Below are 72,089 nucleotides of genomic sequence, written 5' to 3' on the forward strand. Positions count from 1 at the left end.
AAAGAAAACAGGCAGGAAGCTGCTTGACATCAAACTTGGTGATATTTTTTTGAATCTGACCCCAAAAGACAATGGCAACGAAGAGTAAAATAAAAACTAGGACATCAAATTAAAAAGTTTCCACACAGTAAAAGAAACCATCAACATAATATAAAGACAACCTACTTAATGAGAGAAGATATTTGCAAATCATATATCTGATAAGGGATTAATATCCAAAATATATGAAGGACTCATACAACTCAATAACAAGAAATCCAATCAATATGATATAAAAATGGGCAGAGGATCTGAATAGACATTTTTTCAAAGAAGACATACAGATGGCCAACAGACACATGAAAAGATGCTCAACATCACTAATCATCAGGGAAATGCAAATCAAAAGCACAATGAGATATTACCTCCTACATGTCAGAATGGCCATCATCAAAAAGACAACAAATAACAAATGTTAGCAAGGATGTAGAGAAAAGGGAAGACTAGTTCACTGTTGGTGGGAATGTAAATTGGTACAGTCACTATAGAAAGCATTATGAAGTTTCCTTAAAAAACTAAAAATAAACCTACCACATTATCCAGAAATTCCACTTCCAGGTATATATCTGAAGAAATCAAAAACACTAGCTTGAAAAGTTACATGCACACCAATATTCATAGCAGCATTATTTACAATAGCCAAGGTACAGAAGAACCTAAGTGCCCATCAACAGATAAATGGATAAAAAAGATGTGGCATGCATATATATATATGAATACTACTGGCCAACAAAAAGAATGAAATCTTGCCATTTGGGATGACATGGATGGATCTTGAGAGTTTTATGTTGAGTGAAATAAGTCAGGAAGAAAGACAAGTACTGTAAGATTTTACTCATATATGGAATTTTAAAAATAAAACAAATGAACAAAAGTAAAATAAAATTTATAGATACAGAGAACAGATTGGTGGTTGTCAGATAGGAGGGGGGTAGGATCAAAAGGTATAAATTTACAGTTTTAAAATAATAAGTCATTGGATGTAATATACAGCATGGTCACTATAAACCATAATATTGTATTACAAATATGAAAGTTTCTCTCATCACAAGAGAAAAATTTCCATAATGTTTTATGATAACAGATGATAAGAAGATTTACTATGTCACCATTTTGCAAATTTGTATACAAATTTGAATCATTGTTGTATACTTGAAACTAATGGAATGTTGTATGTTAATTATACATCAATAAACAAAACTTTAAAACAAGAAGTTTTTAAAGATGGTCAGAATGAGAAGAATAAATAAACTGAAATCTGTTGTTTGCTTTGCAGTGCCAGTACTGTGCAGGGAGCTTTCATTTACATTATTTTTTTGAATCTTCACAACATAATGAAATAAATTATTATTTCCATTTTTTAGAAAGGAGAAAACTATAGTTCAAGAAAGTTAAGGAATTCACTCATTGTCACAGACTTAGTGAATACAAGAATATAGATTCCTATGATTCCAAAGTTCTTCCCTTCAAAATGTAAAACTTCTGGATTGACTACTGGCCACACTTTTCAGTTGCTGTTATCAAATCATTAGCAATCCTTTCCAAAGGGGGCTGCTGGTGCTAATGTCTAAGCCAGCACCCAGGAAAGAAAATGGGCTTCTATTATACTTGAGTCTGTGAGGCTGCCCTGTTTTAGATCATCTACTGCACTCCATTTAGGACCCTCCATATTTTGATCCACATTATGCCTATTAAAATAAAGGAAAAAATAACAATATTATCTGTATATGGCGGGCCTTTAAAATTTTATTATATCTAAGTTGTGCATAAAATATATAAGAGATTCTATATAATCTATTTCTGATAGTAATACCAGGGGAAGTTTATAATAAAGCATCATACCCAAGAATTCCAAAGAATTAAGGTTTTGGTTCTAAACAATCTTCCCTTCCTTAATAACTCTGTTGACTTAATAAGCTACTATATTTAGTTATTCTGAATTATTAAAATGTACCATATTTTCAACCTATATAACCTACATTCAGAACCATCCAGTGGCTTCCCACCTCATTTGGAATAAAAGAAAAAGTTCTTGAAATGGACAACATGGTGTTACACAACCACCTTCCTTGCCTATCTGACCTTACCTCTTCTAATCTCCACCTTCTCACTCGGCTCCAGCCACACCAGCCTCTGCTGGTTGTCTCTGCTAGTTGTCAAATAGCTCTTACCTCTCAGTGCTTTGTGGTCCACAGCCCAGGATGTTCGTCCCCCAGAGAGCTGAATGGTGAGATTCCTCACCTCTTTCAGGTATTGAATCAAATGTCATCTTCTCCATAAAGCCTTTTTTGACTACCCTGTGTAAAACTACTCTACCTGAAGCTCCCTATCACCCTCATCTGCTTTATATTTTCCTCAGAAATTACCATAATTTACATTCTATATGTTTTATTTATTTTGGTTATCATGTGTTTCCTACCCACTAGCCTATTAATTCTATAAAGGAAAGGAGCACCTTTATTCACTGCTACACCCAGAACTTAGAATGAATCCTTGTTCACTGAATGAATGAATAAATGAATGAGGTAACAGTAGTATTTATACAGTAATTATTCTTTAAATAAAACTAATATAGCTCTATTACATAAAGATAGTATAATACATTGTATGTATTTACTGCCTCTGTATAGACATCTCTCTTAGCATTATGTAAAGATCTCTTTAAAAATGTTTTGAAAACAGTGAAATAACAATTAAAATATAGCAATTACTCTGAAATTTAAGAGAAACAGTACAATTTATGTATTTTCTACAAGCATAAACAACATGATTACAGAGAAATATGGCAGCCTTCTTTCTGTTAAAAACATCACTAAAAGATAGATGTATTAGATTAGGTAATGCATATTTAAGCCTTAAGATCATACTCTTTCCAAAGAATGGAAATGAAGTCTTCTTACTCCTTCATTCACAAATGTGTCCTCAGAAATATTTCCACCAATATTATCAACTGTATTTACAAATCCCTCTATGTAGAGCCCTGTGCCTCGTACTAGTCATGTAGGTGAAGCAAGTGAACAAGAAAGCCCCGCCCTGGAAGTGCTTCTGATTATAGTTGGACAGAAGAGGAGAGGAGGAATTGATATTTACCTGCTGCCCCCTTGGAATCAGCAGAAATACAGCCAACACTTTTGCAGATGAATGATACACAAGAGGATCTGAAAGATTTTAGTTGAAAAAGCTCCTTGAATAATTGAGAAGGGATTGCAACTGGATGAAACACATCCATATTAGTTATAACTTGTTCTCAGTTGTTAGCTATTTCCTCTAGTGCCTCTGAAGGATTAACAAGGTTATCAAGACAGACTGTCATAACCGGTAAGTGTTTTAACCCTTACTGCAACTTGCCTGGCAGCAACCAGGAAACTTTAATAGTATCTAAATTGTTTAGTGTTGGAACATGTCACTGATTTACATCTGAGTACTCTATCTGATCCTTTTATTTCCCATGACTAAAGAACTTGACAATGTTTTTTATTGGTGTCACTGAAGTGGTAATATTTGATGTTGCAGTATTCTGAAAGTTTATCTTACATAATTTTGAGCTCTCTACTTTTAAATCTCTCACTTAGTCATACTTTTAGATCTTCATCTGAAATTCTCACCTTCTCGGGTTCATTTCCTAGTCAATCCAGTTATAGAAAGCAAATACCTAAAACACTGTGCAATAAAACCAAGGCAGACATACTGGATTTAAGTTACATCTGTTTCTAAAAGAAAATACCAGAAGCACAATTTAGAATCAGCACACATTCCTACACATTCCTTTTGTTCATGAATTTAGATAAGCATTTTTTTCTTAAACTTGCAAATTCTTAGCTAGATCATGCCAATAAATTAAACTTATTATTTCAGTTTGCCTCTTAAAATGTGAATGATCTAAGAAAAATATGCCTTCATGACTCAGAATGAGAACAAAAGTTTGTCTCTTTTGACCTATTCTAGACATCCTGTACCTAGCAAACCACAGTTCTAGGACATTATAAGATAAAACTAAGGCTGTGGAGAGAAAAAAGCCAGCCATTGTTGCTCACCACCACCTGTCAGGGAAATTTATGCTGGTGGTGTATATCCACCCTCCCCACATTACACTTGTAGAGATAAATGCAACATGAGCTACAAAGGTAATAGATGTTGCATCTTGATAAGGTTTTAATGGATATGGACATTTCAAGGAAGCTATAATAGGTGACAGCTTAAACTCAGTGTCTGAGAAAGCCTTTAATTAAGATTTATAAGGTCAGCTACTGGAAGCAAATATAAAACTATGGTTAGACATGGTAAAAAAGAGTGAGATGACTGATGATCCCAGTGGTTCACAACTAACCCTCATTCTAACTTTGTTGATTAATAAAAATCCAAAATCTGAAGAGTTCTGTAGCTCTGTGACACAGGAGATGGGGAACAACTCTGGAATTTCTCAGTCTGGAACCAGAAATTTCACAAGTGCCAGCTCCTAGCCTGGGTGATGAATACCAATATTAAAAGTGTCCCACTGGCTTATGATGATCAGGAACCATTATTCCCAGCAGCCATACACAACAGAGTTCAGTCTCACTCCCTACAATATCAAACAGGCCTCCAACACTGTTCTTCATCCTCTCTCATCCAAAAGCAGGGTCAAAAATGCCTGTGCAATCATTAGCAAAAATAAAACTCTTATAGATCCAAGTTAGAATCAATGTTGTTGACCTTCTTGAGAGGTAGTCCAAAAGAAGTGACCACAGCCTAGCTCAAAGAGCATGTACAGTGCACTGGCAGCAACATTTGCCAAAAAAAGAGGTCCACATACTTCTACAGCTGGGAGGCCATAAGGGAAAACACTACCTGTACACTTTTGGTAGAATCATTGTTGAACAGGCAGCTTTTATTTCAACTGGAAAGAGGCCAATATCAAAGGAGCAAAGTAACTGTAAGAACCAAGAAACAGAAAAATACTGAAAAAAAAGAATCACTGCACTAATTCCTACTACGTACTACTAAACTTGTCTAAAAGTTTCTCTGTATATCTTAGAGTCATAGAACCTCAGGTTTGGAAGAATGCTAACAAGTATCTAGTTCAAAGACATTTTGAATTTAAATGATTCTATAGACTGAAATTGAGTAAACTATCAAATCATTTGTCATTTGTCAAGACATGGCTTCTTTTTTCAAATAAATTGAGGGCTGTGGAGAAGACAGTACAACAACATGAGACACATAATAAGACATAAAATATTAAATTATTATTTTTTATTTCATTGCAAAAAAGTTAAAAGAGTTAGATATCTGAATTATAGTGCCTAACTTGGGCAGAAGTTAGAATTAGTAAGTCTAAAGGCTTCCATGCAGTTACTCAATATATTTTCATATGTAAAAGTAAGATATAAGCTGACATTGAAACAAAATATTTCTATTTATTCATCTGTTTTAACTCAACAAACACAAATTGAACACACTCTCTACTTTGTTGTACCATCCACAATCTTCTCTCATAGCAGAAGAATTTTTAGTTATTTACCTATAGACTAATTCCTCTATTAGTCTATATGCTTGCCAAATTCGGAGATTGTTCCTTAGCTACTTTTGTATTCCAGAGCGTAAAGTATTGCCTGTAACATAGCAGGCACTGTGAATGAAGAACACCTTTTGAACGAAGAAGAGGTAAGTGAAAAAATGGCTGTATGCCAAAAACTGAGCAGGCCTCCAGCAAAGCAAGATAAGTGATGCTGGGCATACTCTAACATAGCTTCAGTTTATTCAGTGTCTTAGTCTGTTTAGGCTACTATAACAAGTACCACAAATCAAGTGACTTAAACAAGCATTGATTTCTCACAGTTCTGTGTGTTGAAAAGGCCAAGATCAAGGTGCTGACAGATTAGATGACTGGTGAGGGCCCTCCTCCTGGTTTGCAGATGGCCATCTTCTTGCTGTGTCTTCACATGGCAGAGAGCACAAGAGAGCAAGCTCTCTGGTCTCTATTTATAAGGGCAATAACCCCATCGTGAGGGCTGCACCCTCATGACTCAGTCTAAACCTAATTACCTCTTAAAGGCCCCGCTTCCTCATACCATCAGTTTGGGGGTTAGGACTTTAACATATGAATTTTGGGGGACACATTTTTCAAGTCACGATAGTTGGGGAGACATACATGTAAAAAGGAAATTATGGTTATATAGGAAGAAAACTATTTTAATAGTGATACTAAAAAACTGTAATAGATCATCAAGATCAGCAAACAATTAGGTCCAGGCAAAGAAACATATGAAATTTCATATATTCTTTTTCATTCATTCAACATATTTATCAACTATCAATATATACAGCATTCTTTAAGATGCTAGAAATGCCAAGCTGAACAAGCAACACTAGTCACTTCCCTTGCAGAGAAATGAATTGAGATAGTGTTGTAAAAAGCTATGTGTGCATACTTGATCTCTCTCTCTCTTTATCTCTATCTCTATCTCTCTGTCTCTCTCCATTCTGTCCTTTAAAGATGGGAAGAAGATGTGAGAAAGAGACTTAAATTCAAATTTTTTGTGCCAAAGTCTTAAACTTGGGGGAAACTTTAGAGATACTAATTTTTGCTCTGTGTCTAAGCCAAGATTTTCAAACTGCATTAGGAGTAATAAAAATATTTTTATTTCCATTGGATTATCTCCTACATTTTATGCCTCAATTAGTTCTAAGCTCTAGACTTAAGTTTCTCAGGTGTTAGTTGTGAATGTGGAGAGAAGTGGCAATATTTAGATTATTTTTTCCAAGGTAGCCTTTACTGATGAACTCAGGACAGAAAAGATGCGGTCTTAATTTTTTGCTCCAGAATCTTGGTAGCTAATGATACCATGGTAAGATGGAGGACGACTGGGGAGTGGGATAAGAAGATGATTGTCCTATAGGCAAAAATAAGGAATGAAAAAAGAAGCAGATTTATGGAAAAGAAGCAATTTTACTTTCAGGCATGTGAAGAATGAGGTAATGTAAGATTTCCATGTGGAATGTTCCAGTGGAATGTTCTAGTACACTCAGGACAAAAAAAAAAAAAAAAAGGCTCCCTGGAGCCAATACTACCAACTTGAAAATTTTCTGCTTATAAGCTATATCTGAAACCAGGAGGGCAGATAAGATTGTTCAGGGGGAATATATGATGTGAGAAATGAAAGTCAAACTTAGGAGACATGAGCTCTAAAGAATGAATAGAGAAAAAGAAACAAATGAAACTGAAGAGTTTCATTCAGAGAGGAATGGAAAGAGTCATTGAAGAAATGTCAAAGGAGGAGAAACTTTTAGGAACAAAGACTTGTTTGCATTATTGAATACTGTGACAGGCCACATAATATGAGAACCTAAGGCCTTCTGTAGACTTTTCAATTAAGGGGCCACTGGTGACTTAAATCAGGTAGAGAAGAGAGCTGAAGACAGAGAGAATGTTGTTAAAGAAATAGTTGAAAAAGTTTAGACTCAGAAGGAGAAAATAAGGTTTAGACAGGAGTTAAAGTGTTCTTTTCAAGAGTAACACTAAAATATCAAATATTTCTTAAAACACATTATAAATATACTTGTGTTAGTGAAAATTAGGGTATTTTTAAATTTTTAAATAATTACTAGTATTTTAAGTTAAGGAGAGCCAGGACCCTCTAAAGCAGGTCAGGACTTTCCATTTATAATTACTGAGGGCAGAGCCCTTGAAGGGAGGTTTGTTCATTTCCAAGTAAATCTTTTTTCTCTCTAGAATATTTCACTTATTTATTTGTATTTTTTCTTCCAGTTTTATTGAGATATAATTGACATACAACACTGTATAAGTTTAAGGTGTACAGCATAATGATTTGACTTACAGGTATCATGAAACGATTATCACAATAAATTTAGTGAACATCCATCATCTCATATAGATACAAAATTTTAAAAACAGAAAAAAAAAAATTTTTCTTGTGATGAGAACTCAGGATTTACTCTCTTAAAAACTTTCATATGTAATATAGAGCAGTGTTGATTATATTTATCATGTTGTACATTACATCCCTAGTACTTATTTATAACTAGAAGTTTGTACCTTTTGACCACCTTCATCCGACTTCTCCTTCCCCCACCCCCCACTTCTGGTAACCACAAATGTGACCTCATTTGGAAACACTCTCATCACACACACACACACACACAGACACATACACACACACACACACACACACAAATTCTTCCTCACCCGGTTCTTGCTGACCATTCTAGAAGTGAAGTTTGATTTAAATTGTCACAAAAGTGAAATGCCCTTTCCCTTCTTCAAGTTTGTTTTGAAGGATGTTAATGGGACCTTGGGGAAAGTTTGACTTGTGGCTGCTGGGCCTGTATTTGTCCCATAGATGAAGAACGAACCTCATTTCTTGGGGACTAACACATCTATGCTGTTCTGGAATGTGCCATTATGTTGTAGGAAGTAGCTCTGCATTTTGAAAAGAAAATTAAAATGTCTCATGTAGATATAGAACATTTTTCCCTTTAAAAACACATAAAATGTGGTGCTGAAGCCATCTGTCCCTGCTGCCTTTGCCGATTTTAAATCAGCTCTAACCCATTTAGTCTCCTCGGATATTAAATTACCAGCTACCACTCTATTTCTCTATCCTTAAAGCTATGGTCATATAATTGATTCCTTTTTCAAACCTGGATTGATATTTAAACTAGTTAAGTCATGTGGGGAATATACTTTCCTTTTAAAAAATGATATAATGTGAATTTACTAGTTGAATACTTGAAGGCTCTAGGATAAGTTGAACTGATTACACATAACTCTCCAAAGCATTCTCTGCAGTCCTATCAGTCAGGGAGGCTGCTGTGACATCACTCAGGTCTGTCAAATGCATGGCACAACTTATAATGGTTCAGTTGTTTCCCAAATTCAGATATGTCTCACACTTACCTGGAGTACTATTTTTAAATATATCTTAATATATCGGGGCTATTTCAAATAGTCTTGCTCTACACCTACCAGTTAAGAATCTCTAGAATTCTGTATTTTAAAAAGAATCACTGAAGATACAATGCCACTAACCCAGCAATAGTCTCCACCAAGTCTGGGCTAATGAGAGAAGGTTCTTGGAAACTTGCAAGGAAAAAAATCATCCATATGATCTGGGATCTTGAAGGTATTTTAAAAAACATTTCAACTAAAATACAAAACCGTCATTTAACAGAAAAGAAAACTGAGGCCAAAAGAAGCTGAATGACTTCCTCACAGCAGTAAACTTAATTAATGGCCAAATGGTTCTGACTGGTGAAATGAACTGTCAAATAACTAGTTAGTTGAAATAACAGAGATAACCAGATGGTCTTCTAGTTCTTTTGATTATCTTCCAGTTAATAGAGTTCATTGTGCCATATCTGTCAGGATAATATGAATAGTGCATGAAATGGTTTGATAAGAGTTCTTCAAGTTACAGGACAAAAATTTCAAAGGATACAAGGTTATTGACAAATTACTGTTCTTTTCACAGCAACTAAAACTGGGTGCTTTTTAAAACTTTTTTGAAGAAACTCCATACCATTTCCCACAGTGGCTGCATCAATTTACATTCCCACCAATGTTCCCTTTCTCCACATCCTCACCAACACTTGTTATCTCTTGTCTTTTTGATGATAACCATTCTAACAGATGTGAGGTGATACCTCATCATGGTTGCTTTTTGCATTTTCCAGATGATTAATGATACTGAGTATCTTTTCATATACCTGTTGAGCATTTGTATGTCTTCTTTGGAAAAATGTCTCTTCAGTTTCTCTACCATTTTTTAATCAAATTATTTGGGTTTTTTGCTATTGAATTTTATAAGTTCCTTGCATATTGTGGATATTAATCCCTTATCAGATATACAATTTGTAAATATTTATTTCCCTTTCCATAAGTTGCCTTTTTATTTTGTTGGTATTTCCTTTGCTGTGCAGAAACTTTTAGTTTGATGTAGTCCCACTAGTTTATTTTTGCCTTTGTTGCTTGTGCTTTTGGTCATATTCAAAAAATCATTGCAATGAACAATGTCAAGTAGTTTTTCCCCATATGTTTTATGGTTTCAGGTTTTATGTTTAATTATTTAATCCATTTCAAGTTAATTTTTTGTGAGTGGTATAAAATAAGTTATCCACTTTTCCTTCGACACCATTTATTGAAGAGACTATTCTTTCCCCCTTGCATATTTTTGACTGCCTTGTCAAATATTAGCTTATCATACATGTGGTATTTATTTCTGGGCTCTTGATTATGGTTCATTGTTCTATTGGTCCATTTTTATGCCAGTACTTTACTGTTTTGATTACTATAGGTTTTTAATAAGGTTTGAAATCAGGAAGTGTGATGCCTCTGGCTTTGTTCTCTCTCAGGATTGCTTTGGCTTTTGGGGTTCCTCACAAATTTTAGGACGGCCTTTTCTATTTCTATGAAAAATGTCATTTTGATAAGGATTACATTGAATATATAGATGACTTTGGATAATATGGACATTATAACAGCAATCCCACTTCTGGGTATATATCCAAAGGAAATGAAATCACTATCTAGGACAGATATCTGCACTCCCATGCTCATTGCAAAATAACCAAGACATGGAAACAACCTAAGTATCTATCAGTAGATGAATGAATGAAGAAGATATGAATAAATACACACACACACACACACCCCACTGGAATATTATTCAGCCATGAGAAAGAAGGTATTTCTGCCATTTGCAACAACATGGATGAAACTTGAAGGCATTATGCTAAGTGAACTAAGTCAGATAGAGAAAGACAAATACTTGTATGTATCACATGTGGAATCTTAAAAAGCCAAACTCATAGAAACAAAATACAGTGGTGATTACCAGGGCTAAGGAATATGGGAAGTGGAGATAATATTGATCAAAGGATTCAAACTTCCATTCAGAAGATGAATAAGTTTTGGCGATCTAATGTATAGCATGGAGATTAAAGTTAATAATATTTATTAACCTTTAATACTGTATTATATACTTGCAAGTTGCTAAGAGAGTAAGTCTTAAATGTTTTCACCAAAAGAAAGAAAGAAATGGTAATTATGTGACAGGTTGGAGGTATGAACTAATGCTATGGTGGAGATCATTTTGCAATATATAAATGCATCATATTAACTTGTTGTACACCTTAAACTTACATACTGTTATAACTCAATTATATCTGAATAATAAAACTAGATGCTATGGGAACATATTTCTATCAGGGTCCTGTGGACAAATTGAGAGGTGACACCCGATGCTCCCTACTCCTCACCCCTACTTTACATAGTTACTCTGGCTACCACCTGCTTCACCTTCTAATTTGTTATCCATCCTGCTCCTGCTGCACCTCCACCACACATTAACCATCATTAAACTCAGAAGTAAAACAGAGATGAGAAAAATAGCCAGCCATTGGGAGGTGTATGGAAGTACCCATCTTGACCAGAATAATTTTTTCCCAGAGAGAAGTGAAAATATATCAGAACCTTAACTATATTACTACTAGCATGTCTTTACACATTTACTTTGACCTAAACAAGAGTATATTAACCTCAGAACTTGCTACAGATTTATAGTAGGAAGGAGCTTTGTACAGAATATAATGACTAAGGGAGGATGGAGGTGAAAACAACTAAATAAAAAATAATTTATAATTGAACAAGCAAATAAGTGAAACTATCTTTATGACATGTCTAATTCTACAAGTCTTTCTAATTCATAATGTAAAACATATGCAATTTTCAAATATATATTTTTAAGCAGGCCACCATAAAAGTGCTATATAACTGCTTAAAACTATTAATAGCAAGAAGATCAGTGACTATAATGTGAACGTCTTTAAAGAGCAATTCTGCTAATTTTGCTATTAGAATCAAGGAAAATTATATACAACCAGGTGCACTGCAGATTATTTTTTTCTTTAAATATTTGAATATGTACCAAGAGACTTTAATAATGACACATTTTAAAGAAGAAGCTCTAAAATAAGCTGGTGATTTTCACTTGTAATAGCATTTTCACTAAAAACATTCATTGCAAACTCTACTTCTATGGAAACCTTAGACTTCAAACCATAACTATGCTGCTTTTTATAAAAACATCTTGGGCATTACATGTATCAATTTTCAGATGATCCCCTTTACTTACCTACTTAGACTCCACCTAATAAACATAATCTGAATTGCAGATAAAATATATTGTGGTTTAGACATATCCAATTTTGTGTGATAAATATAAACACACTCAGTACAGTTTTAATCTGTTCAATCATTGTTTTAAATAATTTAAAACTTTCATTACTAGTTTCTATATTCCTTTCAAATTTATCTTTCTTTATTTCAAATACATTTGCTGGCCCCAAATCCCACTATTTCTTTTACTAATAACTATATAGCCACTAGTTAAATATGGAATTAACTGTGAAGAACAAAAAAGTGTACTAGGTGTGGTGATCCTGTACAGTGAACATGTCTCACTCATATTTAGAATACTCTACTTGCAATTGTTGGTACAATGTCTTGCAAATTGTAGGTGTTCATAAAGATTTGTTGAATAAATAACTAAACAAAGCTCTTCAAAAAATCCAGGAAGGAACTTCAGCATCATTGTTCTACAAACACGTGATCAGGGTACGGCTGTGACACCAGTGCTGCCTAATGGGCTGGAAGGCCATTCTGTATCCGAGAGACAATTCCCAAGCAAGAAGCAAAGACTGAATAATCAACTGGGTAAAGGCTTTGGTGTCAGAGGGTGAAAAAATTTCAAGAAGAAATTATTTTATCAGCTTGAAAAATCCCAAAGACTAATATTTTAGTTTACCCAGTCAGAGTCAGGGTCTGTCCTTCTCCAAAGTTTATGCTATTTATGTCTCTTCTGCTTTGCCTTGAAGAGACATTCCTAGTGAAACTAAAACTCAAAGCATAAAATGTTACTCTCCCTTTTACCCTCCTACACGGTGTTGTGACCCTGCCCTCTGTAGTGTGGTATTATATAATGGGTCAGCCTGAGAGTCAAATAAACTGAAGTCAGCCATGAAATGTCTGGGAATCTTTAGATAAACCGCTTAAACTAGCTGAGCCAGTTTCTTCTCCCTAATTTGTTCTTATTTTTCATCTTACTTTCATACTTGAAGCAAACAATCTAATTTTGATATTCTACAAAAATTAATAAGTAGATAGGTGGGCAACACAACTAAATAAAAAATAATTTATAATTGAACAAGCAAATAAGTGAAACTATCTTTATAACATGTCTAGAAATTGAGTCATGTTTCTTACTAGATAGTTTCAATCACCAAATAGTTCAATTATGACTAAGTTTCTGCCAACACACTAAATAATTTATTTCTCCTCCAGCTCTCATCACTAAGGAATTGTCTTTAGGTAACACAGGGCTTGCAGAGTAGATGGACTTGTTGATACTTTGATATATATCAACCTAAATCATTTCACAGAAAGTTATTTCCTGGAACAAAGAAAAAAAGAAATGAAGAGGTGAAAATAATTTGTCACTGGATACAAACACAAATGTAATTCCATTAAAGTACTGCCCTTCTATAAATATATTTGTAACAAGCATTGCTTAATTTTGTTGCCACTGTGAAAATACAAGAATTTAAGATCTCATGTTTCCCCTACTGGTACTAATAAATAATCAGTAATGTATGTCATCTCTGAGTGTGACTAATCCAAATATGTAAAAATTTCTAACAAAATAAGAAAAAGGAAAATGATAAAGATGGCTTTTATCCTCTTCTGAGAGTCCTCCAAAGAGAAGGGCTCCCTAAGAACCTAATCTTTCTAAATTGTTTCCTATTGCCTCTGGTTATTTACCTCAAACTCTGTTAACTAACAGAGAAGACTTATGTCTTAAAGAATATGACTTCCCAACTCCATAGCTAAAATGACAAGTAAGATTAGAGGCTTATTCAGATTCTCTCCTAAAGGGGAGAAATACCTGGTTATTTATGTTATTGTATACATTTTTCAAACGCAAGCTGAATGCATGATGAGAGTTAATATAGGAAAAGATGTAGCCTGACTGTAGCTGTCCTGACAAGTAATGGTTAAGAGGAGAGCTGAGGCCTTGTGATGTGGTTAAGTCAAAACTAAAACTGCTAGACAACAGGCTCAGACTTTCTGGGTTAGAGAGTAAGAAAATGAGGTTCCTGATTTAGTTGGTTACTCGATTTTTAACTTGTAGTGTTTTGTAGGGGAAATGATGGTGCAACCTCATTCATTTGTTTTTCCAATAAACATTAACTGAGCACATTCTATGTGCCAGAAAATGTGATAAAATGTTTATTTCCTTGGGACGACTAGCTTATAAGTTCCCTTTCAGGTATGGTCAATTACTTGCTTTCAGAAATAATATGTTAAAATCATCTTTAAAAAGGTATATGAAAGTCTAATCACCAGTTCCCATGTTAAAAGAGTGATTCCAGTCCCAAAGAGCTAAAAAAAATTTATGAAATCCCTAGTTAAATATCTATTTTATTCAGAGTATTTGACAATATATTTCTGGCATTTTGCTCATGTTTTTCCATCATCATTTTCTTTCTTAATTTAGGTCCACTTAGCTTTCAGTTGAAGCTACAGATTTGCTGTTCTCTTAACATCCTTCTGACAATTATAGTCCATATATGAAGCCTATTCTCATGAGGACTATCATTAGCAATTTTATTTTTTCCTTTTTCCAACCTAAAGAAAGGCAAATGAAATTTCAAATTCAAACAATAATGTAAACACTACTATTTGGACAAGATAACAATTCTTAAAGACCAAACTTGCTTGGCAAGCACTGGCACCTCACAACACCTCAAAATGTTTTTATTCCAGCTGCCATATAAATGTCCAAATTCAGCATATGAATGATTTTTCCATGTTTGATGTATGAAAATTTAGGTTTTAAGAATGTCAAATCTCTGAAAATCAGGGATTGCTTGTATATGTAATTGTTTAGAAGAAATTGATGGTCCTTAATTAAGTAGGTTTTAGATTTAATGCTGGGAAAAGTATTTACAGAAATCATTTGGTTCTTTTGGCCATCCCAGGTTGTTTTAGCTATGTGTTCATTACAACTTTGTGATTCAGCTTTGAGAGACTATATAGCCATATTGCTGCTCTTTTTGAATTTATCTACCTATTCTTCAATTCCTTCTCTCCAACTCCTCTCCCTTCAATTATTTGGCTCCTTACTAATCCATCAGCTGCAGTTAGGATTTATGTCTATACTCTCCCTGGTATCCTTTGGTAGATTCTAGACACAGATATCTCCACATTCACACACACTCTATCTTCTACTTCCATCCTGTGTTGTTCACCAAGGAACAAAACTAATTGGAGGAGAAGGCAGGTTCATGTGCAAGCACTAAGTTCCAAGACTCCAAAATGAAGAAAGTCTTTTCCTTCAATATCAAGGAATTTTGAAACTTCTGTATGTTTAAGATACCTACTGTGCTGGCTTTGTACTGATAGTATAGGCTCTTATCAGTGAAGTAGACAGCTACCAACATGGCATGTTTTGGGGGAATGAGAATCTGCTATTCCTTCCTGTGCATTAAGTCTGCAGTGATACTAAAATTATTATCTATGGTTGAATGACGCTGACATTTAACTCATGAAGCATGTGTGAAGCACTACTGCTGAAGTTCCTAACATCAGAATTCTGCCTTCATTGAAGGCAGAAGGCTGTAATAAAATGCAACTACCTTACCCAAGAGGACAAATCAAGTGTGAATGGAAAAACTATGCAAAAAGCAGGCTATGATAACAAGTTAAATTGAAAAGATCAATAAAACTCATAACCATAAATACGATACTTTTTCAAGTTCTGTTGCCAAAATTGGCTCAATAGTAGTAGAAACATTATTTTTGGTTCTCGTTAACTCTCATGTGTACCCTCCTTTGTGGATTTTTTCTTTAATAGCATTCTCCACTAAAAGAAACCAGAATTCTGTTGAGGGTAACTGACAATTTTAGAATATCCTAGTGATACTAGTGAATAGAAAGAGTCACAGCTATAAGGGAAATGAAATCAACTTAAAAGTGATTCCTCTGGCCAAGTAATAACTAATATACCTTCTAGTATAAGTTCTGGGACAAGATGAAGCTGTAAAATGACATTAGTACATTATTACATGGTGAGATTCAAATGAGAAAAGTTAATATAAATTATACAGATAAATGGTTGTAGAAAAAAAAGCAAGTAAGTTTGGATGACTATTTTAATAAAGAAAGTCATGTGTGTGTATATGCACATTTGATGTATTTATTCTGTTAATTATATGTTTCTAAATTATAGACCTGTACTTGCTTCTCTTTACAAACCCAGGTGTCAGCTGAAAAAATTCATAATCTAAAAGTTGAGAATTATGTTTTATTCAGTCCTTACTGAGGACTGTAACCCAGGATACTGTCTCTCAGGTAGCTCTGTGGAACTGTTCCAAAGAGGTAAGGGAGGAACCAGGATATATAGGAGTTTTTGCTGAAAAAAAAAAATGTAGTCAAACATCAAATGATTACTGCTAATCACAAAAACAGACATCTCAACTTAATGATTTTACTACTTTTCTACATATAGGAAAATGCAAGAGTCTGGGTTTACTGAATTCATTACTTTGATATGCATTTTAACTATCTAGGATCAATATTCTGTCTGTCTCCATTCTGAATCCTCTCCAGGTGCACAGCTGCAATGGCTGATAGCTATGGCCACAACATTCTTTGTTTACTGAAATGGCAGGCTTTACTCCCTAGCACTACCTGCAATTGAGTTTTCCTCCCCAGGAGATAGCAGCCTGTCAGTATGGCTCAAGCGTTTGTGAACAGAAAATCCAGCCTGGGAAGGTGGTTGTGTTCATCAAACCCACCTGCCCCTACTGCAGAAGGGCCCAGGAGCTCCTCAGCCAATTTCCCTTCAAACAAGGGCTTTTAGAATTTGTCGATATCACAGTCCACAGTGACACCAACGAGATTCAAGATTATTTGCAACAGCTCACAGGAGCCAGAACGGTACCTCGAGTCTTCGTCGGTAAAGAGTGCATAGGTGGATGCAGTGATCTAGTAAATATGCATGAGAAAGGGGAACTGTTGACACGGCTAAAACAAATTGGAGCTCTGCAATAATTATAGAGCAGACCCCAGGCTGATATCCCCCTTGAGAGCTGGATGGCGTTGCAGATAATGACAGCACTTCCTGGTGGATGGACCTGGGGCTACGTTTACACAGCTACAGCAACTGTTTACTTAAAATTTTGAAATATGTTAATGCAAATAAAGGGGGGGGCAAAAACAGCTTCTTTTCTTTTAACTTAGTATAAAAAGTGGACCAACTTGCCCAAAACAACAGGTCTGAGAAGTTCGATGGATGTCTCGCGTTTCTTGTGGATTGGCCCTTTGGATTCCAAAAGACCAAGACATGCTTAAGATTCACTCACTGACACAAAATATGTTCCTTTGCTTTGACACGTGTTCCTTACTATGTGTTCTCCACATGCTGGGGCTCCTCTACCTCAACACCAGTGTTTCTCAACTAAGTATATCCCAGACCCCCTGGGTTGAATCTATAGTTGGTTTTCTGTTACTGTCCAAAGATTATTTTGTTGAGTTTGACTTTATAGAATTCATATTAAGAAATCAATAGATATTATGAATATGCTTTTTCAGAGGGTGTCTCCCTAGCCACCATCCCCACTCCACCTCTTACCCCCCTCCTACTTTGAGAATCACTGTTGTGAACCAGTGTTCTGAACTGTGACAACTCATAGATCTCATAGGAAATATTCAACAATCCTGTGAAGGGTCTGAGCACCCAGTCTGAGAGACGCCACTGAAAAGTTAAGCACAGTTGGTCTTCATTTTATGCCACAGGGATCAGAGGTATAAATGCAGATGCTACCATCACATGGTAACTCTCTGTTATGTAAGATGGTTGTCCAGGGAATCCTGAACAAGCATGTATTAGTTTGTTTAGATTATAAACAAAAGTAAAACATAAAATTTTAAATGTTACATAGAAAACTTGTATCCCCCACTTCCAAGAATATGTCTGTGAAAGTAGCCAAATTTGGGAAACACTGTTCTAAATGATTTTCTCTCTCCCCTTTTTTTCCCCCCTCACTCTATGAAAACTTGAGAATTCCTTATTGTGAAGGTTGTTCTAGAATTGCAAGATTAAGTTAATTTTTACTTCTGTAGTCTCTAGTATGAATGGTTAATTTCTTCTCTAATAAAGTACCCATGGATCAAAAAAAAAAAAAAAGAAAAAGAAATGGCAGACAATGTTCTTTGTTCACACAGGGAAGTAAAAGTAATAGTGAATAAATAAAATAGTCTTGGAAAGGGTAGGGATTACCAAGAATGGAAAAGACTGATCAGGTCTGTTGGTCATACATCACAAGGAGTTGAAGAACAAAAAAAGGGGTATTCAAGACAATCAGGCCAATGACAAAATAGACTTCAGCCATGTGTTCGAAGGTGATTAATAAAATAAATATACTATAAACAAGGGCTAGGTCATCTCAGTCAATCCTTAATATACTATGAAATTTAAAGAATCTAAATGGCACAAAAACTGATAAGCCACACATATATTCTTAATAAGGTCAACATATCATAATGATCAAACAAAGGAGGTAGCAGGTAGCAAACAACGAAAACTTATGTCAAAGGCATAAACTTGAAAAAAAGATTATTGACCTAACAGTGAATGACATTACAAAAAGAAGCTCCATTTGAAGATCAGTGGCTCAATTTTGAATCCCCTTGGGAGAAGCAAGGCAGATCCAGGTCCCAACCAAGAATCCAAAACCTGACTGTTTAGAGAAGATATCCTTTATTCTTTTAAGTCAATAGGGTAACTACAACTCTGGAATTATATGAAGGTAACATCACTAAAATCTTTAAAAGATATCAAAGTAAGCATAGCTATGATACCTGAAAGCTATGCAAACAAATAGAGAACTAATAAAAAAATTTATTAAGTCACAGAATTGGTTTGAATGTAAATGAGGTGATTAGTTTAGTGATAACTGTGCTTCTGTGTCCCTTGCCGTCTGTTTAAGGTATATGAATCAGTTGTAATAATTTCATAATAATAGTTTAAGATTTTAATGGAATTTAAAATATACAATTCATTTTTAAAATCCACAAATGGTTTTAAATGCTCTGTTTATTACATTTATATTTTCAATACACTGAGCATTAAACAAAGAACAAATAATCATGGATGTGCTTCTCCTGTACAAAAGCCTCAGACATAAAAGAACGTTTTGTCAGGAAATGGAGTGTGCCCATTAACACCTATTGTCACATTAACAGAGATCATTTCCTTGATAATAAGAGAGGGCAATCTCAGAAATACCATTCACAGAAAACTTTTAATAAAAAAATGAAAGATAAGAGCCAGAGGTATTATCCAAGGAGACAGAATCCTTAAGTTTCAATTTTTTATCATTAGTGTGGGCATATTTATATCTAGTGTAAATGTGAACAGGATTAAATATACAAACGTGCTTGATAGAAAGTAACTGATTCATAAATGTTAGTTGTCCAAATTTCATAAGTGTGAGGTGCAAGTAACTATAAATAATGAGTCTAATTGTCCCCTGGCAATGGAGAGATGTTTCACCTTGGAAGATGACAGTGACCATGAAAAATGCCCCCAGAGGGAGCATAACTGACCCACTGCTCCAGCTGCCATGCTCTGAAATCCATTACCACTTTTGCACTAAGGCTACCTTTCCAGTGATGCTCCCAGACAATGATAGAACAAGGCAAGCCTCCTAAAGCAGATCTACTCCAAAGAGATGGGGGGTTCTTCCAACGGGAGGGTTTGGCTTATGGGCTCCCCATTCACCTTGCTGAATTCTATCTGAACAGTACTGCAGTTTAAGACTCTTACATCGAAACTTCCTTCTTTATTTCTCTCCTTCACAAGGTCACACCTGCACCACAGTCTAATATTCCCTCAGCTTCTCCTAGTTCCCTCCCCATTTTGTCTCACAAGCATCTCCCCTAAGAAATCTCTTACATGTATAGTGCTGTCTTGCCATCTATTTCTCAAAGGATCTGGACTAACACAGGGACCCAGCTTGCTTTCGTCAGGGCAATAATTTATAACATTCTAGAGCTTTTAGCAAGCTGAAGAATTAATTCTCTTCTGAAAGAAGACTTTCATTCACAGGTAGAAGTAGAGCCAATTGATTTAAAGGACTTAAAAGTTCTAACATTAAAAGACTATATTAAATCCATAAAAATAACCCATTTACAAAGGCTAACAGTACCATTAGTGAAAATAATGAAAAATCCTTGTGTAAATGTATGTTTGGAATTCAAGATAATCCTTGGTCAAGGACATTTGGCCCTGTCTTAAAATCAGTCACAAAATGTACTTTCTGAATTATGTGGTTATTTATTTTAAAAAAACAAGTGCCCCCAAAAAGCCACAGTACAGATGAAAAAATCTATAATAGGTATAAGATTATGTATTCTAAAGAGGCATACACTGAAAAGGCTTCCCATACTACCTTATTTAAATATTTTCTTAAATTCTTTGAAAGCTGGACAGTATAAAGCAGGTCTACAATTCATTTCCTTAGCTGTTATTTCCATATTGCTTTCATTCTCATCTTGAGTTTTAAAATATACATTTTTAATTCTTATAACTATTATGGTAACCTTTTTAGACACCTGGATTCCTAAGAGACCAAAATTTAACCAAATTGAATAAGAAAAAAGAATTAATCCCTTTTCAAAGTGCTATCTCTGCTAGTTTTTTTTTTCCAATCTGTCTACTTTTGCTCAAAGGTCATATATGAACTCTGATGATGAACCCCAAAAGAATCACTAAATATCCAAATACTTATTGAGCACCTCACATAGGGAACACATCATAACAAACAGGAAAGTATCTTTCTTATAAATTATTCCTATATCATCAGCATTACAATGTATCTAAATGCTAGAAGATTCTGTCCTGCTTGAGGAGCGGGTTCAACTACATAGCCCAATAAAATATTCAGTTGTACTACTTTCCTGACATTTGATGTTTTTCCTTACTTCAATCTTGCCATATTTTCTTTGTCCATTTACTCACTGAATGCAGCTCTTTTCAAAAATATTTAGCTTTCAAGTGTCATTTTTAAACATTAGCTTCTTCAGTCCTTTAATCACTTTTACTGAAATAGCTGGACTCCTGCACATTGATGACATTTGTTTGCAATTCAGTTTGCAAAAAGATTTTAAAGTATTTTCTTAAGATATAAATTTACATGGGTTCTATGATACAGACAAAATAATCCATCATCTTGTTTTTGCTTCAATCCAAGGGTGATTATCTTCAGGAAAGTCATGACTTACAGCTAGAACAGATAATCTTACTTAACACTTATTCAGTGCTTACTATAAGAAATAATTACCTTCTATTTAGAAATTTATAAAGTTCCCTCAACAATCCTATGATGTAGGTGTTATTATTATTCCCAATGTTGCAGTTGAAGTTATCTCAAGGTCACACAATCTAGTCATAGTCTAGATTTGAAACCAGGTAGCCTTGAACCAGAATCAGTAATCTTAGTACAGCCTATGCTGCCCACAGCATGACTCTGGTGACTACAAACTGTAAATTACATAATTCCATGCTATAGAAAGGAATGATTAGCTCTCTATAATTTGGATGACAAAAGACTGTCCTCCTCATTTCCACTGGAGAATGATCTATGGTGGCTGCTTGGAGTTGGGAGTTTTGAAGAATTTTGAATATGAGTCTGCACCTAAAAGGAAAGAGTACTGAGATCCACCAGGGGTGTCTGACAAAGGCACAGGGAGATAAGCTGTACTCTCTAGACACACATTAGCCGTCTCTGAGTCAGACTTTCCCAATTTAAGCCTTCTAGATTTTAAAATGTATGAGGTTTTAAAAGTAAAACCAAAGGGGCTGAGGAGTCACAAGGAGCTTTAAATGAAGTTTATTTTTTCATTATCCTAGCCTAATGATATTTTGGGGAGTCAAAAATCCTCCTTAAAGACATCAGTAACTTTGTATATTTAAAGACCATGAAATAAGAAGAGCAATTTGTCCATCAACAGAGACTGTCTTCCTAGATAAGTTGGCTTCTACTGTACCCTCTGAAAAAGGGTGCCGTGGCTGAGGTGAGCTTGGTCTCTTGGCATCTACCTAATTAGCCTCCAGATAAAATCTAGCTGAATAATTTTGACAAAACAATCTTGAGGAAAGGAAAGGACATAGTTACTGAAAACAATAATCTTACTTATTTCCTTGTCTCAGCAAACATCTCCCTTTTTTGAAACAGTACACTTTCAAAGATTCTTCTCTAGTTAAGGGTCTGATAAATAAATTTCTCATTATTTCAAAGGTGTTTTTAAAAGTGTGTTATGAACAGAAATGGTTAGTCCCTTAACTAGAAACAAACCACTTAAATGAAACAAAAATCTGATATATACCTTTTCTAGCTATTCATCCACCCATTCATCAAGTGTTTACCGAGAACATGCTACATATGTGTGTGACATTCTATAGGTGCAACTGAAAAAAGAATATAACAAAGATTCATACTTACATATTCAGAGTGTAACATGGGGGCAGATAAGTAAAGTTTGATACAAAATACTAGGTGATTAATAGAGATATGTGCAAGATATTTTACTGGGCATAGATGAAAGTATATTTAACTTTTTCTCCAAATCAAGAGAGGATTAAGTAATCCTTCAATGGAATTACCTTTGTTCTGAGTGTTAAAACATATTTAGGATTTGTCCAGTGGATAAGAAACAGAGGAGGAAAACACAGAGGAAAAAATTAGCATGCCATGAAACAGTTCTATGGAAAGGTGGGGATGGTGGAAGTGAAGGCTAGGAAGGTAGACAGGCAGAATTGAGCTCATATATACTACAAGAAGGAGAGAATTGGGGCTTTCTCCAGAGCTTAGTGAGAAGCCACTGGGAAAGAAAGTTTCACTATTAATATGACATGGTTGCAACTGTTTATTTTCAATACATATTTTATACACAGACTTTTTTTTTGTCTATCTGAAAGCATGATGGAGGATAGAACATGGGAGAAGACTGGAGATGAACAAACCAGTTAATTATTTAAACAGTAAAGAACATGTGTTGAAGGCCTAAACTTCAACAGAAAAACTCAGATTCAAAAAATATCTGTGTATATAACAGTTCAAATTATATGGGTCAATGGGCTCCAACTGATTTATGCATTAGTCATATTTTTGTTCTGCTTTATATGTATTTGTACTTTCACATATTATTCACAACAGCTTTATGAGATTAGGAATGTAATCTCAGTTTTACTGATAAGAAAATGAGGTCTAGGGAAGTAACTCACCCATTGACATACTGTTAGAAAATAATGAAAACATAGGTCAAATCCAAGATTTCAAACCCCATTCTTCTCTCCCACAATGAATTTGATAGAAAATTATTCATCAAAGTAACTAAAAAGTTGACTTTTGTTGTTGTGATTGTATTTTATATTCAATGACTATTTTGTCATGCCAATATTCAAGATCTATGATTTTCCATACTGTTAGAGACACTATAATCCTTGCAAATATTTAAAATGCCAATCAAGGAGGTAGAACCAACAATAGAAGTGTGGAATATATAAATAATGTATTTATTACCCAGTAAAGGAAAAATTTCTTATATAATCCACAAATTCTCCTTATCAGCCATTAGATAGAAAGCTCCCTATTACTTATTTACTTGAAAATTAAGATAAAATAAAGGTTTTGTTTCTCTTTTCTAGCTACTTTTTGTTAAGATAAGATTTGCATGCAGTGAAATGCATAGATCTTAAGTGTACACTTCTACATAAGGTTATTGTACAGAGAATTTGTTGCTACCAAATCTCCATCTCCTAATGAAGCATTAATTAATCTTTTTTTCCTTTTCATAAACAAAGAAAAATCATTTTTCTTCATCCCTCATCCTTACAGTGTCTATCTACTCTTGTAGAATATTTGACCCCACTTTCATTGTGTTACTTTGGGGTAATCATGTCTTGCCTGGGACAAGATGGGGTGGGCATGAACACCCTAATTATTTACTGTGGGGTAATTAATAAGAACTATATCTCTGGGTTAGAGTACAATGTGTGCACATCCAGGAGAAAATTAATGAAGATGAATACTAAAAACCCAACATTGTTTACATTATTATTTATGCTTTTAACTGTCAATTATCTTTTAAGACATTTTTACAGTAACGCAAAAGTCTCTTTATTTATCCTATCTACATATTTACTATTTCCATTCTCTTTTGGTCTTTGTGTAGATTCAAATTTCTATCTGGTATTATTTTCCTTCTGCTTGAAGAACTTAAATATATATGTATATATATATAATATATATATATATGTGTGTGTATATATATATATAATATATATATATATATATACACACACATATATATATATATATATATATATATTTCTTGTAGTATAGTCGGCTGCCAGTGAATTCTCTCAGCTTTATTTTTCTTTGAAAAAAATTTATAGTTCACTTTCATCTTTGAAAAATACTTCTTGGGGTTTACAATTCTAGATTGACAGACTTCTTCACAAATCTTTTCATTTGCAGAGTCTAATCTACTCTAAATCCCATTCTGTGAAATTGCTCAGTTTATATGCCTCCCTTGTCCAGAAATTATTCTTTTCTGGAAGTTGTTCTTTCCCTGGCACTGGAGCATTATCCTAAGCATGCATATTCAGTCAAACATTAAGGGGACACCTTTACAGATTTCTAGACCCCTTTTCTTCTGTAGCTCCCTTTTGTCGAGTACCTGACCTCACAAATTTTAGCCATCTTGACTTCTACAGATTCTGAACTTTATCTCCTCAACTCAGCAAAATTGCCAAGCTCAGTTTGGTTCTTCACTCCCTGCACCACAGAATGAAAATTTTCTCCAGGCAGAAAGCTGTATCAATTTAGAGGGATTACATTTTTCATATCCCTTCTCCGAGGGATCATGGTCCCATGTCACAATATGAAAAGAGCTCTTTCTAGTTGTTTACCCTGTGATTCTGTAGCATCTTACTCCCTCATGGATGGAAACAGACTTACCTAATACTGTTTTTGAGTCTTGCCCATGGTTTTGTGTTCATTTTTTAAAGTAGTATTCCATTTTTTCAATATACCCATTTATTCTCCAGTTAATAAATGTTTTTGGGTTTTTAGAGATTTTAGCTACTGAGCTACAGCTTTTACAAACATCTGTGTATCAATACTTGTTTGGAGATACATTTCCATTTCTCCTGGACATTTATGTAGAATTGCTGTGTTATAGAATAGATGAATGATTAACTTCATAAGAAACTGCACAGCAGTTCTCCAATAAGAACAGTTATACCACTTTGCATTCCCACTAACAATGTATGAAAAATTCAGTTTCCTACAAATTTGACATTTCCAGTCTTTTTAATGTTAGACATTCTAAGTGGTATAAAATGGTGTTTAATCGTGATTTTATTTTTCATTTTCCTGATGACTAGTTACGTTAAGTATATTTTAAAGTGCTGATTGCCTATTCAAGCATATTCTTTTGTAAAGTGTTTTGCCCATTTTCAATTGAGGTTTTCTTTTAATTGAATTTTCTAAGCATGTCAGGTTATTTTTTTATTATATGTTGAATATTGTAAGGAATACAGATGATGTTGACTCTTTTAAAGGCTGTGAGATTGTTGCTGGCAGTAGTTAAATTACTGGCAGCTTTTTTCTATCATGTTAGACTTGGTTTTCTGCTTTGAAACTATCACAGGTTTGTCCTTAGTCCTATCCATATAGTAGTGGGTTATCCTTTCTCCAAAGGGTTGGCATCTCTGGGGTCTCAACTAAATGCCTGTGGAGCTCTGGAATGTCTGTCCATAGTTTGAAACCCCAGCAACCTCTGATATCTCAGTTCTGCTCTCAGGCCACCAGCAACTACTGCTGGTTAGGACACATGGAGACCTACCCTGTATGTGGTACCCCTGCCTTTGGCCAAGAGCTGGCAGCAAGCCCCTCATAGACTTCTGATGCTCCCCTCTGTACAGCTTTCTCCTTTCTAGCACCCTGCCTTACAATACCAGCCACTTCAGCAGCCCTAAACTCTAACATCTGCCTCCTCCATTCAATGAGGCCACCATTCTTTGCCTGGACTTCATCTTCCTGTGCTGCAGTAGGGAATGTGCCCCAATCAGTCTTTGCAAACATAGACTTGTCTCCTGTTTTCTCCTTATCTCAAAGTTCTTGAAAACAGTTGGATCAGACATTGTGTTTAGCCTTATAGTTACAGGTAGAAGGGCAAGTCTGGTACAAGCTGCTACATTATGGCCAGAGTAAAGTCTTCTAGCTATTTTTTACACTTAACAAAATATCAAGAAACCCTATTCTACCATTACCTCTCCAGTTAGACTGTTTCAAGTGTCCTGTAATAATCGGAAGAATTTCTCTTTCTCTTCCCATGGCTTTGAGGAGTCTCTAGAAAGAGGTATTAGCTAGAATCTGACTAAAGATCTCAGATCCATGGTAAAACACAAAGTAAAATTGCAAAGCATATTAAGCAAGTTCTTAAATTATATGCAAACATTAGTCCTCAACTACTATAAAAAGTGTGAAGAATATTAATACCAAATTTAGAACTATTCATTTAATCCCAGACTTTCAAAATGCATACATATACTAATAAAATGATCTCAAATATAAAAATCTTTCATGTCAATCAAAAGCAATGTTACAGATGGATCTGACATAAAATCTGTGTATAACAAGGCATCTGACAGATGCTTGAGGAACTGCAAAATATATTAAAATGCCATTTTTAGCAAATCCCAATTTAGTTTCAAAATGCATATTATAATTCAGAACATCAATATATACAAATTAATAAAATCAAAGGATAGATAATATGTTCTATTCTAAAATAGAATGAGTGAGGGATGTGAAATTGGAAATTACAAGAAGCATATATTCATTTTACAAAGGTTATTTTATTAGCATGTTTCTTAACTTAAATCCATGCCATATAATGCAATTTAATGTTTGACAAAAAGATATTAATTTTATATATATTAAAATTAGAGAATCTTATGAGAAAAATCATTGGTGATTTTGTTTACATATAGTTGTGCTAAATACGTTAAAATATTTTATATTTTCTTAACCATTTTCTGTCACCAGTTTTTATCTATACAGTGCTAAAATGTCTGTGGATATTTTGAGTCCCTTCTCCTAACCTTCCCTTTGTGGTTCTTGGAAACCTGAGAAAAGGGTATTACTGAAAGCCCGACTACCACCACATCTCTAAGTATTCATAATGTCATTTTGGTCATTATTTGTGGACTGGAAATCTAGAAAATTCTGTTGTGAGCTCTAATATGTTAATATCCACATTCTACGAAGCATTTGGTAAAGATGAGAACTGGGAATTAAGACACTCAAAATCGCCTTTTATTCACTCATCTGCATTAAGATATTAATTTTTTTTAATTATCTGAATATCCTGAATGCTTCCTTAGTAATTATGGGTGCCACGTAAATAGGAATCAGAGAGTAGAGGGGGAAATGTGACAGAATGAGCTTGTAGAGATGTCTCTCAGGTACTTTCTATTTCAAATATTCTTTTTCTATGTGTGTGGTGAAAGAAAGCACAATGTTTATTGCAGGTGCCAAGCAAGGACATTTCAAATATTCTTTTGTTCTAGGAATGCAAAAAAATTTTTTCAAAATTATTTTAATCGATAATCCAAGAGTCCTTGGAAAGGACGTAAAGCTGTCTAAAATGATTACTTTGTAGGTTATAACATTTGAAGGTAAACATTGCAGTGTGGTAAAAAATATTAGTAACTACTTTTTATTAATGTTTTATACTTATGATTCACATATTATAATCAGAAATTAGCCAATAATTTCTTTGTAAAAGTTGTTCATACTCACTGTCTTCAATTCATCTCTTCCTCTTCTCTCTTTAACCTACTGCAGTCATACTTCTTTCCCCCATCACTCTACCACAATGACTTTCCCGTTCTAATTCCAATGGTCAATTCTCCGGTCTTACCTAGCTTGACCTAGCAGCAGTATTTAACATCCTTAAAACATGTGAGTCTACAATCAGCTTCCAGGTTCTTTCATTTTCGAAGCTACTCATCCTCATTCTCCTTTGTAGCTTATTCTCATTTTCTCTAATTCTCAAAGTTAGAGGTCCTTGAAAGTCAGTCCTTGAGCCTCTTCTCTTTTGTTTTCTAATATTCTACTCCTTGGGTGATTTTATCCAAACTTATGGTTTAATATCATCGCCATACTGGCACAGCCAAATTTGTATCTCTGGTACGTACTCTGCAAATGTCTATTTAACTAATTCCATCTAAATTAGTTTAACAGCATCTCAGAATTAATAGATCCAAAAATAAGCTCTTGATCTTCCTTACAAAACTGCTTCTCCCTCTGCCTTTCCCACTTTAATTAATGACAGTTCAATTATTTCAGTTGTTTGGGCAGAAATCTTAGTCATCTTTGGCTCTTCTCTTTTTCTATTTCATTGATTTTAGTCCATCAAATCCAATGACTCCACCTTTGAAATCTATCCAGAATGTGACCACTTCTCACCACCTTCACTTCCAATCTAGTCCAAGCACCATCCTTTTTTCCTAGATCATTACATTACCCTCCTAGCTGGTGTCCCTTCTTCTACATTTATCCCTGCACAATCCTTTCTCAACAAGGAAGCAACAACATTCCTGGTAAAATTCAAGACAGATCATGTCATTACTTTGCTCAAAACTACCCAATGGCTTCCCAATTCACTTCACATTAAAGCCAAATTCTTTACAATGGCTAAAAGTTCTCACATGGTTTACCTTTCCACAATCCTTCCAAAAATTATTTCTTACTTTTCTAACAAATGTATCTCCTTGCTTTTCTGGGAGCACATCAAGCATGGTTCTGCTTGAGGGTCTTGCCTTTGCTGAGGTTTATCCCTCAAATATTCTTCCTCTAAATATCCACAGACTTCATTCCTTTAATTCCTTTCAGCTTTTTACTGATACTTTTCCTGACCATCTTATTTAAAATTTCAATAACATCCTTAACTATTTAATTTCCTCTATGCATCTATCATTAACTTTCAAAATATTTGTCATTGTCCTTTCACTGAAATGTAAGATCCCAAAGGGCTGAAATTTTGTCAATGACTCTGATTTTTATCAGTGACTGTGTCTCCAGGACCTAGAAAAATGTCTTGTAGCACTCAATAAATAATTCAGGGTGGAAGAATGTTTCTTTACCAGAAAATAAGTAATATCCCTGAAGTAATGAGTTGTTTAACATTACAGATAATGCAGGTTGACAAAAAAAGAAAAAAAAAAACACTCATCTCAGGATTTTTAATTTTTTGGGCAGAATAAAAAAGGCTAGTCTAGTAGAGTCTGGAAAATTGACTTAAAATGTAAAAAATCTTAAGGAAGAAAAAAGAAAGTGCCATATTTCTACTTATTGGATGATATATACAATAAAATGTTAACTACAACTATGACATTGGGAAAAAACTGAGACTATGAACTTACATAATTAAGGCAGAGAAAAGTTTATTTGCCAAACTTTCTCTTACAATATCATCTGTTCATGGGCAATCCAAATTTCAAATATATTAAGAGTATAAATAATTCTTCATAAAACTGATAATGGTAGGTAATACATATATTTGTCTGGGGGAGGTGGTCTTCACTGATTTTAGTGCAAAGTTCAAATATCTAAAAGAGAAGAACAAGACTTCTCAATAGATTGGTTTCACCCATCTTATTCAGCTTTATTTCCTATTTAACTTCCAAAAGATCTTCCACTGACACATGGTTATTTCCTCTCTATAGCATGTCCACACCTGCCATTTTGATTTTTTTCATATTGTTTCTATACACACATATCAGCATACATGCACCCCCATATATACATACCCATACACATTCCACTTTTTTTGGTCCCAATCTTATGCATTCTTCAAGGTTCACTTCAATTTTCAGTTTTTCCAGTTTGCTTTTAGCTGGTTTTCCAGTTCATTCTAATTCAAATTGCAGTCCTCCTTCACAAGACATCTAACATCTCCTCATCCCAATTTTACCTGCCCATTTCCTTCCAGACACTCCAGAAATATTTATTAAATACCCACAATGCACAAGGCACTATGTTAAGTGCTTCAGATATAGAAATAATCAAGGTAAACATGATTCCTGCTGTCATGGAGTTAACGTTCTTACTTCAAGATTAATGGCATGCTTTCTCTGCAGTATTTTCCTAAAAATGATATTTTACATATAAAGTCATTTCATATATACTGCAGACTCCTATACATAAGGATTATTTCAAACAGTTATTTTGTATTATCTATAATAGTTCATAGGCAGTATACATAAAAGGCAGGCGAGTTAAAAAGAAAAAATTACACAGGGCTAAATTTAAGATGAAATAATTTTCTCTTTATTCCTGTCTCTTTGTACTTCAAGAAGGTTTAACAATACAAAAGGTTGTATTTGAATTCCAGGATTCAAAACAGCCTTTATAATAGATCTCTATTTAAACTTTTGTAAAAAGTGATTGCAAAGGCTAATAGTCTAGGGTATGGTCATATCCCTCTAGAGAATATAGTTCTTCAGAGGTTTTCCAGCATTTTATTAATATACCTCTTCCTGGAAGTTATCTGCTATCTTATTTTTTTTCTGGAGTTTAATCAGAAGACTTTCCAATGCATTCTCCTTTGCAATAAAATTAATTTAAAAATAATTCAGAACTAACCTAACAAAATAAACTTTATTGTGCAAAGGGCTTCTTTAAATAAATCATAACTTAAATGTCTACAGTGTTATTTTTAAATAACCCAATAGTTTTGGGAATTATGACTATAATTGAAATAAATATGTTATATACCATGGGGTAGAAGTGTTAAAAAAAATGTTAGAAAATCTTCATCAATATTCTAGTTCATCAATCAAGTAAAATTAGGCTTCAACCATTGTTCTGAGATGGGTTTTTGTCCTGCTTTGACCCTACATATTCAGAGCTGCCTTCTCCTAAATCATTGTTTAAATACAGAATATAGTGCACATAGCCTTGGGCAAATACTTCAAAATAATGATATTATTTGGTCCAGTATATTTTATTTACTCTTTTCAATTGTGTAGAAAAGGAGGGTAAATTAAGACAGTGTTGGAATATGGCCAATGACAGCTTTAGGGTGTTGAAACACACACACACACACACACACACACACACACACACACTCCCATTCAAAGGAGGAAATAAATGTTGGGAGCACACATGGAAAACAGTGCATAGAGTGTTACTCCAGTAAATCCCTTAGACATAATAAGTTGATTTATTTCCCAAATGTCTGTTTTAGTGCTCTTATTCTCTAAGCCAAGATAAATTTAAAACATACTCATTTTTGAAAAGAATAACCCTCTCAGCCTCTGTTCACATTTTACTATAAAGGGACATGTGTGTTTCTTTTGTATTTTCTCCTCTCATTACCAGATTCATGGGACCATACCTAGGCCTGTTGATCTCCAACATCTCTGCACCCTTCAGGGCCTGATTTTATGTATTTGTCTTTCTCTTTGACTCAGGAAACCCACTTCTAAAGCCAATAGGCAAATGGTTAATTGGTTTTGGCCTCCTTGTAACTAGAACATAAACATTTCTCCCATAGCCAATGTGATTTTTCTTGAATATCAGATTATCTTTTCTTCCCTGTGTTATCTATCTAGGGCTTTTCACTAGTACTCATACACTAAACACATATGCTGTAGCATTTCATAAGGATCTAGAATGTAAGAGGAAAAACCTATAAGAGGAAACAGTAACCTTAAGAAAAGTATCTAAAGAATATAAAATCAATAAAATATAAATTCAAGACTATTTTTAATGTAGAGACTTTCAGCTTTATTTGCATATTAGAATCACCTGGAAACATTTTTAAAAATGTATGCCCAGATTGCAGCCTAGAATGATTACAAAAGCTCCTGAGAGTGTTCCAATATGCAAAGATGACAATCACTATCCCATCAAGGAGGTAACAACTCACATGAAAAAGCTAAAGAAAGCTTCTACTTTGTTCCTTATTGGAATGACAGAGCAGCTAAGTGGGAAAGTCAGGTAATGTGCCAGACTTTCTTCAGTTAGGAAGAGGATCTGGGAAGCAGAGGAAAAGGATCCCATTACCTCTATAGGCAACTTTTTTTATTGAAGTATAGTTGATTTACAATATTGTGTCATTTCTGGTGTACAGAAAAGTGATTCAGTTATACATACTTTTTTTCTGATTCTTTTCCAGTATAGATTACTACAAGATATTGAATATAGTTCCCTGTGCTTTACAGTAAATCCTTTTTTTTTTTTTTTTTTTTTTTTTTTTTTGTGGTATGCAGGCCTCTCACTGTTGTGGCCTCTCCCGTTGTGGAGCACAGGCTCCGCACGCGCAGGCTCAGCGGCCATGGCTCACGGGCCTAGCCGCTCCGCGGCATGTGGGATCTTCCCGGACCGGGGCACGAACCCGTGTCCCCTGCATCGGCAGGCAGACTCTCAACCACTGTGCCACCAGGGAAGCCCAGTAAGTCCTTTTTGTTTATCTATTTTATATACAGTAGTGTGTATATGTTAATGCCACACTCCTAATTTATCCCTCCTCCCCCCTCTTTCCACTTTGGCAACCATAAGTTTGTTTTCTATGTCTAAAGTCTGTTTCTATTTTGTAAATTAGTTCATTTGTATTAATTTTTAGATTCCACACACAAGTGATTATATAATATTTGTCTCTCTCTGTCTGGCTTACTTCACTTAACATGATAATCTCTAGGTCCATCCATGTTGCCTCAAATGGCATTATTTCATTCTTTATTATGGTTGAGTAATATTCCATTGTGTTTGTATATATATGTCATATCTTCTTTATACATTCATCTATCAGTGGACATTTAGGTTGCTTCCATGTCTTGGCTATTGTGAATAGTGCTGCTATGAACATCGGAGTGCATGTATCTTTTTGAATTAGAGTTTTCCAGATATATGCTCAGGAGTGGGATTGCTGAATCATATGGTAACTCTACTTTTAGTTTTTTAAGGAAACTCCACACTGTTTTCCATAGTGGCTGCACCAATTTACATTCTCACCAACAGTGTAAGAGGGTTTCCTTTTCTCCACAGCCTCTCCAGAATTTATTATTTGTAGACTTTTTGATGTTAACCATTCTGACCAGTGTGAGGTGGTATCTCATAGTAGTTTTAATTTGCATTTCTCTAATAATTAGCAATGTGGAACATCTTTTCATGTGCCTGTTGGCTATCTGTATATCTTCTTCAGAGAAATGTCTGTTTAGGTCTTCTGCCCATTTTTTGATTAGGTCATTTGTTTTTTTGATACTGAGTTGTATGAACTGTTTGTATATTTTGGAAATTAATCCTTTGTCAGTCGCATAGTTTACAAATATTTTCACCCAGTTAGTAGGTTGTCTTTTCATTTTGTTTATGGTTTCCTTTGCTATGCAAAAACTTATAAGTTGGGTTAGATCCATTTGTTTACTTTTGCTTTTAATTATTTTGCCTTAGAAGACTGATCTAAGAAAATACTGCTAAGAATATTTTACCTGAGTTCTCCTCTAGGAGTTTTATGGTGTCATGTCTTATATTTAAGTCTCTAAACCATTTTGAGTTTATTTTTGTATATGGTGTGAACCAGTATTCTAACTTCAATGATTTTCATAAGGTTGCCCAGCTTTCCCAATACCACTTGCTGAAGAGACTGTCTTTACTCCATTGCATATTTTTGCCTACTTTGTCAAAGATTAATTAACTGTAGGTGTGTGGGTTTATTTCTAGGCTCTCTATTCTGTTCCAGTGTTCTATATGTCTGTTTTTGTGTATAGGCAAAATTTTAAAAATTGGTGTCATGGGTTGAATTATGTCTCCCCCAAAAAAGATACGTTTAAGGCCAAAGCCCCAGTACTACAGAATATGAGCTTATTTGGAACTAGGGTGTCAAAAGAGGGAATCAAATTAAAATGAGGTTGTTAGAATGAGCCCTAATCTGACTGGTGTCCTAATAAAAAAGGAGAAATTTGGACACACAGACATACACAACAGAGGGAAAACAATGTTAAGATACATGGAGAAGATAGCCATATGACTGACTAATGCATCTATAAGCCAAGAACACCAAGGATTGCCAGCAAACTCCAGAAGCTAGAAGAGGCAAGGAAAGACTCTCCCCCTAAAGCAATCAGAAAGAACATGGTCCTGACCACACCTTATTTCAGACTTCAAGCCTCCAAAACTGTGAGACCATCAATTTCTGTTGTTTTAATCCACCCAGTGTATGGTACTTTATTATAACAGCCATAGGAAACTGCTACAGTTGGGAATTGGGATTATAGTGTTCTGAGAAAGGTTACACTGGCTAAAGGAAAACTATGCAAGGGGTAAGGGAAATACAAAGTAATATTAAAGACTGGCCTCTATTCCCATCCTGCCCCTAGTTCCTTCAGAACATTTTTTTATTTTTTTAAGATTCCATATATATATGTGTTATCATACGGTATTTGTTTTTCTCCTTCTGACTTATGCAGATGTAGAGAATGGACTCGAGGACACGGGGAGCGGGAAGGGTAAACAGGGACAAAGTGAGAGAGTGGCATGGACTTATATATACTACCAAATGTAAAATAGATAGCTAGTGGGAAGCAGCCACATAGCACAGGGAGGTCAGCTCAGTGCTTTGTGACCACCTAGAGGGGTGGGATAGGGAGGGTGGGAGGGAGGGAGATGCAAGAGGGAAGAGATATGGGGATATATGTATATGTATAGCTGATTCATTTTGTTACAAAGCAGAAACTAACACACCGTTGTAAAGCAATTTTACTCCAATAAAGATGTTAAAAATAAAAAAATATTAAAAAAAAAAGACTGGTCTCTAAATAGTTGGAATTGCTTGGCACAATGTTTATCAAGGACTGACAATTACTGATACATTTTTCTTTTCTTCAAAATTAATTGTCTTGTTGTTACTAATGTATGACAATGTACAATAACAAGTCCAGCTATTTTTCCTTTTAAAAAATGTCTTTTGCAGTATTAATTAGATCAGCATGCACTTTGTCTGAGACAGTTCAAAACACCCAAACAACTGTTTTAGATCTGATGTTTTAGATCTGATGTTTCTCACTGTAGAGACACACACTTTGTCCAGCACAAACATCTTCAACATTTTTGCAGCAAACCTAAACATTTCCATTTTATTACAGGTGGAAAATAAATATTTTGGAAACAGTCAAAACAAAAACCTAAGCACTGACAGTGTGAATGTGAGTAATAAAGATAAAATCCAGCCATAGTTTAGTTCTTAGATTTACTATCAAATTTTATTTTTATTACTGTGATATAAACATATATGTATATACTTGTGTATAAATATATGCATTGTAATATTACATGTATACATATATAATGTATATTACAGATATTTTTTTCTATTATATTTCTATTCTGTTACCATGTGTAAAATCGATAGCTAGTAGGAACCTGCTATATAGAACAGGGTACTCAGCTCCATGCTCTGTGGTGACCAACATGGATGGGATGGTGGGGTGGGAGGAAGATCCAAGAGGGAGGGGATATGTGTATACATATAGCTGATTCACTTCACTGTACAGCAGAAGCTAATACAACACTGTAAAACATCTATACTCCAATTAAAAAACAAACATTGAAACTCAATTATTTGTGCTATAAAAATGAATTTTAAAATTAATCAAAAGGCAAAGAAAAAAAAAGATTGTCAAATTATGCAATTAATTATCTCTTGCTTTACTAAAACACTAATTTCTTCTCCTAACTTCTTATGATGGTTCAGAGTAACACGTCTATTATTCTCAGCTTAGATAAGACCCTTGCTGATTTTATTGGCTCTATAATAGGGATGGAAACACCCATTGATAACCTTCTTCCAAATCCTATAGGATTTATAACCCATGCCACAGCATTGATATTTATAGTATTCAGTATCTTGGTTGTAAATTCCATGAGGGCAAGAATCTAAGAGAGGGACATGTGCATAAGAGAATGTTGACAGAGGATAGTGGGAAAAGAGCTAAGTCAGCATGAGTCAGGAGGCCTGTGTTGGACTGCCAAAGCTGCTACTCTACGAACTTTATTTCAGACATATCATAACTTTCCTGAGATTTTGCTGCTCATTAAGAGAAAAAGTATTAGTAATCAATAGCAATAATGTGAAAAAATAGAGTAGAACTATCCACTAAAGTATTGGCAATTGATGCTTTCCCTTCCTTTGCCTATACTTTAAATGCTAAAGATTTTTGTGGGTATGTTGTGATCCCTTTCTTTTTCTAACCTAAAACACTCTTTCTGTACAATTACGCCTACTAGCCCTCTAAGCTTTGATATCCAAATTTGTTGATTAAACATATCAGTTAGTGAAAACCAACTATATTTGCATCAGAGATCTCTCTCTTGGGAGTCACATGTGTGCACCCAACCTCTGGTCATACATCCTCACTTGGCTGTCTCAGAGATAGCCCACACTCACAAAGTTCAAAAGAGGAGTCATCTACTCCTCAGTCATGCCTCTCTTCTCATGTTCTCTATCTCTGTGACTGACCCCCACTAGAAAAACCAATCCCTGGATAAACCAAGTCCATAAGTGAACTCTTTCTATGGGTTCATTTATATTAGGGCATCTGAGCTCTGCTGGAAGCAATGTCATGAATTAGTGTCAGAATAATTTGACCACCTTCAACCTCAGGCTATCAGCCTCTCTCTAGCATATCCTTTCTTCTCAGGAACATCAATGAGTTTCAAGGTAAAATATGTTTGAAAAACACTATTATACAAAGTTAAATAAGTTTCTCTACTGAAGGAATTCTTGTTTTTTAATAAATTAATGAACCCTGTGAATCTACAAGGGGTGAGGTAGTTGCAATGTGCAGTATTCCTGAAGTTATTTACCCATACAACCCTTTCCCACAGAGCATCTCACAGAGAAAATATTCACAAGAGCACATTTTGATTAGCTCTGGTGTGGCAGACCCAGGATATGTTCAGACATTGCCAAAGCCAGCCCTTTAACCTCCCGGGGCCTCACTTCATCTTCACCACAAGAAGCAATTTGGGCTTCAGAAGAGTAACTTGCTTTACATTAAAATGGCTCCTAACAGTTTTTTTGTTAAACCAACTGAACCCAATTATTTTATTTTTAATTTTCTGAAGTGTTATCTCTATTTTACAAAGAAGCAAACAGGATCCAGAGAGATCAAACACTCACTCAGAGAACACAGCTATAAAGTAACATAGATAAGGATTTAAATTTTTTATAAATTTTATAATAACCAGGCCAGTATTCTTACCCCTGTATTGAAATTCTGAGACAGGATTTTTAACATGAAAGAAAGACAAATAAATTACAATCTCTGGGAAAGAGCTCTCATTTGTCCTGAGTTAAAAGTTTGTTTAAATCATAGGAAGTCAAAATTAACAGATACTTTCAAAGAAATATGGTTTTGTTTTAAGCACATACAGTAACACTAACGGGTAAAATTTTGAATTATACTTTTATGGTACATTAGAACAATTTGTAATAAAAGTATCACCTGTTTTAGGACACGTCCCTTAGACTTTCTTTACGTTACTAATTTTTAAAAATTAATTTATTTTATTTATTTTATTTTTAGCTGTGCTGGGTCTTCGTTGCTGCGTGCGGTCTTTCTCTAGTTGTGGTGAGCGGGGGCTACACTTCGTTGCAGTGCATGGGCTTCTCATTGCAGTGACTTCTCTTGTTGCGGAGCAGAGGCTCTAGGTGCACAGGCTTCAGTAGTTGTGGCTCGCAGGTTCTAGAGCACAGGCTCAGTAGTTGTGGCACATGGGCTTAGTTGTTCCATGGCATGTGGGATCTTCCCAGACCAGGGCTCAAACCCGTGTCCCCTGCATTGGCAGGCAGATTCTTAACCACTGCACCACCAGGGAAGCACCACGTTACTAATTTTTTAAAGAATGTTTTATATCATGAAGTAAACTTTAACCCTGACTGTTCTGTGATGTAATGATAACGATAACAATGTACACTGATCTAACATGAAGTGTGGCGAAAGCTTAACAAGTATTATCTTACTTAATCCTCACAACCAAAATCTGAGGTAAGTTTTTATTATTATCCCACGTTACAGAGTAGGACAGTGAGTCTTGAAGAAGCTATAAAACCTTCCCCAAGCCATGAACTAGCAGACAGAGCTGGATTCAAACCTCTGACCATCTGACTTCATAAATGTATTTGCAATAAATATATTACAGTGATTTCTGAGTAAAATAAGACTTAATTTAAGATATAACATTAGTAATTTAGGAAGAATACCTGTGACCATTCTGGCAAGAAATTTTGTGTTAAATTTGTGCATTTTAGGAATAGGTTGAACAAAATTCTTCTGAAAGCTCTCCCTAAAAATGAACAAGGTCAGGATCACACCATCTGTCTGTTGACATTAAAGAAGACAACACAAAGCCCACTCACCTAATCATGACTTGACAGCTCCCATCCAGAATTGGCTTGGAATTTCCTTCCTGGTCAAACAGAGGAAAGGAGTGAATTTAGGATGATGCCAACACTACAGGGCTGCCTCTGGGATTGGAGCTACATGTAATATTCCTGTCTCTCCTGTGCTCCTCTGGCCAAGGCCTATATTGATGACTGCTCAAAATTCCTTCAAACTATGCTATTCTGTGATTCTACTAGTAAACTACTCCCTAGTTGTGAGGGAACAACTCTTCTAGCAGACACATTACTGCTTCAGGCTCCCAAATTGCCAATTAGTGTACTGGAGATGAAAAGTAATGTCCTGAAAGAATTCGTGTTCCAAAGAGCCAACAAGGTGTTTCTTATTCACCTTGAGGGCTGGCTGATGGAAGTTACCTGTCCAAGAACCAGTACATCATTTTGAAATATGTATCCTGAGAGTAAAGGTGGGTTCACTCACCTTTGTCTAAATCTGTAGCAAAACTACACATGAAATATGAAATAAACCACAGTGTGTTTATGAGAGAAAGTGACATCATCTGAACGAAACTAATTGGAAAACTTGTTTTTTTGGGAAAACTTTTATTTTTCTGAAAAATCCCCTAGGATATGATTTATCAATTAAATTTGTGTCCTGAGCTGTTATATATGTTTTCCAAATAGTGAGGTGTTAATTCACTGCCTTATCACCCTAAACCTACTCACTTTTTTCTCATATTTTACTTTCTCTTGAATGTTGTAATGAAATGGGAGGCTGTGAGGGTTACGTGTGCCACACAATACCTGGCACTCCTAGGCCCGTCCACCGAACCCTTGGGCTCCCCTCCTGCTGACGTCACTGTCATTCCCAAGGAAGTGGGACCAGAGTTCAGTTCTCACCCCTGCTCTTCATTGTTGTCACCTCTGGTGGTCCCAGTCCTACCTCATGTCACCCCTAATCACACACACAGGCAAAAAGGACATTTAAACTTGACTTCAAGGAAAGAGAACTTCAAGGTACAATTAACTGCTGTTAAGGAGTATGGTGGTTGTAATATCTAAGTTTTCAGCTTAGTTTGTAATTTTTAAGACCCTCAGTTACTCGAGATCAAGGTTGTTAGACCTCAGGCCATAAAAGTCTGTCAAATAATTTCATCAGGGCTTCCCTGGTGGTGCAGTGGTTGGGAGTCCACCTGCCAAAGCAGGGGACACAGGTTTGTGCCCCAGTCCGGGAAGATCCCACATGCCGCGGAGTGGCTAGGCCCGTGAGCCATGGCCGCTGAGCCTGTGCGTCTGGAGCCTGTGCTCCGCAACGGGAGAGGCCACAACAGTGAGAGGCCCGTGTACCGCAAAAAAATAAATAAATATAATAATAATAATAATAATTTCATCAAATTGTGCTTGCCAATCATTTGCAAATAGCTGTTGAGGAATATCCATGTGCTGGCATTGGGGATGCAGCAGTCCCAAGAAGGATGTGGACATTCTCTCCCAGACATTCAGGATGAAATGGAGATGCACAGTAGTACACAAAATGTCCATGTGGTATGTTCAGTACTACAGGAGGGAAGTGAGAGTGCTGAGTGCACAGGTGGGGGCTCCCTGCTCTTCTCTTTCCCAGACCCACCTTCTGTTGGCCTTTATGAGTGTTAACTGAACTTGGTGATCTGCCATCCAGAACAATACTAAGTGTACTGAGTTACTTACCAGGTCTCAGGACTATCGGAACCACACAACATGTGTTACTTCATTTAATCACTCCAACCACCCAGTAAAGCTAGTATTATTTCTAGATTCCCCTTTAACAAATGAGAGAGCTGTGGCAAGAAAGTTTACATAATTGTCCAAGAACCTACAGTTAGTAAGTGATGGAAATAACATTTCATCCTGGGCAGTCAGTTTCCAGAACCCACATACTTAATCACTCCACTAAACTATTTCATAAAATAAAATAGTCTATTTTTCTGTTCCTTTATTATGAAAATATTCTCCAAACTATTCCAGTCATCCACCAAATGCATCTATCTGTTTAACCAACAAACATTTATTAGGTGCTTACCAGGTACAAGGCCCTATGAGGTCATAAAGATAAATTTCCTGGAAATTTAAAGATAAGGTTGGGAAACAAATAACTTAGAAAGCAAGGTAAATACAATTCCATCAGAGACAACACCTAACTACTCCCAACCTTGGGGGGCAGCAAGAACATTTTCTCTCTGTATTTAATCTCCCTCATATCCGAAGAGTAACCAGACGTTAGCCAGTGAAAGGGCTTTGAGGCAGTGAGAAAAACATACCCTGAGCATGAGCAGAGGGAGAGCTTAGTATCGTCCTGGAAAGCAGTGAGGTGGGGGCTTGCAGAGCCCTCTGTGCTGTAAGTGGGTGGGAAGTCAAGAGTTAGAGCATGCAGGGAAAGCCTGTGTCACATCATAAAGGATGCAACCCTCCTACCCTAAGCAGACAAGGAGCCACCAAACAATTGAGGAATTTTAATCAAAAGAGTGACAAATCAGAACAATGTTGTAGGAAGAAAACTTTGACTATACATATATCACTTCCCATCTTTTTAATATCACCATCTGACCAAGTTCTCCATCTGAACATAGAAAACAGCAAACCTCTCCCCCTCTTTCTCTTATTAAGTCTGTAGAACCTCACCATTGATTCAAAATAGTTGCCTTTGAGAAAGTTATTTTCTCACAATACTGCAATAAAAGAAGTTTGATTCTTTCTCACAAACTCTCTTTTTTCTTGGGCTTCACAAAGCAGAAATAGAACACAAAAATGAATAGAATGAGGGGTTTCCCTGGTGGCGCGGTGGTTGAGAGTCCTCCTGCTGATGCAGGGGAAACGGGTTCGTGCCCCGGTCTGGGAGGATCCCACATGCCGCGGAGAGTCTGGGCCTGTGAGCCATGGCAGCTGAGCCTGCACGTCCGGAGCCTGTGCTCCGCGACGGAAGAGGCCACAGCGGTGAGAGGCCCGCGTACCGCAAAAAAAAAAAAAAAAGAATAGAATGAGAAAACTGCTGCTTTGGATATGATAAATGGCAATATTATGTTTAATGTTGCTCTCCTGGAATGTTTTGATTTAAAAAAAAAACATTATTAAATAGCTAATAAAACATGCCAAAAGTCAAAGCATATTAATTTAACTCAGTTCGATCACCTAACACCTGTATACAGTTCAAGCTTTTAATGGTATTACAACTTCACCCTAGACTTTCATTCTACTTCAGTTTTAAAATGCAATCCTCCTATGCCTTCTTTGGGTTTCAGAAACTTTTACTGCATTTTAGTGACTACAGTTTTTCTTTTTTGCTCTTTTGTATGAGTCATGTAAACAAAAGAGTATATCGTGTACATGTATATATATGTATTTATATCCATCTTAATAAAAACTGTAAAACAAACACCAGTGTATCTATCCCCAGCATAGTATATAAAGAATTAAAGACAACTTTGAAACCCCTCTTATGATTCTTTCCACATCCCTCTCCCTCTTCCCCAGAGTAGCTACTATTCTAACATTTTTGTTAATTGCTCCTTTGTTTTCTGTATGGTTATAGTATTTCTGTGGGAATCTCTAAATCATATAGCTTAGTTTGACCATCTTGAACTGTGTATATAAGTGAAATGAAAACAGATTAAGAGTCTGCCATGAAGCTCTCACAAATCAAGGAGTGGCTTCTGTGAAGCTTCGGGGCTCTATCCCTCAGCATTCAGCAGGGGCCCAAGGGCGAGAAAGCATTATCTTGAAGGCACTTGTGGTGCAGTTTTTGTGGAGTGAAATGAATCCCATGAACATATAGAGAAGACCTACAAAGTTCTTAATAACTATTTTTTGCAACAATATCACTGGTTTGGCCTGAGGAGAACAGAGACAATATAGAACAAGGAGAGGCCTTCGGATCCCCAGAATTTTACTGACAGGAAGTAGCCTGAGAGAGATGCTCAGCTACACATATATGCTGCCTTTTATGAAAAATGAAATATGGATGTGGAAACAAGATCCCAGAATCTGTAGCTGGGAACCAGGGAAAATTATTCCTAGGCTTTGTGGCGTAATGGAAGAACTTCCAATATTTGCCTAGTTGGATTTCAGAATTTTTATGGACTAGAGACTCCTTGGAGGCTACCATTTAATCCTTTTTGAGTGACAATGTCTAAAGCAATTATATGATGTCTAAAGCCTGTCCCACCATTATATCACAGGTGTGGGGGAAGATAACTTGTGGGTTTTGTTTCACAGGTCTATAGATCAGGATGAACTGTACTCAGGGAGCCATACTTAAGGAACTGAACCAAGGAACTTCATTTATACCTGGTCCTGGTTTAGAGACAAAATGCTGGATTTTCAACCAGGATAATAGAATGAGACAGGCCTTGGAAGGGGGGTGAGTGTATTTTGCATGTGGGAAGGGCGTGAGTTTGGGGGCCAGAGGACAAATTATGGCAGGCATCCACTTAGATGGTCTCTAATAGTACCTACTTTTTCATACCCTGGTGTAATCCCCTTGACTATGGGCTGGACTTAGTGATTTTTTTTTCTAATTAATGGAATATGTTAGAAGTGATGGACTGTCACTGACAAGATTAGATTATAAAACAACTGTGGCTCCCATCTTAGATTGGTGCTCTCTCTGTCTCTCTCTCTGTCTCTGTCTCTCTCTTTGTCCCTCTGTCTTTGTGTCTGTCTCTTTCCCTGTCTCTCTCCTTTTCTCCTTCTCTCTCTCCCAAATTGCCTGTCTCAGGAGCAAGACCTGCCAATAACCACGTGAGTAATTTTGAAAACAGATTATTCTCTTCCAGTTCGAGCCTTAAGCTGAGACCACTGACTCAGTCAACAGCTTGACTACAACCTAATGACAGACGTTGAGCCAGAGGCACCCAGCTAAGCTTCCCTCATAATATTCCTGATCCACAGAAACTGTAAGATAATAAATGTTTGTTATTTTAAATTGTTAAATTTGGGGTTAATTTGTAGTACAGAAATAGACAACTAACACAGATTTTGTCATGTGGCAATACAAAACTAATGTATACTTAACTCAGTTCCTCAGACAATTATATTTTTAATTGTCTGATTCCTAAGCCTGGATGGTTTATCAGACAAAACCAATAATTCTGTAAGACTAACTCCAAAGTATCTGAACCAGTAGGGCTGGACAACCAGACTTTATACAAAAATTTCCATCCTTGGTGATAACTGCTTAAAGAAAATGGATTTGTGGCAGTAATAACAAAGTGATAATTATAATAGTACCTTACAGTTATGTAGGGTTTTAGAGTTTACAGAGCAATTTCACATAAATGACCTAACTTTATTCTCAAAAATGACTCTATGAATTTCACCATTATTTCAATTTTAAAGATAAACAAAATGCATAGCAAAAAAGTTAGAGACAAGCCCAAATTCATCCTCTAATAAGTGCCAAAACAGGCCGTGAACTTTTGTCTTCTTATTACATAATCCACCCTCACCATGTCTCTGGATTCTTTCTGATTTGTTATAGGTGTGGGTAGTCTGTGGCTGTACAGAACTAGAAGAATATTTCTAAAATGTCAGATGTTACTTGATATCTTATAAATTACAACCAAAGCATCTCTGATAATGTACTGGTTTACCCAAGTTAAAATAACTGATAATTAAATGGTTCTATAGCATAACAAAATTATCAGGCTTTATTAACAGATCAAAGTATTATTAGATGAGCACTTTATTTCACTAGGAATAGTCTTGACATAAGAGAAAGAAAGCAATTTCACATTCAGAGCCATGATGTTTCTGCCTCTGACTTTAAAATTGGTGTCTAAAGATATGATAAAAATCCCATTGCATCTTCTTGCATTTTTTGCCACTACAGTCATCCTAAAATATTCAGGGCTCCAATTTACCTCAACTTGCAAAAGGCACTGAAAGTAATTTCCTGTAAGGAAAGAGTATGTGGCAAATTACCCCTATCACGTACATTAATGTAGCATTCCATTCTCAAGTTAAAATAGACCTGAGACCCTGTGGTTTTGTGTAGAAAAGGATGGAAAAATACCCAAAAGAACATACCACAGGACACACAAAAAAAGTGTTTTCTCAAACAAAACTTCCTAAATGTCACTTTACAGTTTCTGGGCTCCCAGTCATTTCAGGAGATAGATAAGCAAAAATTTCCTATGTTTGGTTTACACATCACACCCACCCACCAAAAGGCCTTTTTAAATTTATTTTTCATAGATTTGTTAATAATAATTTTGAGATCGAGGTGTTAATATAATTTTAATTTTTAAGATGATAAATCTACAAAAGTCATTTTCATAAAACAAAAATTGGTATTTCAAATCTTTTAAGGTATCTTTTTTAAGTTTTTCAAATGAGAGAAGTTGACATTTATTAAGAGTTTCAGATGCCTAGTGAAAATTTGTTCAATTTAGACATAGCTACTTATATAGCACTTTTAATGGACAAATACTTATGTAGTATTTTAAAACTAAAGATATTTGCATAAAAATATAATCTGCATTTTTAAGACTTCATCTGTTCCTCATTCTTCTTTACTCAAATTTATAATATTTTGTTTACAATATCATAATCCTTCCCAGGGAACAAAATCTAATGCCATAAAGGACCATTATGATTTCAAGCGAGCATTAAGTACGTGCAGCAAATAAACTCTTTCATGAAAAAAATCTTTGTCTACAAAAGAATTTCACAGCATTTGACATAATAGTCAACATTTTACACCTCTTTTTCAGCAGATATCTGACACATTTTAAATTTCCAAACAGCAACAGAACAATAGCATCACTTTAACATTTTAAAAGGAAGAGACTTACTCTTGATATTCTGACAGAATTATCATTCTATTTCACAACTGAAAATATTCTCCAAACTATTCCAGTCATCCACCAAATGCATCTATCTGTTTAACCAACAAACACTTATTAGGTGCTTACCAGGTACAAGGCCCTATGAGGCTAAAAAGATAAATAACTCTTGGCAAAAAAAAAGAATTCTGCTGAAGATATTGTCTCTTTGGAAATATTAAAGGGTCATACACTTAGCTGATTGTTGTTTTGAGCACATGGATTAGGTTGGATTTTTTCTCCACATCTTTGTTAAACACACATCAGGTCATGTCATTACCTTTCTTAAAATTCTTCACTCTCCTATCACTCTCAAGACAAAGTCTGAATTTTTCTTATTTTTTTATTCTTATTAATACTTTTATATTATTTCTCTTTTATTCTTATTTATATTCATTATTCTTATTCTTATTATATAAGAACATATATATAAGTATATTCTTATTGTAATTATATATACAATTATACATTATATATAATATATATTATATATATCTAATTATATATAAGAATATATATTATATATAATATATATATAACATATATATGTATATTATATATATTATATATAATATATATATAATATTATATATATTATATATAATATATAATTCTTATATATAATTAGATATTATATAAAATTATTATATATAGATATTATTATATAATTATATATAATATATAATTCTTATATTCTTATATATAATTCTTATAAATATCTTCATATATTGGCCCCTGAATATCTAGTGTCATCTTTCACATCTGCCCTTTCCTCCTCCAATCCCCTCCCCTGTCTACTCACTGACTTACAGTTTTTTTAACATAGGAAACTCAACCACATCTTCAATAGCTCTTAAAGCATTTATTACTTGAAAAATTGTTCTTTCCTCAGCCTCACTTTGGTTGCCTGGCAAAAGTATTTTTTGATAACCAGACAGAATATGTATTCCCTCTTCCAGATTCACAGAAGTTTGGTCAATGATAGTATCTAATTAACTGAGTTTTAATCATTTGTTTCTCTACTTATCTCTCCTTACTAGAAAGTGAGTGCCTTGAAGCTGTGTCTCCAGGACATAGCAAATAGAAGATAAAGATTTTTATTATTTGAATGGATAAATAAAGGAAGGAAGGAAAGATGGAATGTCTGACTTCATGATGGACTATATGTACTTATTTCTAACTAGAGATCATATTTGTGACCCAAATTCTGATACAAAGGTAAGGAATAAATGATGCTTTATGATTTTGTGTTCTTCCTCATATAGGTATTAAAATGATTATTTTAATATCTCTTGTAAAAAGAGAAAAAGTATGTAAAGTTCCTCAAACAGGATAGATATTATCATAACTAACATTTAATGAACTCATTTTATCTAGCAGTCAGGATGAGCATTATCCCATTTAATTGTCAAAGAAATTTTGCAAGGTAGATTATCATTAGTCCTATTTCCCAGGTAATAAAAATTAATGCACGACAAGAGGGTCAAAGTTAATAATTAGGAGAGAATTTGGACTAGACCCTCGGTCTGTCTGTTTTGAGCACAAGCTCTCACTGCTACACTGGAAGTCACCAGGTAAGTTAAACATAAATCTCGGCAAGATCTTTTTTGATCTACCTCCTAGAGTAATGAAAATAAAAATAAAAATAAACAAATGGCTTAAACTTAAAGGCTTTTGCACAGCAAAGGAAACCATAAACAAAATGAAAAGACAACCCTCAGAATGGGATAAAATATTTGCAAACAATGCAACTGACAAAGGATTAATCTCCAAAATTTACAAAAAGCTCATGCAGCTCTATGTCAAAAAAACAAACAACCCAATCAAAAAATGTGCAGAAGATTCTAAATAGACATTTCTCCAAAGAAGACATACAGATGGCTAAAAAGCACATGAAAAGATACTCAACATCACTCATTACCAGAGAAATGCAAATCAAAGCTACAATGCGGTATCACCTCAAACTTGTCAGAAGGGCCATAATCAAAAAATCTATGAACAATAAATCCTGGAGAGGGTGTGGAGAAAAGGGAACTCCCCTACACTGTTGGTGGGAATGTAAATTGGTACAGCCACTATGGAGAACAGTATGGAGGTTCCTTAAAAAACTAAAAATAGAACTACCATATGATCCAGCAATCTCTCTCCTGGGCATATACCTAGATAAAACCATAATTTTAAAAACCACATGCACCCCAGTGTTCACTGCAGCACTAGTTACAATAGCCAAGATATGGAAGCAACCTAGATGTCCATCAACAGAGGAATGGATAAAGAAGATGTGGTACATGTATACAATGGAATATTACTCAACCATAAAAAGAATGAAATAATGCAATTTGCAACAGCATGGATGGACTTAGAGATTATCATACTAAGTGAAGTAAGTCAGAAGAGAAAGACAAATATCATATGATATCACTCATATGTGGAATCTAATTTTTAAAAATGATACAAATGAACTTATTTACAAAACAAACACAGACTTACAGATATTAAAAACAAACTTATGGTTACCAAAAGGGAAACGTGGGGTGAAGGGATAAATCAGGAGCTTGGGATTAACATACACACACTACTATATATAAAATAGATAACCAACAAGGACCTACTATATAGTACAGGGAACTGTATTCAATATTCTGTGATAACCTATATGAGAAAAGAATCTGAAAAAGAATGAATATATGTATACATAAAACTGTATCAGTTTGCTGTACACTTGAAACTAACACAACATTGTAAATCAATTATAATCCAATAAAATTTTAAAAGGAAAAGAAAAGAAAAGGCATCATTTGTACTTTATGTATCATAAAAGTGATTGCATGAATATTGCATTATAAAAGTGACAAAATAAAAATTTTCCAAGCATGAATAATCCAAGAGATATATTTCTTTGATAAATTGAAAAGACCACAGGAGATAGCAGGAAGCAAAATAGGAGCTCACTTACATCCTTGATTACAATGATACCTAAAACAAATCTGTCCTTAAGTAGTGCCAGAAAAAAAACATGCATCACGTTATTTGCTACTTAGCCAACCTCATAGAATTGTTGAGTAAAATATTGAGTTTATTTTTATGACACTTTTCAGATAGTTAAATTAAATATTTAGATTCAGATAAATGTACACTGTAATTATTATTAGCAATAATACTATTTTGTCTTACAAAAGAAAATTTTTGCTACTTTAACAGGAGTTTGATCTCAGGGATTACTTTCCTACAATTTCATTCAGGTGAATATTTCTTCTAAATGACTTGCCATAGACAAACCTTCTAAAGTTCAACTCAAATTTATGCAACTCTGACATACATAAACAGACACAATAGCTGCCATTAGATGACAACCTTAAACATCCCTCAGAAATTTCCTGCACACAAATATCTTCCAGGCAGATTAATGGCTTTTGTAGAATTTCTTTTCCAGCAGGAAAACTACAGAGTTTATTGGGCCTCGTTATGCTCATAGCACGTAAGTGTGAAGGAAAACACACACACTGTCTACCCGGAGATTCTCAAAGTGTGGTCTCTATATTCGAAGCATTAGCATGGCCTGGGAACCTATTACAAAGCAGATTCTTGGGCCTCACCAAACCTATTGAATCAGAAACTAGTGAGTGAGATTCACCTATCTGTGTCTCCAGGTAAATCTGCTACATACCAAAGTTCCAGAACCATTGACTTACCGCTGCTTGTTTCCCAGGTGAGGAAACTGAGGCCTCAGTTTCTCTAATTGACCAAATTCACCAGACTGAGACATAATAATTTATTGTGCAAAGTCCAGTAAACTCTCCTATCCCTGATTTCCATCTCAGGGATTTCTATAGGAGTCAAGCCTAGAGAGCCACAATATGAAGAAGCCATTGTTGATTTTCTGGTTAGCAGTGCAGTTAAAGCCTGTTTCCTAAAGTGGAAACAACATCTCTAAGCATTTTATGCTTCAATTAAGACTAGAGAGTTGCTTCAGTAAGAATCTACAATTCTGATAATTGCCCCGCACATCAATAATCTCATAGAGTTCTTCAAAATGAGCTAATTTTAACTTCCCTATAGAATCAAAGAATAAAGACCAAATTTTCCCTTTCTTACAACAATCTTTAAATCTGTCTATTTCCACTTGACACAATCCATCTATAAGACCCATATACTATGGAGGTAAAAACTTAGAACCTTGGCATGTGTGGGGACTTTGATGTGTTGGGACAGTTTGGAACTCGTGGATCTTTGGGTTGTTTTGTTTGAACCCTCACCCCATCTGAATTCCCATTCCCACTGTGGTCACAACCCTTTCACTCTCTCTGGGCATTTATCTAATCTAAAATCACTTGCTCCTTATTTCAGCGAGGGAGAGGACATTTTTTCCTCATTGAGTATCAGCATACCAAAGCTTCTCCAATGTTCCACAAGGATCCCCACATATGCTCAGAAGTACATTTCCAATATGTAGATCTCAAAGGAAGTAGAATTTGTATGAACATAATAATTTTAACCAAGAATGAAGAGAATATGTTCTTCTACTTGTTGAAAGAAAATATTACTTCTAGAATCAGAAATTGTAGCTCAAGTCAAAAGTGTACATGAAATGGGGAGGTCTGATAAGAATTGCCCTATGCCAGTTCCTCTTTCCAGATTTGTCAACTGCAATACCTGTGTCTGTGTCCAGGAAATGAATGTTCATGGTCTGATTATTTCCTGTGTTGGTCAGGCATCTAGGTTTGAAAGATAGTACTTCTTATTCTTAAGAAGACGTACATTACCAAAAAAAGGATGTGTATTTAGTGTTCTGTGAAGATATTAATGCTTCCTGAGGACTGATCTTTGCCTTCTAATTTCAACCACCTGGTGTATCAATATATTAACTAAATTCTTGCTAAGTCTCCTAAGGCAAATAAACATTTTCTCATCCCCAGGATTTATTTGTTTACAGTATTTTAAATTACTAGAGATCATAAAGAATAACCCTTTATCTCCCTTATTGCCATGACTTTTCAGAATGAAGAACACTATAATTTTTTTTGAAAAAAAGAAAGAGAAAGAAAGAAAGAGAGACAGAAAGAGAGAAAGGAAGGAAGGAAGGAAGGAAGGAAGGAAGGAAGGAAGGAAGGAAGGAAGGAAGGAAGGAAGGAAGGAAGAAAGAATAAAGAAAGAAAGAAAGAAAGAAAGAAAGAAAGAAAGAAAGAAAGAAAGAAAGGAAAGAAAGGAAGGAAGGAAGGAAGGAAGAAAGGAAAATGCTTCTGCTGCAGCATTTCAAGTCTTTATGACAGTGTCTGGCTCACAGTTTTCTCAACAGATTGCTGCTTTCCTAATGATCCCTTTTTCTGTTTTATTTCCTCAAATCCATTTATTTTCAGGTCTGCAAGGTCACGTACTCTTTCTTTCTCTCCAGATACATCATACCCGTTTCCAGAGATTAAATAATATCTAATCACAAATCTAATGAAATAATTTAGGAAAAGACTGCCTATTTGTAGGCACTCACCCAACAGCTCTTCCCTCAGACACTCAGAAATTCATCAACTGCAGGCTTTCCTTCCCTCACCTACAGTCAGACACAGGCTCATTTCACAGGAATGGCACATAGCAATTCATTCTGGGGACAGCCTTTGTTACCACGGTTTTACACACTATTAAGAACTGATAGTGGCAGCCTATATTATCATACTTAGTGAACTACCCACATAAGGTGGGTTTGTTATTGTTTACTTTGTTAAAAGTTATTGATAACATAGAAAGGAAAACAATTAAGAAAAAAACCTCAGACCAATGGTAGACTAAGCTAGCTAGAAAATATACCTTCCTCTAACCATATACATGATTTTTGTATTAGTTTGTTTGTGTATAAGAAAAACACTTTACTCATACACAATATTTTGACACCAGATGTGTGGGGTTTTTCCCCATACCAGCTAATTCTCTGCAACACTGGTTGGGTGTCCCACAATTTAATTCAATTCTGATACTAACTGGAGTTAGCACAGACTCCATAGGTGAAGGGATCAGTCTCATAAGACAGCCCTCCACATCAGATGCCAATCACAGGCAACCAGGTTACCCACAACTTCTGCTGACTTGGCTACAAATCGGAGTTCCTATGTCCCCCTTCTTAGATTTGATCATTTGTAAGCACAGCTCACAGAACTGATAGAAACTTACATTTACCAGTTCATCATATAATAAGAGTATGATAAAGAATATAGATGAACTGACAGAAGAAGCACAGGGCAAGTTCTGGAAGGGCCCCAAGTGCAGGAACTTATGTTCCCTTGAAATTCGAATAGGTCACCTCCTTAGCACATAGATGTCCTCATCAACCAGGAAGCTCTACAAACCCCATACTTCTGTATTTTTATGGAGCTTTCATTATATAAACATGATGAATCAATAACTCAATCTCCAGCTCCTTTCCCCTTCCCAGAGGATGGGATGGTGGGACTAAAAGTTCCCAGGTTCTAATCATTCCTTGATCTTTCTGGTAACCAGTCCCCTGGTTATCCTGAAGATATCTAGGAGCCCAGCAAGAGTCACCCCATTAGAACAAAAGACATTCCTATCACCTAGGGAATTCCAAGGGATTTAGGAAAACTTTGTCAGGAACAGGGGTCAAAAGCCAAATAATAGAACAAAAGATGCTCCTAGTGCTCTTATCACTTTGGAAATTACAGGGTTAGGAGTGCTGTGTCAGAAAACAGAGGCAGAGACCAATATAAATATTTTGGCATATTTATGGACCAATATAATAGATAATATATTTTCTATTATTTCACAGTTTCCTTATTGGAATTTCCACATTTTCTGATCAATGAAGTTCCTGTTTTGGATTTCTTTGTAGTTGTCTACAATATTCCCATTGGCTGCCATTTCTGCCACATGGTTCTGTGGCCTTTGCTGTATGTTTCCACATTAGGAGCAGACTCAAGAAATGCTTTAGAATGCAACATCACTCACAAACACAATAAATATTCAATCTTACAAAATGAGATATTCATTATACTAGAGACTCCCACTGTGGATGCAATTCTTTTCATTCATTTATAAATATTTTTGAGACCCGGAGGAAGATGGCGGAAGAGTAAGACGCGGAGATCACCTTCCTCCCCACAGATACATCAGAAATTCATCTACACGTGGAACAACTCCTACAGAACACCTACTGAACGCTGACAGAAGACCACAGACCCCCCAAAAGGCAAGAAACTCTCCACATACCTGGGTAGGGCAAAAGAAAAAAAGAATAAACAGAGACAATAGGATAGGGACGGGACCTGCACCAGTGGGAGGGAGCCGTGAAGGAGAGGAGGTTTCTACACACTACAAGCCCCTTCGCGGGCAAAGACTGCAGGTGGCGGAGGGGGAAAGCTTCGGAGTAGCGGAGGAGACCGCAGCCACAGGGGTACAGAGGGCAAAGCGGAGAGATTCTGGCACAGAGGATCGGTGCCCTCAGGCACACACCAGCCCGAGAGGCTTGTCTGCTCGGCCGCCGGGGTGGGCGGGGCTGGGAGCTGAGGCTCGGGTATCGGCTTTCAGTCGGAGCGCAGGGAGAGGACTGGGGCTGGCGGCAGGAAGAGAGCCTGAAGGGGTTAGTGCACCACGGCTAGCCCGGAGGGAGTCCGGGGAAAGGGTCTGGAGCTACCGAAGAGGCAAGAGACTTTTTTCCCTTTTGTTTCCTGGTGCGCGAGGAGAGGGCATTAAGAGGGCTGCTTGGGGAAGTGCCGGAGACAGGCGAGAGCCGCGGGTAAGGCGCGGACCTAGGAGACAGGCGTGGGACGCTGGGCTGCCGCCGCCGCCGCCGCCGCCGCCGCAAGGCCTGTGTGCGAGCGCGGGTCACTGTACGCCCCGCCTTCCGGGGGACCTGTGCACCCCGCCACTGCCGGGGTCCCGGGACCCGGGGACGGCTTTCCCGGGAAAGCGCACGGAGCGCCACGGGCTGCTGCAACGTCACGCCGGCCTCTGCCGCCGCAGGCCCGCCCCACACTGCGCGCCCCTCCCTCCCCTCTGCCTGAGTGAGCCAGAGCCCCCGAATCAGCGGCTCCTTTAAACCCGTCCTGTCTGAGCGAAGAACGGACGCCCGCCGGCGACCTACGTGCAGAGGCGGGGCCAGGTCCAAGGCTGAGACCCGGAAGTTGTGAGAGCAGAGACAGGGAAATCTCTCTGTGCAGCCTCGGAGGCAGCGGATTAAAGCTCCACAGTCCATTTGATGTGCCCTGCGTCTGTGGAGTGCATGAATGGACAGCGAATCATCCCAAATTGAGGAAGTGGACTTTGAGGACAAGATTTAAGACTTTCCCCCCTTTTTCCTCTTTTTACAATGAATTATCCCAAATTAAGGAGGTGGACTTAGCAAGATTTCAGACTTCTCGCCCTTTTCCTCTTTTTACAACGAATTATCCCAAATTGAGGAGGTGGACTTGGAGAGCAAGATTTTTGATTTTTCCCCCTGCTCTCTTTTTGTGAATGTGTATGTGTAATCTTCTGTGTAAGATTCTCTCTGTATAGCTTTGCTTCCACCATATGTCCCAGGGTTCTATCGGTCCGTGTTTTTTTTCAATAATTACTTTTTAATTTTAATAACGCTACTATATTTCATACTTTATTCTATTTTACTTTACCTGCTCTTTCTTTTTTTCCTACCTTCCCTTCCTCCCTCCCTCCCTCCGCTCCTCCTTTCCTTCTTTCTTTTTCTTTCCTCCCTCCCTCCCTCCCACCCTTCTTCTTTCCACTTTCATTTTCTTTCCTTCCTCCCTCCCTCCCTCCTGTCTTTCTTTCTTTCTTTCTTTCCTCCCTCCCTCCCTCCCTTCTTCCATTCACTCTTCCTTTTGCTTTCCTTCCTCCCTCCCTCCCTCCTTTCTTTCTTTCTTTCCATCCTTCCTCCCTCCCTCCTTCCTTCCTTCCTTCCTTCCTTTCTTTCTTCCCTTCTTCCTTTCTTTCCCTCTCTCTTTCTTTCTTCTACTAATTCTTTATTTCTACTTTTTCTCCCTGTTATTCTGAGCTGGGTGGATGAAACGCTCTTGGTGCTGAAGCCAGGAGTCAGTGCTGTGCCTCTGAAGTGGGAGAGCCAACTTCAGGACACGGGTCCAAAAGAGACCTCCCAGCTCCACATAATATCAAGCAGCGAAAATCTCCCAGAGATCTCCATCTCAACACCAGCACCGAGCTTCAGTCAACGACCAGCAAGCTACAGTGCTGTTCACCCTATGCCAAGCAACTAACAAGGCAGGAACACAACCCCACCCATTAGCAGAGAGGCTACCTAAAAACATAATAAGGCCATAGGCACCCCCAAACACACCACCAGACGTGGACCTGTCCACCAGAAAGACAAGATCGAGCCTCAACCACCAGAACACAGGCATTAGCCCCCGCACCAGGAAGCCTACACAACCTACTGAAACAACGTAGCCACTGGGAACAGACACCAAAAACAATGGGAACTACGAATCTGCAGCCTGCAAAAAGGAGACCCCAAACACAGTAACATAAGCAAAATGAGAAAGCAGAAAAACACACAGCAGGTGAAGGAGCAAGATAAAAACCTACCAGACCTAACAAATGAAGAGGTAATAGGCAGTCTACCTGAAAAAGAATTCAGAATAATGATAGTAAAGATGATCCAAGATTCTATTTCCAAGATCCATAATCTTGGAAATAGAATAGACAAAATGCAAGAAACAGTTAACAAGGACCTAGAAGAACTAAAGATGAATCAAGCATCAATTAAAAACACAATAAATGAAATGAAAAATACTCTAGATGGGATCAATAGCAGAATAAGTGAGGCAGAAGAACGGATAAGTGAGGTGGAAGATAAAATAGTGGAAATAACTGATGCAGAGCAAAATAAAGAAAAAAGAATGAAAAGAACAGAGGACAGTCTCAGAGACCTCTGGGACAACATTAAACGCACCAACATTCGAATTATAGGGGTTCCAGAAGAAGAAGAGAAAAAGAAAGGGACTGAGAAAATATTTGAAGAGATTATAGTTGAAAACTTCCCTAATATGGGAAAGGAAATAGTTAATCAAGTCCAGGAGGCACAGAGAGTCCCATACGGAATAAATCCAAGGAGAAATACACCAAGACACATATTAATCAAACTTTCAAAAATTAAACACAAAGAAATCATATTAAAAGCAGCAAGGGAAAAACAACAAATAACACACAAGGGAATCCCCATCAGGATAACAGCTGATCTCTCAGCAGAAACTCTACAAGCTAGAAGGGAGTGGCAGGACATAATTAAAGTGATGAAGGAGAAAAACCTGCAACAAAGATTACTCTACCCAGCAAGGATTTCATTCAGATTTGATGGAGAAATTAAAACCTTTACAGACAAGTAAAAGCTGAGAGAGTTCAGCACCACCAAACCAGCTTTACAACAAATGCTAAAGGAACTTCTCTAGGCAAGAAACACAACAGAAGGAATATACCTACAATAACGAACCCAAAGCAATTAAGGAAATGGGAATAGGAACATACATATCAGTAATTACCTTAAATGTAAATGGACTAAATGCTCCCACCAAAAGACACAGAGTGGCTGAATGGATACAAAAACAAGACCCATATATATGCTGTCTACAAGAGACCCACTTCAGACCTAGAGACACATACAGATTGAAAGTAAGGGGATGGAAAAAGATATTCCATGCAAATGGAAATCAAAAGAAAGCTGGAGTAGCAATTCTTATATCAGACAAAATAGACTTTAAAATAAAGGCTATTAGAAGAGACAAAGAAGGACACTACATAACGATAAAGGGATCGATCCAAGAAGAAGATCTAACAATTGTAAATATTTATGCACCCAACATAGGAGCACCTCAATACATAAGGCAAATACTAACAGCCATAAAAGGGGGAATCGACAGTAACACAATCATAGTAGCGGATTTTAACACCCCACTTTCACCAATGGACAGATCATCCAAAATGAAAATAAATCAGGAAACACAAGCTTTAAATGATACATTAAACAAGATGGACTTAGTTGATATTTATAGGACATTCCATCCAAAAACAACAGAATACACATTTTTCTCAAGTGCTCATGGAACATTCTCCAGGATAGATCATATCTTGTGTCACAAATCAAGCCTTGGTAAATTTAAGAAAATTGAAATTGTATCAAGTATCTTTTCCGACCACAATGCTATGAGACGACATCAATTAGAGGAAAAGATCTGTAAAAAATACAAACACATGGAGGCTAAACAATACACTACTCAATAACGAAGTGATCACTGAAGAAATCAAAGAGGAAATTAAAAAATAACTACAAACAAATGACAATGGAGACACGACGACCCAAAACCTATGGGATGCAGCAAAAGCAGTTCTAAGAGGGAAGTTTATAGCAATACAATCCCACCTTAAGAAACAGGAAACATTTCGAGTAAACAACCTGACCCTGCACCTAAAGCAATTAGAGAAAGAAGAACAAAAAACCCCCAAAGCTAGCAGAAGGAAAGAAATCATAAAGATCAGATCAGAAATAAATGAAAAAGAAATGAAGGAAACGATAGCAAAGATCAACCAAACTAAAAGCTGGTTCTTTGAGAAGATAAACAAAATTGACAAACCATTAGCCAGACTCATCAAGAAAAGAAGGGAGAAGACTCAAATCAATAGAATTAGAAATGAAAAAGGAGAAGTAACAACTGACACTGCAGAAATACAAAAGTTCATGAGAGATTACTACAAGCAACTCTATGCCAATAAAATGGACAACCTGGAAGAAATGGACAAATTCTTAGAAATGCACAACCTGCCAAGACTGACTCAGGGAGAAATAGAAAATATGAATAGACCAATCACAAGCACTGAAATTGAAACTGTGATTAAAAATCTTCCATCAAACAAAAGCCCAGGACCAGATGGCTTCACAGGGAATTCTATCAAACATTTAGAGAAGAGCTAACACCCATCCTTCTCAAACTCTTCCAAACAACATCAGAGGAAGGAACACTCCCAAAATCATTCTACGAGGCCAACATCAACTTGATTCCAAAACCAGGCAAGGATGTCACAAAGAAAGAAAACTACAGGCCAATATCACTGATGAAAATAGATGCAAAAATCCTCAACAAAATACCAGCAAACAGAATCCAACAGCACATTAAAAGGATCATACACCATGATCAAGTGGGGTTTATTCCAGGAATGCAAGGATTCTTCAATATACGCAAATCAATCAATGTGATACACCATATTAACAAATTGAAGGAGAAAAACCATATGATCATCTCAATAGATGCAGAGAAAGCTTTTGACAAAATTCAACACCCATTTATGATAAAAACCCTGCAGAAAGTAGGCATAGAGGGAACTTTCCTCAACATAATAAAGGCCATATATGACAAACCCACAGCCAATATTGTCCTCAATGGTGAAAAACTGAAACCATTTCCACTAAGATCAGGAGCAAGACAAGGCTGCCCACTCTCACCACTTTTATTCAACTTAGTTTTGGAAGTTTTAGCCACAGCAATCAGAGAAGAAAAGGAAATAATAGAAATCAAAATTGGAAAAGAAGTAAAGCTCTCACTGTTTGCAGATGACATGATACTATACATAGAGAATCCTAAAGATGCTACCAGAAAACTACTAGAGCTAATCAATGAATTTGGTAAAGTAGCAGGATACAAAATTAATGCACAGAAATCTCTGGCATTCCTGTACACTAATGATGAAAAATCTGAAAATGAAATCAAGAAAACACTCCCATTTACCATTGCAACAAAAAGAATAAAATATCTCGGAATAAACCTACCTAAGGAGACAAAAAACCTGTATGCAGAAAATTATAAGACACTGATGAGAGAAATTAAAGATGATACAAATAGATGGAGAGATATACCATGCTCCTGGATTGGAAGAATCAATATTGTGAAAATGACTCTACTACCCAAAGCAATCTACAGATTCAATGCAATCCCTATCAAACTACCACTGGCATTTTTCGCAGAACTAGAACAAAAAATTTCAAAATTTCTTTGGAAAAACAAAAGACCCTGAATAGCCAAAGCAATCTTGAGAACGAAAAACGGAGCTGGAGGAATCAGGCTCCCTGACTTCAGACTATACTACAAAGCTACAGTAATCAAGACAGTGTGGTACTGGCACAAAAACAGAAAGATAGATCAATGGAACAGGATAGAAACCCCAGAGATAAACCCACGCACATATGGTCAACTTATCTTTGCTAAGGGAGGCAGGAATGTACAGGGGAGAAAGGACAGCCTCTTCAATAAGTGCTGCTGGGAAAACGGGACAGGGACATGTAAAAGTATGAGATTGCATCATTCCCTAACACCATACACAAAAATAAGCTCAAAATAGATTAAAGACCTAAACGTAAGGCCAGAAACTATCAAACTCTTAGAGGAAAACATAGGCAGAACACTCTATGACATAAATCACAGCAAGATCCTTTTGGACCCACCTCCTAGAGAAATGGAAATAAAAACAAAGATAAACAAATGGGACCTAATGAAACTTCAAAGCTTTTGCACAGCAAAGGAAACCATAAACAAGCCCAAAAGACAACCCTCAGAATGGGAGAAAATATTTGCAAATGAAGCAACTGACTAAGGATTAATCTCCAAAATTTATAAGCAGCTCATGCAGCTCAATAACAAACAAACAAACAACCCAATCCAAAAAATGCGCAGAAGACTTAAATAGGCATTTCTCCAAAGAAGATATACAGACTGCCAACAAACACATGAAAGAATGCTCAACATCATTAATCATTAGAGAAATGCAAATCCAAACTACAATGAGATATCATCTCACACCAGTCAGAATGGCCATCATCAAGAAATCTAGAAACAATAAATGCTGGAGAGGGTGTGGAGAAAAGGGAACACTCTTGCACTGCTGGTGGGAATGTGAATTGGTACAGCCACTATGGAGAACAGTATGGAGGTTCCTTAAAAAACTAAAAATAGAACTACCATATGACCCAGCAATCCCACTACTAGGCATATACCCTGAGAAAACCATAATTCAAAAAGAGACATGTACCAAAATGTTCATTGCAGCTCTATTCACAATAGCCCGGAGCTGGAAACAACCTAAGTGTCCATCATCGGATGAATGGATAAAGAAGATGTGGCACATATATACAATGGAATATTACTCAGCCATAAAAAGAAATGAAACTGAGCTATTTGTAATGAGGTGGATAGACCTAGAGTCTGTCATACAGAGTGAAGTAAGTCAGAAAGAGAAAGACAAATACCGTATGCTAACACATATACAATGAATTAAAAAAAAAATGTCATGAAGAACCTAGGGGTAAAACGGCAATAAAGACACAGACCTACTTGAGAATGGACTTGAGGATATTGGGAGGGGGAAGGGTAAGCTGTGACAAAGCGAAAGAGAGGCATGGACATATATACACTACCAAACGTAAGGTAGATAGATAGTGGGAAGCAGCCGCAGAGCACAGGGAGATCAGCTCGGTGCTTTGTGACCACCTGGAGGGGTGGGATGAGGAGGGTGGGAAGGAGGGAGATGCATGAGGGAAGGGATGTGGGAACAGATGTATATGTATGACTGATTCACTTTGTTATAAAGCAGAAACTAATAAAAATAAATAAATAAATAAATATTTTTGAGGGCTTATAATATGCCATACATATTAACTAAACACTTGGGAAAAGAAAGATGAAATAACCATGAAATCTACTTTACACCATCAGCAATATTTAAAGGAGTCAATTTTAATGTTTCCCATGCTATCTTAAGATTGTTATTTTATTTTATCATGTAGAAATAAACACCCTTTCAAAAGAAATTTATTTCTAGAAATATAAGAATTATCCATCCACCTTCATAAGTGAATGACTCCTCAAAAATTCTCATTTCCCAAATAATCCTCAAACCTCAATAATTTGCACTTTTATTAATAGAATATCACTAGTTTCTTTGTAAAAGGAAGATATAGCTTTGGGGAATATAGTCTTCTGTAGAAAAGTGCTAGTTTTTGCTGCTACAACTCTTTACTTCTATACTTTCCTTGTTCTTCCCAGAGGTCTCACTGTTTCCAGGACAGCAGAGGCACCTCAGGGAAGCCCCACCCAGCCCTGCCCATCTTGGCTTCTCACAGATCTTCCTCTTCCTTACCATGAGCCAGATTAATACAAAATCATGAGAGCTGCCTGCTCAGGTTAGAACAGACCATCTTCACTAATGAGGCAATAACTTTTAAAGTGCAAATTTGTCACTGTTCTTAAATACTTTATTTGTAATTTAGAGACACCATACCTTAAGTGAAAGAATTGCTCTAGGTGGGAAATTAAGCCCTTTGTCATATCAGTAAATGAGATATTTGGGGATGGGTGTATCTTACAGTGTTCAAGTTTAGATCAGCTTCTGGAATCCTCTCTCTCTTCACCTCTCCAGTCTCTACAATCTTTAAACATCATCTCAAGTTCCATCCCCTTCATGGGTTTCTCCCCACCACTTCAGTCCTGAAATTATACAACATTTTGGGTCTGTTCCCTAAGTTAAATGAAAGCTATGTTCATTCATTCATTCATTCAACAGATATTTATTGAGGGCCTCTTTACATGCAGCAGAAAATTTCCTAGCAGCAAGAAAGAGCAAGCCCAAGTGCACAAGCATTTTTCAAGCCTATGCTTGTTATATCCCATTGGCCATAGCAAGTCTTATAAGCAAGCTAAGTGTCAATGTGGGAAACACTACACTAGTGTATAATAAGAGCAGGAGGGGTTCACTGGGGACATTACTATAACAATCGATCATATTAGACCAAATAGATAAGGCTACCTGGAACTTTGGATCTAGACTGAGTAACATAAAGATGAAAGGACAGTGAAGAATATTTTTTATGATATTGGCTTGGCTTTCATAAACACCTTAATCTTAGTATTTATAATTATTTTAAACTATATATTTTGTATTCACTTACTCTTTAATATCTGTCTCCTGCTCTAGATTGTAAGCTCAACCTAAAATGGGCAGGAACGATATCCTCCCACCAAACAGCCTGCACAAGCCTCTTAGAAAATCTCATCCACCAAAGGGCAAACAGCAAAAGCAAGAAGAACTAGAATCCTGCAGCCTGTGGAACAGAAACTTCAATCACAAAAAGTTAGACAAAATGAGATGGTAGAGGAATATGTTCCAGATGAAGGAACAAGATAAAACCCCAGAAGAACAATAAGTGAAGTGGAGAGAGGCAATCTACAAGAAAAAGAATTCAGGGTAATGATACTGAAGATGATGCAAGATCTCAGAAAAAGATTGGAGGTACAGATTGAGAAGATACAAAAATGTTTAATAAAGACCTAGAAGAACCAAAGAGTAAACAAACAGAGATGAAAAATACAATAACTGAAATGAAAAATACACTAGAAGGAATCAATAGCAGAGTAACTCAGGCAGAAGAATGAATAAGTGAGCTGGAAGACAGAATAGTGGAAATCACTGCTGTGGAACAGAATAAAGAAAAAAGAATGACAAGAAATGAAGACAGTCTAGGAGACCTCTGGGACAACATTAAAGGCACCAACATTTGAATTATAGAGGTCTCAGAAGGAGAAGAGGGAGAGAAGCGACCTGAGAAAATATTTGAAGAGATAATAGATGAGCACTTCCTTAACATGGGAAAGGAAACAGTCACCCAAGTCCAGGAAGTACAGAGAGTCCCAGGCAGGATAAATCCAAGGAGGAACATGCAGAGAGACAGAGTAATCAAACTGACAAAAATGAAAGGCAAAGAAAAAACATTAATAGCAACAAGGGAAAAGCAACAAATAAGATACAAGGGAACTCCCATAAAATTATCAGCTGATTTCTCAACAGAAACTCTGCAGGCCAGAAGGGAGCAGCATGATATATTTAAAGTGATGAAAGGGAAGAACTACAACCAAGAATGTTCTACCCAGAAAGGCTCTCATTCAAATTCAAAGGAGAAATCAAAAGATTTAATGACAAGCAAAAGCTAAGAGAATTCAGCAACACCAGATCAGCTTTGTGACAAATGCTAAAGGAATTTCTCAAGTGTAAAAGAAAAGGCCACTACTAGAAACAAGAAAATTATGAATAGAAAAACTCACCAGTAAGAAAAATATAAAGCAAAGTTAGGAAATCATCTGCACAAAAATATGATATCAAAACCAGCAACTGTGAGAAGAGGAGAGCATAAATGCAGGATATTGGAAATGCATTTGAAATTAAAAGACCAGAAACTTAAAACAACCTTGTTTACATACAGACTGCTATATCAAAGCCTCATGGTATTTGTAAACTGAAAATCTAGAATATATACACACACAAAAAAAGAAATAAGAATCCAAACACAACACTAAAGTTAGTCATCAAATCACGAGAGAAGAGAACAAAGAGGAAAGGAAGAAAAAAGACATACAAAGCAAACCCAAAACAATTAAGAAAATGGTAACATGAACATACATATTGATAATTACCTTAAATATAAATGGATTAAATGCTCCAACCAAAAGACACAGACTGGCTGAATGGATACAAAAACAAGACCTGATATATTCTGTCTACAAGAGCCTCACTTCATACCTAGTGACACATACAGACTGAAAGTGAAGGGATGGAAAAAGGTATTTCATGCAAATGATAATCAAAAGAAAGCTGGAGTAGCAATACTCATATCAGACAAGATAGACCTTAAAAGAAAGACCATTACAAGAGACAAGGAAGGACACTACATAATGATCAAGAGATCAATCCAAGAAGATATAATAATGTAAATATTTATGCACCCAACATAGGAGTACCTCAATACATATGGCAAAAGCTAACAGCCATAAAAGGGGAAATCAACAGTAACAGAATAATAGTGGGGGACTTTAACACCCCACTTACAAGAATGGACAGATCATCCAGACAGAAAATAAATAAGGAAACACAAGCTTTAAATATTACAATAGACCAAATAGACTTAACTGATATTTATAGAACATTCCACCCAAAAGTGGCACAGTACACTTTCTTCGCAAGTGCTCATGGACCTTTCTCCAGGATAGATCACATCTCGGATCACAAATCAAGCCTTGATAAATTTAAGAAAATTGAAATCATATCAAGTATCTTTTCTGACCACAGTGCTACAAGATTAGAAATCAATTACAGGAAAAAAAACTGTAAAAAATACAAACACATGGAGGCTAATGAATGTGCTACTAAATAACCAAGAGATCACTGGAGAAACCAAAGAGGAAATCAAAAAATACCTAGAAAAAAAATGACAAAGAAAAACACAACAAACCAAAATCTATGGGAGGCAACAACACCAGTTCTAAGAGGGAATTTTATTGCATTACAATCCTACCTCAAGAAATAAGAAAAATCTCACATAAACAACCTAACCTTACACCTAAAGCAACTAGAGAAAGAGGAATAAATAATACCAAAAGTTAGTAGAAGGAAAGAAATCATAAAGATAAGAGCAAAAATAAATGAAATAGAGACAAAGAAAACAGTAGCAAAGATCAGATCAATGAAACCAAAAGTTGGTTCTTTGAGAAGATAAACAAAATTGATAATCCTTTAGCCAGACTCATCCAGAAAAAAAGAAAAAGGGTTCAAATCAATAAAATTAGAGATGAAAAAGGAGAAGTTACAACAGACACCATAGAAATACAAAGGATCAAGAAAGACTACTACAAGCAACAATATGTGAATAAATTGGACAACCTGGAAGAAATGGCAAACTCTTAGAAAGATACAATCTCCATGGACTGAACCAAGAAGAAACAGAAAATGTGAAAAGACCAATCACAAGTACTGAAATTAAAACTGTGATTAAAAAGCTCCCAACAAACAGAAGTCCAGGACCAGATGGCTTCACAGGAGAATTCTATCAAACATTTAGAGAAGGGTTAACACATATCCTTCTGAAATTATTCCAAAGAATTTCAGAAAAAGGAATATTCCATGAGCCACCATCAGCCTGATACCAAAACCAGTAAGAGATACCAGGAGAAAAAGAAAATTACAGGCCAATATGACTGATGAACATAGATGCAAAAATTCTCAACAAAATATTAGCAATTGGAATCCAGCAATACATTAGAAGGGTCATACACCATGATCAAGTGAGATTTATCCCAGGGATGCAAGAAGTTTTTCAATATCCACAAATCAATCATTGTGATACACCGTATCAACAAACTGAAGAATAAAAATCATGTGATCACCTCAATATATGCAGAAAAAGCTTTTGACAATATTCAACACATATTTATGATAAAATGTCTCCAGACAGTGGGTACAGAGGGACCTTAACCTCAACATAATAAAGGCCATATATGACAAACCTACAGCTAACATCAGACTCAATGATGAAAAGCTGAAAGCATTTCCTCTAAAATCAGGAACAAGACAAGGATGTCCACTCTTGCCACTTGTATTCAACATAGTTTTGGAAGTCCTAGACAAAGCAATCAGAGAAGAAAAAGAAATGCAAATTGGAAAAGAAGAATTTAAACTGTTACTGTTTGCAGATGAAATGATACTATACATAGAAAATCATAAAGATTTGGCCATAAAACTACTAGAGCTCATCAATGAATTTGGTAAAGTTGCAGGATACAAAATTAATACACAGAAATGTCTTGCATTTCTATACACTAACAACCAAAGATCAGAAAGAAAAATTAAAGAAACAATCCCATTTACCATTGCATTAGAAAGAATAAAATACCTAGTAATAAACCTACCTAAGGAGACAAAGGACCTGTGCTCAGAAAACTATAAGACAGTGATGAAAGAAACCAAAGATGACACAGACAGATGGAAAGATACACTACGTTATTGGATTGAAAGAATCAATACTGTCAAAATGACTATACTACCCAAGGCAATCCATAAATGCCAAGGCAATGCAATCCTTGTCAAATTACCAATGGCATTTTTCACAGAACTAGAACCAAAAGTCTTCAACTTTGTATGGAGACAGAAAAGACCCCAAATAGCTAAAGGACTCGAGAAAAAACAATAAAGCTGGAGGAATTAGGCTCTCTGACTTCAGACTATACTACAAAACTACAGTAATCAAAACAGTGTGGTGCTGGCATAAAATCAGAAATATAGGTCAAAGGAACAGAATAGAAAGTCCAGAGATAAACCCATGCACCTATGTTCACCTAATCTATGACAAAAGAGGGAAGAATATACAATGGAGAAAAGACAGTCTTTTCAATAAGTGGTTCTGTAAACACTGGACAACTACATGTAAAAGGATGAAATTAGAACACTCCCTAACATCATACACAAAAATAAATTCAAAATGGATTCTCCCTGTCAGAAATTGCAGCAAGATATTTTTTGATCCACCTCCTAGAATAATAGAAATAAAAATAAAAATAAACAAATGGGACCTAATTAAACATAAAAGCTTTTGCACAGCAAATGAAACAATAAACAAAATAAAAATGTAACCCTCAGAATGGGGGAAAATATTTGCAAATGAAGCAACCAACAAGGGGTTAATCTCCAAAATATACAAACAGCTCATACAGCTTACTATTACAAAAACAAACAATCCAATCAAAAAATGGGCAGAAGATCTAAACAGACATTTCTCCACAGAAGACATAAAGATGGCCAAGAGGCACACAAAAAGATGCTCAACATTGCTAATATTAGAGAAATGCAAATAAACATACCATGAGATATTGACTCATATCTGTCAGAATGGCCATCAACAAAAAAATCTACAAACAATAAAGGCTGGAGAGGGTGTAGAGAAAAAGGAATCCTCCTACACTGTTGGTCAGAATGTAAATTGGTACAGCCACTATGGAGAACAATACAGAGGGTCCTTAAAAAACTGAAAATAGAGCTACCATATGATCCAGCAATCCCACTCCTGGCCATATATCTGGAGAAAAACATGGTTCAAAAAGATGCATTCACCCCAATGTTCAATGCAACACTCTTTACAATAGCCAAGACATGGAAGCAACCTAAATGTCCATCGACAGATGAATGGATAAAGAAGATGTGGTACATTTATAAAATGGAATATAACTTAGCCTTAAAAAAAGAATGAAATAATGCCATTTGCAGCAACATGGATGGACCTGGAAATTAACACACCAAGTGAAGTAAGACAAAGAAAGACAAATATCATATGATATCGCTTATATGTGGAATCTAAAAAAATATGATACAAATGAACTAATTTACAAAACAGAAACAGACTCACAGACTTAGAGAAGGAACTCATGGTTACCAGAGGGGAAGAGTGGAGGAGAGGGATAGATTGGGAGTTTGGGATTGACATGTACACACTGCTGTATTTAACATAGATAACAAACAAGGACCTACTCTGTAGCAGAGGGAACACTGATCAATATTCTATAATAACCTAAATGGGAAAAGAATTTGAAAAAGAATAGATACCTGTATATGTATAACTGAATGACTTTGCTATACACTTGAAACTAACACAACATTGTTAATCAATTGTGCTCACATATAAAATAAAAATTAAAAATAAAATAATAAAGTTGCTGGCACATTTAAGATAATGCAGTTATTAAGAATCATTAAGGGGACTTCCCTGGTGGTGCAGTGGCTAAGAATCCGCCTGCCAATGCAGGCGACACAGGTTTGATCCCTGACCCGGGAAGATCCCACATGCCACAGAGCAACTAATTCCGTGTGCCACAACTACTGAGCCTGCACTCTAGAGCCTGTGAGCCACAATTACTGAAGCCCGTGCTCCTAGAGCCCATGCTCTACAACAAGAGAAGCCACCGCAATGAGAAGCCCGCACACCACAACAAAGAGTAGCCCCTGCTCGCCACAACTAGAGAAAGCCCCGTGTGCAGCAACAAAGACCCAATGCAGCCAAGAATAAATAAATAAATAATAAATTTATTTTAAAAAAATAAAAGAATCATTAAGAACACAAGGAAACAAAATGAACCATTGGGTTTTCTTAGTTTCAAGCAAAATACCACTCTAAAAGCTCTGTTAATATTAATAAGTCCAAGTCCATAGTTAGCAAAATAAATTTGGATTAATTAATGTATTCCTCATATATAATGTGAGCTGTTTTTTCTGTTCTCTGGACAACCGTATAAACTCAGTGATGTTTGCATTTTCTCCTTTGGACCTTTCTAAAAACTGAAAACAACTCTACAGACAGCTCTTTAGTTTTCCAACAGAATCATAATATTATATTAATTATAAAATAGTAACTAAAATTTCTTAAGTGTTTCATGTTTTTTTAGGAAATTCTCAGTAAACCATTTTATTTAATCCTCAAAACTAATATCTGAAGTAGGTACTAGTCTCATTATCATTTTATAAATGAGAAGACTGAAATCCACTGAGATTAAGTAATATACCCAAGGTCATACAACTAGTAAAAAACAAATCTCAAACTTTTAACTACTGTTCCATACAGCTTCCCCATTCATGAGTCTGGTAATAATAATATTTTCTACTGTTTTTCCTTTCAACTGCACAGTTTTCATTATAGCTTTAAATGTCTTTGGACGTCTAGTCTGAGAAACTCACCTTGTTTTCAAAATCTTACCAATGTAAAAGTGTGTATCCCACTGTATATCCCTCATGGAAAAAGACATTTGGACCACAACACATTCCTGTACTCACTGCTCTGCTTCATTCCAAGCAACTTCTTCTAGATCATTCCTAAAACAATACCACCTCCACTCCAGCTACTTATTTGGTCATCCTTTCCCTCCCTATTTGAACTGTTCAGCATCACTGAAGACAGCTTGAAAATGACCCTGACAGTAATGTTGAAGAATCTTCCAATAGCCTGATAGCCAACATCATCAAGGATCTGGGACAATCTCGTGGCATGTGTCACACCTTTACTCTTCTGTTCAGAAATCCTGTCAGCAACTACTTTCTGCAAACCCCTGTGACTTAGAAAATAGCCTCTCTATAAACTGTGTAAAAATGAATAGTAGATGTGTGCTAGCAGCCCTGGAAAATTCTGAAGTGTCAGTTTAATATCCTGGGTGTTGCTGCCTGAACTTGAAAAGTCAATTCAGGTTATAAAAATTTCAGTAAATTGCCACAAATCTCTGAATGTTCTCCTCAGTTCATGTAGAGCAAAGGTAATGGTCCACAGGAGAAAAGCAGGGGAAAAAATAATGGATCCCATCTCATTAATTGAGAGCTGGCTTTTGTAAAGGATAATGATATAAAACCCTATTTCCTCCATAACCCCCTATTTTAGGGTAACAAAAATATACATGAGCCATTACACACTCCAGTGTTATCACAGGCAAGTCAGAATGAAATCATAGAAATACTATTTTCTTCCACTATCGCCTCATTTATACAAGATAAAGTATACAATTTTTGCCTCTCAGTTTATAATTCAATTAACAAACATTTTAGTCATCAATTATCTATACTACAAATGGGATTATCACTGATTCAACTTTTGAGAAAATTGTAATGCCAACTTAAATAACAGAACAATGTGCTTTTTGTAAGAAACTTTTCTTTAGCTTAATACATTAGAGCATTATACATTGTTTTTGTCAGTTGAATCACTCTGTCAATATGACACCATAGAAAATATATTCATTTATTACTAAAATGATGTAACTATGTTATTTTGGCATGAATGTCCTAAAAGAACCTGTTTTTCATGAAGTATTCAGGAAAATGAGAATAGCCAAAACATTTTTCACTTCAGTTACATATGATTAATAAAATCTATTATCACTGAGCTGATATCAACTTATCTAATATAATGCAGTGTTTTAGCTGATGCCTACATTGAGCACTTAACATTAATTTGTTTATTTATTTATTACACAATTACTTAATAATCATCTACTCTGTAGCAAACAGTGTGGCAGATGCCGGAGCTATGAAGATTGATGGGTGTTGGTCCTTTCTTTCCAAGAGTTCACAGACATATTTAGTAGACCTACATGTGAAGAAATTAAATACATTGCAGGGTGATATGTTCTGTAATAAGAGAAGGGACAGATCATGTATGGGACCACTGATCAAGAATCTAAACTATGCATAGAAAGATTAGGAGAAACTTCAAAAGTTTTTTTTCAATGCTCTTCTGAAATCAAGTTCTTTTACCAGTTGGTTTGTTTTATTATAACACAAAGCCTCAAATACTATATCATTTGACTATCTATCCATAAATAGATGCACTGGCAATCAAAGCAGCCTGCCCACTTGAAAAATCTGTCCTAATAATAATATTGTTACTGTTGTCACAAACACTCTATGAGGAAGTCAGAAATACCTTCATTTTACAGATGGGCAAAGGGCAATGCAATGAGATTAATTAACTGCCAAACACTGAATTGTAGTAAATGTTCTACCTGGGATGAAAACTGATTCCTAAGCCTAAGATCTTCCTGCTCTGCTAGACTGCCCAGCTTAACTAACCTGCCCCCAAAGCTATCAGAGATGTGCTCTATGTGCATACTCAAACATGCATTTCAGTGACTTAACTAAAAACAAAGTTGAAATGTTTGAGCATCTGAAAGATAGTATCACCTTAGTGAGAAGAGTGACAGCATAGAGACTCTGGAGGCTAGTAGTGAAGAATAAGACTAGAAACTACTCAAATACGTGTATTGCATTTGAACACACATATTACATGATTGACTTCAAAACTGCTTGTTTCTTGGTAAGTTCCCGACATACTTCTTATATCTACATTTCCTTATAACATACTCTGAAATGAATTTATCTTCCAGGCAAGAAGAAGAATAGAATAAACAGTACTGAAATTATAGTTGACTATAAATGGGAACTCCATTGGTTAAGTAATCTGTTAAAATGGGAAAATTAATGTAAGTTGCATAGAGGTAAATAGCTAACATCATGTGTGTCCAGACAGGCAATAGGGCATAGAGGTTAAGGGTTTAAGCCTTGGAATCAGATTGCCTGTGCTCAATCCTTGCCCCTAGTGCATAGTTGTTGCATAATTTGGGGCAAACTTAACTTCTCCGTGTCTTACTTTTATCACCGTAAAAGAGGAAAAATAATAATAGAGCCCACCTCAAAGCACTGCTGTGAGGATAAAGTGAGTTAAACTTGTTAAAGCTAAGAACAGTACCTGGCTCAAAGTAGTGTTCCATAAATATGTGCTATTATACTAACATAAAACACATTTTTATTACTGCAGTATTAGTATGTGGTCTAAAGCTATCTGGTTCAGAAAGAATATGTAATGTAATTTCTACCCTTACAATAGTTATGTACACTTCTAACCCCCTTGTACACCACTTAAACACCCATTATCCGTGGCAGAAAACATGTCTGAGGGCAAAATGGTGAGAACACCATGCAATTATTTAGCAAATATACCAAATAGGAACTTAACCTCCAAATTTGACTCCTGCAATGGTTGCTTTCCATCCATTTCTACCAGCTGCTTTAATTACTCTGTTAATTTGTGAGTTACTAGGTCCTTGACATTTGCAATCCTTCCAATTTTACAGATGAGACTCAGACTATTTTAGTAATAATCGTTTATTTGTATTCCTTTAGGGAGTAAAAGGACAAGAATGCAATTTTGAGAAAGAAAACATGGATTTTATTTTGGACTCCACTACCTATGCATTGCACATCTTTAGAAAAGTTATTCAGCCTCTCTGAGCTTTCTCATCTGCAAAATTTAAATGATAATAATAATATCTACCTTACTGCACTGTATGAAAATAGAATAGATAATGCCTGTATACATTTGTAAATATTACCTATCCCCCAAAAGGGAAGAATTCTATTGTCTGGTATTGTCCTGATCTTTCTAGGGAAACATTGTAACAGACATGAGTGATGAGCCAAACAGCTACTTACACTACTAGGCTTGGGATGTAATGACCCGGACCTGGAACTGAAAGAATGTGAATTATGTGTTTCTCTTATTTCTTCCACTCTATTCACCTCAGAAGAAGAGGGACTATCTGCAAAATTTCTGTTAGGAAAGACAAAAATTATTGTTTAAAATGATGCTATAGAAAAACATCTAACAGCAAGAGTAAATATATTGTTTGTTACTGAATGACAGATGGAGGAGGAGCTTACCAGTATGTAGATGAAATATGCCATTTTGAAAACACATATGGGTCAGATAAAATATGGAAATATTAATAGTTGTAATCTCTAGGAAGTGGGATTACAAGTAATTTTTTCTTCTTTAAATTTCTCCCATTAATATGTTTCCTTCTATTAACATGTATTACTTTAATAATAAGATTAAAATGTTATCTCAAAAAGAGAAAAATTACAGAATCTTAATATTCTGTTTGTGTTTTCCTATGTAGCTTTAAGTCCCAAAACTCAGTTGTTTTCACCCTAGCTTTGCCGTCTACATTTCTTCACCTAATCACTTTGTAAATGCTCACGTGTCATTGTATTTTTTTCTCTTTAACATGTCTGCCAATCCCCTAGCATTTACCTTTACACTCCTGGCCCTTGATTCTCTATGATCATTCAAATGTTGTATATGACATTCTTCCTTATCTTCTCATGTCTTCATCCCATGTTCCTGTGAGTTCTCAAACCTGCCTTTCTAAGCCACTGTTTTCCTCATTCCCATTCTCCATGTCCTGGACCCACATCTAACCTAGACATGCACTATCCCAATTTCAAACCCTTTAGGAACATGACAATTT

At 35.9% G+C, this 72,089-nt stretch overlaps 1 protein-coding gene across 1 annotated transcript; it reads left to right on the plus strand.

The window, feature by feature from the left end:
* Positions 1-16,829: 16,829 nt before the first annotated feature.
* LOC307065152 (glutaredoxin-1-like) lies at positions 16,830-17,149 on the plus strand (the record flags this gene model as incomplete). The annotated part of the gene is given in 2 exon segments (XM_079721966.1): positions 16,830-16,848; positions 16,851-17,149. Coding segments are annotated over 2 exon segments (318 nt in total).
* Positions 17,150-72,089: the final 54,940 nt, after the last annotated feature.

Source organism: Hyperoodon ampullatus (genome assembly GCF_949752795.1).
Source record: "Hyperoodon ampullatus genome assembly, chromosome: 16".
NCBI lineage: Eukaryota > Metazoa > Chordata > Mammalia > Artiodactyla > Ziphiidae > Hyperoodon > Hyperoodon ampullatus.